General features: G+C 42.8%; 1 protein-coding gene across 3 annotated transcripts; it reads right to left on the reverse strand.

The window, feature by feature from the left end:
• Window positions 1–397: 397 nt before the first annotated feature.
• SCG5 (secretogranin V) lies at window positions 398–54,202 on the reverse strand. 3 transcript variants are annotated; one of them, XM_082452547.1, is made up of 6 exons: window positions 53,992–54,110; window positions 52,267–52,499; window positions 14,957–15,106; window positions 11,381–11,490; window positions 4,853–4,906; window positions 398–975 (listed from the first exon to the last, which is right to left on the reverse strand). In XM_082452547.1, the coding sequence occupies exons 2-6, from the start codon at window positions 52,490–52,492 to the stop codon at window positions 880–882; spliced, it is 636 nt and encodes a 211-aa protein (XP_082308673.1). In that variant the 5' UTR covers window positions 52,493–52,499; window positions 53,992–54,110; the 3' UTR covers window positions 398–879. The 3 variants fall into 3 exon arrangements, with proteins under 3 accessions (XP_082308673.1, XP_082308672.1, XP_082308674.1); XM_082452546.1 differs by having other exon boundaries at window positions 11,381–11,493; XM_082452548.1 differs by lacking the exon at window positions 52,267–52,499 and having other exon boundaries at window positions 11,381–11,493; window positions 53,992–54,202.
• Window positions 54,203–55,999: the final 1,797 nt, after the last annotated feature.

A 55,999-nucleotide genomic window follows, 5' to 3' on the forward strand; every position in this document is an offset into this window, starting at 1 on the left:
GCCATTCCAAGCTTTGAAAGCAGCATGGAGCTGACTGACCTACTCAGAGCTCATGGATTGGATGCTTTGCTGCCTGAGGGCCTGGCTGGTGTCAGTGTGAGGCCCCAGGGCGCCCCCCAGAGCCCAGCCCTGTGCCTGGCACATGGTAGAAACAATGTTTGCTGAATAAAAAGTCAGAGTCAGCAGACCTTAGTCCCTGAGTACTGACTGTGCCACTTTCAGCTTTCCGTGGAAGCTGAGTCTCAGTCCCACCATCTGTAAAATGGGAATAATAATCCCCCCCCATTTACTTCACCGTATTATTGTTAAGATCAGATAAGATCATATTTGTGAGTGTGTTCTAGTAAGCAAAGAAAGTGTTTTTATAATGCTCTAAATTAAAAAGAAATTCACATACTCATGCTTGCATACACATTTATTAAGATGCAGCCAAGTGAAATGTGTCAGCTCCTCCTGGGTACAATCTTCTTTATTGGTGTGTAATAATGCCCAAGGGCTGGATTAACTACATAATCAAAATCAAATGCCAGCCTTTTACAGACTTGGCCAAAACAGTGCCACCCGAAACACCATTTTAAACCGTAAGAAATCGCAGGACATTTCATTCATTTGCTTTTTATTGTTATTGACACATACGTTTTAATTTTAATGCTCACTGCAGCTCCACATTTAAAGAAAAAAAAGCTCTTATCCTAATTTGGCAGAAAGCAGAGCTATCGGTGTGAAGGACAATAGGATATCAAAATACAGCTGCTTTTCATCCATACTTGTCTAAATTAGAAACATGCTGCCATTCACAGGGGCTCTAACAACGTGTGCACATAAACAACACCGAGGAGGTCTAACAGGTCGCGTGGGTTTCCACTCAGCATCTTCACTTTACTCTGGGTCCTTATCCTCATCTGAAAAATGAGGGACTGACTTCTTCGCCACAACATTGTCCAGTCTCTGTCCTTGCAGATATGGATTGACACTCTGAAAAAAGTACATGGTTTGGAGTCATACGTGAACATCAGATACAGACATCGCACAGAAGTGAACGAGAATTGTTTCTGGCCTATTGGGTTAACAAGGTAACAGTGGTGCCTACTACCTACCAGATGATTATGCCGGTGCACTAATCAATACCTCAGTGGCCAGAGAAACATTGACTGACGGATGTGTCTCTGTCTTTCACACAACTATTTCACACAGCTAATTATCAGATACAATTTGGCTCCATCTCCTTTTTTGGCATAAAGATTTGAAGTGAACCAGCTAAGAAACCCTCACTATTAACTTAGATACAAAGCCTCACATGAAACAGAATTACTATCCTATGGCCTTATTTTAGGGGAGAGAGAATGTGAACTGCATTAAATCATTTTACAAGAAGAATGTTCTAAAGACGATGATAGAGCAGGGCCAAATGGGAATTAGTATCTGCAGAGTGGTCACAGATCACCTGTTGCTGTGACTGATTCTTTCAAAGCAGTATTCTACTTAAAGAGGACGCATCAGGGGCTCTAGCAATCATTTTCACCTTCCCTCAGTCAAATTCAAAACGCGAAGAAAAGAAGGAAGTTATACAGAAAGCTCCTTTATTTTTGACTCAAGACTCCACCATCTGAAATCCTTTTCAGCTGTTGGTATTCTGAATGAGTCAAGGTTTTTTCCATTCTTTCTCTAATTCATATCTATTTTTTGAGGTTTGGATTTGAACTAGTAACTGGAGCTTTACAACATAGTATTTAGCAAGCAGAAAAAATTCAGAAGTTTTGGAAGGTATTTGTTTATTGAAGTTGCCTGCCAATAATTGAACAAAAACATAAGAAAGAAGCTGCAGTTACAAATAATCAGCAATCCCATCACACCTCTAGGCCCCATTGATGAATGCAGGCATTTTGCAGGGGGTCTCTCTTGCCCAGGGGACATTGTCTGCCATAACTTTCAAAGGGTGAGCAGACACTCTCCAAAAGAGAAGGCCTGGAATCTGAGTTTAGTATTTATGAATGTCCTTCCACATTCTGACAGGTAAAACATGAATGATGAAAGGTCCCACACATTCTGCAAAAATGCAGCACCAACAAGCTGAGAGTTACAAAGTATGCAATGTCCTCATATATCTGAAAAGTGATATGTCACCAAATAACAGTACTTTGCTGGGAAGCATCTTTAAAATATTTTAAATAACTAAAATACCTTTTTATATCAGGAATTGTCAACTGGAATGGCCTGGCCTATCCCAGGGAATCGTATCAGAATCTCTGGCTAGGTGGAGCATGTGTGGACTGAAAAAGTGTATTCAGTATTATAAATATTTTGATTGTTCTTTAGTAAAAATATATTTTACTAAAAATTCTAATATATTTTAAAAGGATATGAGATATTCATGTTATCAAATATGGGAATAAAGGGTTGATAAACTCTTTAAGTAATAGTATATCTCAAATATCAACAAGATACATCTTAAGAGTTAAACAGTTTGCGAAGTCATTTAAAAGGTGAATTGACCTTTTACTCTGGAAGCAACTAGGAATTCAACCAGATTTGAGCAAGTATAGAAATTTGCATAAAACCACCTGAGGCTCTGTTGTAACTCTGGGGAGAATCCCTCCTGGTAAGGGACTGTCATGGCAGCAAGTCCTTCGGCCCAGACCCGGAACATGACAAATGATAGAGGGCAGGGGAAGTGAATTAATGAGGAAGTAACAGGAGCAATCACTTGAACTTTTTTTTTTTTTAATTTAAACGACGATAGTATTTTTTTTAAAATATTTATTTATTTATTTGGCTGCACTGGGTCTTAGTTGCAGCATGCAGGGCTTGAACTTTTTTGATAAATGTCTATGAGTATTGAATCCTACACATAAGAGTAATAATAATGATGATACTTGGTTTTAATTATCCTCTGAAGAACTCAAGGCACTTAGATATTTACCTTCTCCCTTGGGTGAGAGACTGGCTAGGTTACACAGAGAACATTATTGCCACTTCACAACCGCCAGAACCACTGGGATGGGATCCCTGCTTTTAGTGACCTCTGGAAACCACAGCAGATGCTGAGCTTCGTTGGAGAAAGCCTTGATTTTTCACAAAAGCCCATAATTTCTTTATATTGATTCGCGCAATTGAGGGAGTCGTTTAAAGTCTTCAGTTAAGGTGGGAACACCACCCGAGGCCTGATGACAGGGAAGGCAAGTTCTGTTTCTCCACCAGACCTGAAAGGCCCCTGGTTTATGGCATGAGCATGGATCTTTGTATCAATAGATGCCTGAGAGTAGGAAGAACTTGATACCTCTGGATCAAAGTGATCTTTATTTTCATAAACTCTAAGCCTCTCCTACGTGGAGGAAGTTGAAGCCAAAGTAAAATCCTTTATAACATGTGCTCTAGCCAGAATCCTGAGTTTTGGTAATCACTGGTCTCATGGAAAAATGACCTAAATCATGACCCACAGTCATTAACTGAGTCAGGGCAGAAGGAATAGTGAGTCAGGACGTAGAGGCGATTAAAGCTTCATGCTAAGTTATTCATTTTGGTACGGTCATTGGTCTGATTTGGAAATGTCCTTGTTGTGCCACGGGGAGATGCTCAAGCCATCTTACTGGTAAATTATGGGTATTCTGAGCTCTTGGAATAGAATTTCTTGATGTTCTCTCAAGACCGCATTATACCCTTTGGACCCTTCCTGCCATCATCTGCCACGAGAAACTGTAATCACCCAAGAAAAACCCCTAATAACCCCATTAACTCTCTGAAGATCTGTTTACAAGCAAAACTTTGCTTCTCAAATAGAAAACCGGCCATGGGTCTTCTGTATTTTGTCAGGCAGCACAGGGGCTTGGAACTTTCTGTTTCAGGGACCTGAGGAATTAATGTTGAGTCCAGAAAATCCGCACCTCTTAAAGCATTCTCTGCCTGGATTCGGCAAAACTATTCAGAATGGCCACAATTACCACTGTCCAGATTCCCAAATTTTGCCAGGATCCAGGCACTTGCTATTCTAAATAAACAGTCAGTAGCCTTGGGTATACAGTTTGGTTTGTATATTTTAACTAAAACGGTTACTCCCTGGCAGCACTTTGCTATGGAATAAGCAGGACTTTAACTTTTTCCTCCATCTGATCCAAAACAAATGGCAGGTGGTTTTGTCTAGGAAGGCACCAACCACTGACCGCTTGTTCAGTCTCAACACCATAAAATGCATTGGAAACCCAAAGCAAATTGACATCAGCTTTACAAGAGACATCACTGTAGTGGGTAAATGCACAGCACCTTGGGCAGCTCAGAGACGGTTAATAACTAAGCCTGCAGTAAATTCACCAGTCAGCGAACAAATATAATGGATCTAGTGAATTTTTACATCAATCTGGCTAGAGCAAGGGAAAAAAGTATGTAGAAGGAATGAGGTTTGTTCATCTCATCTTCTGCCCCTACATTCCTTCAAAATTATTGCCTGGAGCAGGCAGTTCAACAGTTCCTGGCTCCTGTCTCGAGTTTTTATATAATTGATGCAGAGGTGTGAGCAGTTTCCCCCAGTGGCCTACAGACCCTTTGAGGAAAGACATACCCTCCTGTACTCCCCGCATCCCTACACCATGGATGCAATTGACATTTTGTGAGTGCAATGGAGCTGGTGGAATTGCCACAAAACTTAGCATGCCACTAAAAATCACATGCTAAAGCTTGGGGAAGACATCGCAGAAACCAAGGGCAGACTTTTTAGGCATGGCCCTTGTCTCTCAGGACTACTGTTCAGCACGTGAAAGGATTCTGCTACTTTCCAACCACTGAGGCTAATGGCCTGTCAACTGCCCCGGCTCAGAAAGCTCCAGGCATCCCCACAGCCCGCCAGCCAGCCAGGCATTACCCTCCGCTTGCGTCTCTGTCCTCCTTTCATCTTCTCATAAAGGAGCTTCTTGTTCTAGAGTGGGGAGAAAAGAAAACACAAATGCAGAAGTATGGATCACATTTGGTCAACGTCTATTTTACACCTTGTGTGTCCCCCTGGATATTTGCATACACATATTTTGGAAATGAAGCCAGATGAAAGGAATGTCGTGGCAGAAAGATGGACCACAAGAGAAAAGCCGGTGGTTGTACAGCTTTTAATAAAGTGCTCTGCAATGCCCCGAGGCACCCCAGTGTCATCAACAATCACATAAACAAGAAAATACGACGTTCTAACACACAAGGGGCACTGGAGACCCATCTCCTCACTTTGAACAGGCTTTGTTTAAAACAAACAACTTTATCTTATTTTACTTTGGTATCTAACTCCCTTTTTATGAGCTGTACACATAAATCGTTCTCTAGAGTAGGGTCTGACTATTAGTAACAATCCTCTGTGTAAGCAAACGAGACACCTGACTTCTGTGACCCTTCCTCTTGTGGCTTGAGTCAGTGCCCCCAGTCAAGGCAATTGGAAAAACATTCGGTCTATAACATTTTTAATAGAGTGAACCTTTTAAAAACTGCCAAAAAACTTCTTGGCAGAAGGAAAGTTGTGTTGGGGCTGGGCGGTGGGGACAGGCTCCGTTACCACAGTTTGTGTAAGTGTTTCCTCATATTGCTGGATTTCAAACACATAGTGGACTTAAATGAGCTCTAGAATATCAGGCGCATGCTGAATAGATTTCCATTCTGTTGGGATTACAAGAGACAGAACACTTAACCTGAGGGAGAACGGGAGAAGGGGAATTGGGGGCTTTCTTAGGCTGTTGTTTTATTTGATTTTTTAATCAGAAGGGAGATAATGTATAAAAGAGGTGATTCATCTTACTCTAAATAAAATACCCTGACATTGATTGAAAAAAAAAAAAGGAGACGACAGAGTTCTGGTAGGGAACAAGTTTCTACAATCCTAGTATCTCCTGAGCTGTCTGGATATAAATTTTTTTTCATGATAGATTTGCAAATGAAAATGACAAATGCCAAGAACGAGCTTCATAGTTTTCATGTTCATTAAAATCTACTCCACCCACAATTTACAATGTGCATCTCTTGCCCAACCTCAGCTATGCACGGAGGCCGTGCCAGGGCGTCAAGGAGCCTCCACAGCCCCAAAGGCCGGTCCTGGCCGCAGCCTCCATCTCATGCTCATTTGGAGAACTGATCAGTTTAATCTCAGAAGGGAGAAAAGACGGACTTGCAGATCATTCACTCGAGGAATGAGGATATTGCTGTGAAGCTCATTCCCATTGTCTGTACTTGCCTTTCTGTGGATGAAACACTTCCTGATGCAAGAGAATGTCCTGGGAGTTCGTGCTAAAGCTGGGGAAGGGGGTTGGGAGATAGGGGGCCAGGAAAGAGGCTTGTTCATGGGCATCACCGGGATCAGGTGCCTGAGCGGGAGGGAGGGCACAGGGGCCCTCGAGCTGGTACCACGGGGTGGGACAGACAATCGGCCATGGCAGAGGTCCACTGTGCCGCCAGCAGGGTTAAAGACAGCAGCATTTTAGTAACTCCCCTTTAGAAGGTCGTGGGACAGGTTATACTCATAAGAGGCTTCATTCAAAAAGAAATGCAAAGGTCTGTCAAGTCTTCCTCTCAAGGATGGTCCCTGTGTTTCCCTAAGAGCACAGGTTAGGATTAGCAGGATGCTTTCCAACTCCTGCCTGACAGTGGCCTTGGCATTCGCGATTAGCCCCGCTATCATATGGACTTAAAGGCAGGGACTGGCAGGTGGGTGAAAGAAGTATACAAAAACGAATGAGAAGAAACCAGCCCCTTTCCTGACACCCATTCCCTATAGGTGGGGTGGGGAGGGGGGAGCAGTGAGCCTGGTTTCCAGGTGAGTAGCAGGTTTGAGTTCATGGAGAGAGCTTTCCATGGTGCCATCAAGATTTTCGACAACTGCCCAGATCTTGGCTTCAAATTCCATTCCTAAATGGAACCAGAGAGGCTTCTTAGAGAGATGTCTGATTCTAGGGCTAGGGCAGGGAAAGTACAAGGATGAATGAAGTTGGGATATCTGATTGGGCCAGAAAGTAAGGAAGTACTCAAAAAGTGATGAGACATGGTGAAAGGAAAGAAAAGCCAGGCTGCAGAGACTCCCACTGGCTAAATCTAGGACAGTTTGAACAGCAAAATAAATAATAATAGGAAACAATGAATCTATACTGATAATAAATTTTAAAACAAATAAATAAATGGGGGAGCAGGGAAAAAAATCTTGCTTAGAAGAGAATGCCAACCAAGAAATGCCGAAAGAATAGTAGAGTTTTAAAAAAATCACCATTTTACAACTATCATAGTTATCATTGATTCTGTTGAGTGTCATCAATGGATACTGAAATTGTTAGTTGAAAGTTTAATGGGTACAGAATATTTATACAGTCTTGAAGTAAATCCCCATAGATCAATGATTAATTTCGAAGGGAAAGATACTAATTTTACACTGGAGAAACTTGGCAGTCACCACGTTGCCCAAGTCACCACCAATTCTGGGACAAACTGGCTTCATGGGCCTCCCGAGGGAAACACTAAGAACATATCAGAAAGGCATAGCTCATGTCTAATGATACGGAAACATGAGAGAAACCCAAATTGAAGAGCATGCGACTCTTCAGACACATTGAGGGCATGAAAGATAAAGAAAGGCAGAGGGTCCTGTGTCTCATTTCTCCCATGGCTCAGGTTCATGGCTCCGTTCAAGTGCATCCAATTCAAGACCTGAGCTGCTGATGAAAAGATGTGGAAAGCACTTGGAAAGGAGAAACATTTGCTTTGAGACAACTTTTTCCTAAGTGAATAACACTCAGCAATGAATGTGTGGAGGGGGAGATGGCTGACATCTATGGTAGCCAGCCTCTGGTTATGGCCGCTCAATGCTGTGGATACACACATCGTCTGAAAGACAACCAGTCCTAGATAGGACTCGACAGGACCGCTGTACAGGACACACTATGAGCGATGAGCCAAGAAAAGATAAGGAATTTATCCAGTTTTTACAGAACTCTCAGAGTTGAATGGTCCTGTTCAAATCCAAGCTCTGCCAATCATCAGCTCTCTGGTATTGGGCACGCTATTCAAACTCCCTAAGCCTGTATTTTCTCATCTATAAAATGAGCATGATAGGGAAGGGCAGACTGAATGAAATAATTCATGTAAAGTATTTAGCATAGTGTCTGCCTCACAGTATGTGCTCAACAAATAGGACTATTTACTATCTTATTATAAAATACAATGACTATTATCATCATCTTTGTTTTTCCATCACCTAACACAGGGCCTGGAAGGCATATGATGTACATTTAATAAATGTATTTTGATGTATGAACAAAGAGAGAGGAATGCAGGAAATTAGACAGACACTGATATTTATAATATGTGAATCACTGCTCAAAACCCAGCTGAGCGCCAGCTAATATCAAAGACAGGGAAACATTACTAGCAAATAAGGAATCAGGGTCTTGTGTGCAGGTCTCTTGTGAAAGATAATTCCTTTGTTAACTTAAAGGGTAGTGGAGCTTAAGACAAGCTTGAGACCATCATTCTTTATAAACACTAAGGAAAGCTTCGGGACTCCAGCTTGCAAAAGCAAGACATACTCAATTCACACTTCCATGCGAAGATCAAGCAAATCATGTTTGACTGCTGGGTGGTAATGAGAAAATAAATGAAGGAAACTTAAGTTTAAACAGACACATAATTATGGATGAGAAAGGTGTGTAAACATTGTTCCTGGTCATTGATCTGTAATAGTCCTAACTTCTAGTCTTTAGCTCTGATGTAGACAAAGAATGGGAGTGACTGAGAGAAAACAAATCAGTATTTAGAGAAGGAAGCAAAAAAGAATGAGAGATGGAGGCTGGCCTTGTACTGGAGTGCTGGGAGTGAGTGGAACGTGATGAGAGAAATCTGTAAAGGTTTTCAAGAAGAGGTGAGGAAAGTTGGCAACAGAGAAGTTTCCATCTCTCCCACTTCCTCAGTTGGGCTCTCTGCCCTCACTCAGACTGTTCTCCATTTCCCCCTTGCATCCTCTCCCTCATTTCCAGCCTACCAGTCAGGCGAGGTAGACATGTCACCCTAGAATTCAGTGCTGCCCTTTTTAGTGTCTTTGACGTCCTCAATTGTTATCATACAATTGACCACGTGAGTCCTCAGTCCTGGGTCTTCCTCTACCCTTCTCTTCCATTTTCCCCACTAATTTAACCTGGTATACTCATGGTATAGCTGGATCAGGAAGCTGAACAGTGCTAAGTTGGGTTCATTTTATTTTCATGCAGTTCATCACAAGATGGTAAGCTCATCGAAGACCACTACCATGTTGATGACTACTGTATATCAAGCACCTAGCACAGTGCCTGGAACAAAGCAGGCTCCATCCTGGCCCTTGCTTCAGTTTGGCAATACTTTTGCCCATCTCTTATGGACTGCTTCCCAGTGCTCTGCTGTGGTCTTCTACTTTTTCCTACCCTGTCTCTGCTTCCTTCTTTCTCGCCTACCTCCCTCTCTTCTTCCTTTCTGTTTTTTTTTTTTAATCCCCTCAGAGGAAAAGTTCATACCTTCCATTTCTTATAAACCTGATGTAGCTCTTTTTTCCTCCTCATGCTATGTATAGGCCATATACCAATTCTAGTCAGTTCCCTGGCCCCCTTGGAAATGTCTTGGATTCTCATCGTGTTGGTGAGATTCACTTACATTCTCTATGTTCACAGCCTTCATAACTAGAATTACCTTCTCTATTTTTTTCCTGCCTTTAGTCTCTTCTCTCTCTATTTCATCGTTCCCTATGCCACCCTAATAACTTTTATAGAAGACTTTCATGATTTCAGTCTCCTATTCAAGAACCTATAGGTGATTGCCTATGTAATTCAACATATTTAAACACTGCTAGCGGGCTTCAGGATGGCTCTACAAGTTCTCCCTAACAGAACTGCTTATGAAAAAGAAGAGAAATAGAATAATGCATAATGGAAGAAGCAAAATTAACTTAGAGCGTATTGTTGCTTTGTTGTTTTAAGACAGGAAACACGTGCATGTTGACAGGAGAGGGAATCAAACTGCTTGGATGATGGAAAAGATGATGGAAAAATGAAAGTGGTTATTAATGAGCAAGGACCTCTCTCTCTGAAACAACGTAAAAGGAAGTGAGAGAATTTAGTCCTGAGATTGCAGTATTCCTAGTAAAGTAGGCAGCAAGCCGGCTGCCAGTAATGAGCTGAGAAGAGACCTATAATTTTAGAGGGGCTTAGGCTATTAGGAGTATCTCCTCATTCCTCATTCACTCACTCCTTCCACAGATGTATTGACCACCTACGTATATGTGAACTAACACTTCTTAGTGTTTTTCCACTTTGCTCACATGGCTTCAGCATTTGATTACATCATCCAAGCCACAGGAAGATAGATCTCGCTCCATTCAATTGTGATCTTGTTCAATTCATTGTTCCAGCTTGTTAGGATCTTCTTGAATCCCAACTCTGTCATTCAGTGCTCTCCCTTCCAACTTCGTGTCTTTCTGAAGAATCTGATAAGTTCATGTTCTATAGTTTTTATTACAAACATTTATAAAAATGTGGAGTGGGATAGCACTAAGACACACAGGATACCACGTGAAATCGCTCTCCCTCTTGACATGGACTCTTTAAGAAGCTCCCTTCTGGTAATGTTCTCCTGCCTAGGTTGTATCCCTCCACTTCTTCAAACAGGAGATCATGAAAGAGCTCATCAAACACTTTGCTGAAGTCCAAATGCACCATGCTCACATCATTTCCCTCAACAAGCTGGCAAGTAAATGAATAATGCTGGCAAGCAGAAGAATACAATTAGATTGACAAAACTTGTTTTTTAGCAAACCTATGCCAAATGGTCATGATTTCTCTTCTAAGTGCTTATAAACAATTTCCTTAACTGGCAGTTACAGATTCTTGCCTGGTATTGACAGCAAGTTCACTGCTACACATTTTGGAATTTATCTTCTCTTTCCATAGAGCAGAATTACATGTCTGTTTCTCAGCTTCTGGCATGGTCTTCCCTTAGTTCTGCAGAGATCATCTGCCTCAGTCTAGAGATAAAACTTGCAAATTTTCTTAGTATCCTTTTTTTTTTAAAACAAAAATATCATATACTTCCTATAAGAGCTGCATGAAACACTGGTGAGACTTTAGGACGTGTTGTGACACAGGCTGTGGAGTAGACCAGAGTAGAAGCCTCTGGGACTACAGCCAATGAGACTGGTTCAGGTCCCTGACTCTTCGGATGGATTGGTGTATTGAGCCCTAGACAGTGAGTGTGGTTTGGAATTAAAGTCCCTCTCAACCAGAGATTTCTGGAAAAAATCAGCTTCTAAGCAATTTTCCTTCTCTCTCCCCACCCGTGTTGCTCATCTCTGCCATCCGTACCTTCAGAGTACCAGAGTATAAGACCTATTAGCAATTAAGATTGGACTTACCCACTTGCCCAAGCCTGGATAGTCATGTTCTGGATCAAAAAGGTGCTGGTGTAACTGGAATTCTCGACTGAACTCTGCTGTGTCAGGGGTGTTTTCTAGACATCCATCATCTACTGCAAACAACAAAAGGTTTTTGAGGAACAGCCATGACATCTATCGTTATTCTAAGAGTTAATTTATTAAAAACAACTAGCCATCCAAAGGTCAGAATCTATTCACATCAGTCACTCTAAGTCACTTTCCTTCTGGGATTTGCTCATCCCAGACTCCCACTCCTCTCCTACCCATGGCCGACACTGGTCAGCTGCTCCCCAAACCCACTTCCTATTCCCCGTTGGCACACGGCTAATTTCCCAGCCTTGCTATGCAATCAGGTGGAGTCATATGCCTGGGTTTGGGCCAATGGAATGTGGGCAGAAGTGATGTACTCCACCTCCAGGCCTGGCCCATAGAAACCTTCTATATGACCCCCTCTCCTTCTCTCCCCAACCCCCCTCCATCTGTCGGTCTGCTTGCTACATGTTGCTGACCAGGGCAGCTGTAGATGTCAAGTGCAAAGATGAAAGATGGCAGTCTGCATTGTTGAACCATCCACCCCTACCACACCCTCACCCACCTTTGGCAGGACTTCACACAAATGAGAAATAAACTTCTATTGTGTTAAGCCACTATTATTTTTTATCTGTCATAACGGCAAGTATTTCCTTCACTGGTATACTACCATTCCATATGACTCACTCTGTTTTCTCTTGGGTGGGCTCTTTAGAAATGATTCTGGTTTCTTGGAGAAATTCCATTATATAAGAACAATAATTATTAGACAGTACTTGATGTTGTGTGTTGTAGTGGTAACAGGGTAAGCTTGGAGTCAGAAAGATAGACCCAAGCTCAGGGTTCAAATCCTAGCTCAAGAGTGACAGATGAGTTTAGTTTCTCGGGAAAGTTAACTTAGTCAAAGTCCATTTATTCATCTATGAGATGGGAATAATCAAATCCTTACCTTACAGGGTAGCTATGAGGAATAGAGATGATCATATATAGAGCATCTGGCACATAATAGGTTTCCTCCATGTTTTAGTTCCCTTCTCACCACCTTTCTTTAAACGACGGTTCATATTATCAATGCTCTTTGAAATAAAGCATGTCTTCCATTCAAACCCAAGAAAGGTTATCCCTCTTGGCTGCTGCTTTTACCTAAGCCCTATCATTACTAGACACAATACTCTGAAAATAAGCCTTTTTTTTTTCTGTCTCTAATGTGTTTTAGACAACAGCTTTAAAAAGGGGGGCTGGGGAGGGATGTGAATTTTGTGCAGGACTAGAATGAAAGAGACTTCCTTTCAAAGGGATAGTGACGCATCAAAGTCAGTACTAAAGGGGGTCTAATACAATCAGCCAGGTAGTCTGGTCTCTTGAGACTGCTCTGACGCCTTCCAGCAGCTTTAAGCATCCAGTCTCTCAGCCCTTAACAGCATGAAGCCCCTGAGGAAGGCACTAGCATTGGGAACAAATCCCTAGTGTGGCTCTGACGTGGCTCCCCACTTCTCACTGAACTATTTATCTAACTTCATCTAGAGCAATTAACATGGAGGAAAGGGATAGCAAAGCAAGAGAGGTCAGGCAGTCTGCATATGGCAGCGTATGTTAGCTTAATGAAAAGACAGGGAAGGAAATGGCAGGTAATCTCGGACAAGAAAGGTCCTGGGAGCTGGGTCCTTTTATCCAATTCTATCAGCCCGCCCTGATTGCTCCATCTTGGAGCTCCTAAGTGCTCCTAATTATTGCTTGATCACATAGATCTATATATTGCTTTTCTTTCAGGATAAGCTAGGACTACATTGAATTTTTTTTTTTAAGGCACTGACTATGTCTTCATTTTACAGATGAAGAAACTGAGGTCCAGGGAAGTAAACTGACGTACTATGATTAGGACAAGAACTCAGATCTCTTGGCTCAACCTCTGGTTCTCTTTCCATTCTCCAACAACAGTTCTCAAAACTTTGGTTTTGAAAGGCAGGTTAGAATATGAATTTCTGGGTCCTACCCCCAGAGCTTCTGATTCAATAGGTCTGGAGTAGGCCCTGAAAATCTGCATTTCCAGTAAGTTTCAGGTAATGCTGATATTGCTGGGACTATATATTAAGAACCACTGTATTATATGATATCGAATCAATTTAACCAAATCCCCATGGAGCCTGAACTGGCCTTTCTTCCTTCCCATCCAAAGTCCCACAAGCAAGTAAAAGGTGGCTGATTCAGATTTTCCTGTGGTCCTGGGCCAGCGTCCCCGCACTAGTTTGGCCACATCCAAATACTCTAGTTGTCCCATCCCAGGATGAAGCCTCTGTCCCCCATGGAAAACAGAGACCTCGCCCTAAATGAAAAGAGGAATATCTTTCAGAGAGAGCCTGTATTGTGTTTCAGAAAAGCTGAGGGGCCAATACTGACAGAATTTTCAGAGCAAGGCAGCATGACATGGTGGTTGCATGCACAGTCCTGAATCAGGTAGATCCGGGTTTGAGCCTTGGCTCAACTACTTGCTACATGGATAACCTTGGTGAAGTTACTTTCTAAGTTTCCTTATATGTAAATTAGGGATAATAAATACTACCTAGTATTATTATTAGGTTGTGGGGAAAAGACTACTCTGTTGCTGGAAGTGAGTACAAGCCCAAGGAAAGAGATTCATTTCTTACTAGTGGCAAAGCTATTTATAATCAGGATGACATTTAATGAGTCCTTACTCTGTGCTGAGTGCTGTACCAAGTGTTTAACATGGATAATTTCATTTAATTCCCCAATAACCCCCATTTTGCAAATAAGGAAACTGAGGTGCAAGTGGTTCACTAACGTGTTCGAGGTCACATATCTTGACCTTGGGTTTGAATTCAGGTAGTCATCAGTCTAGAGCCACTACTCTGAACCACCAAGGTAAGCTGCTCAAAGCCCAGCATAAGTGTAGCACACTCACCATTCATTCTCTTTGGAACTGGGTGGTAGGAAAGTGGGAGCGATACATGAGGAGCAAGGAAAGTTTCAACCTTCTCCCTTAACCAACTTCTTCCCTTCCGGGGCCCCCTCTCTCTCATGCCACCTCCCAGCCCCCAAAGAAATATTTCAGGATAGATGCTCACTGGTTACAACATAGTTGAAATATCGATTGTCAAGAGAAGGTAAGGAAAACAAATGAGCATGGTTCATCCACATTACTAAAAAGTTCCAAAGACACTAAAAGTGGGCAGCGATTGTATCATAGAAGAGGCAAAAAAAAAAAGAGAAAATCCGTCTCCCTTTTTATTAAAAATGGAGCAAGTGCAGAGAAGAGCATCAATTCCCAAAGAGGGAGAGAGACAGAAGATAAAGCCTTGGCTAGGGGAGTCCTCTGGGGGTGTATCGGAACACCAGAACTCACCAAGGGTTCTAGAGTCAACTTCCCTTTCCAACCCACATACAAATACACAGGGGCTCATCGGAATAGAAATACTATTTCTCTGAACATGTGCAGCCAATGTTAGAATTTTTAATTTCCTCCCAAAGGCTCTACATTTCATGAGAACCCAAGGGCATGCCCACTACCTGTTTTTCCAACGGGACAGGGATTTGGAGGGTCTGGGTAGCCCTGATCTTCACTGAAGTCCTTGGGAATGTTGTCACCGGTCAACTCTGCCACAATGTTTGGGATGTTGCCAAAGGGACCCAAGTGCTGAAGACCTTCATGAGCTCCACCTGCCAGGGAATCAGAAGTAGTTCATTTCAGTGCAATGACATTCATTTCAACTAATATTCAGGCATACCATACAGACAAAGCACTGTGCCCTATGCTGTGGAAAGAAAAAAAGGAAATCCAACAGTTCCTACCCTCTAGGGGGTTAAAATCTTAGTTGTGGAAACAGACACATACTGCACATATATCACTTCCACACAGGGCACACGGTATATGTGCTATAATAGACATGTTAAAATATAGCATTGGGAGCAGAGTAAAGGGAGAGTTTCATTTGGCTGATAGGATGGGGAGGGCTTCTTGAATGAGTTGGAGCTTGAGTGGCACTGACACGGATGGGCTGGGGTTTGGAAGCTGGGCATGGAGCTCAGGGAAGAGAAAAGGATGCAACTGGCATCCAGGTAAAAGAACAGGCTGAATGACAACCAATTACCACAAAAAAGGGAGATGAAGAAAAAGGTCTTTGTCCTCCTGCCATTCTAGACCAACCACTTAAAACTGGGTGTATTTACTTCAATTTTCTTCTCTGCACATCTTTTTATATCTAAGTGTTTATTGGTTTTCCACTTACTATTAAAGCATGTGGCTGCATGGCCTCTATCCCCTTGATTATAAATGAATATGTAGTCTTCTATCCAGTGGCTCTACCACATTTTAATCATTCCCACTTTGTGGGATGTTTAGTGTTTCCCAATTTACTCTTGGGCATTTAATTTTTTCCATATTTTGGATTAGTTTTCCTCAGGAGAGACTCCCAGAAGTCAAATTACTGGGTCAAAGGCTATAAATATTTTATGGCTCTTTATATTGCCAAACTGTTTTCCAAAAAGGAGGTACCAATTAATAAAATATCATCAACAAAATCTGAGAATACCATTTTTATAACATCTTAACCAGCATTGGGTTCTACAAAAATAAAGTTTTATGTTGTCTTTGTTAATTTAAAATCTTTTAGAAGAATTACTGTTTTATTTTGAATGTCTTTGATTACTAGCTCAAATATTTTTCCATGTGTTTATTTACTAGCTTTAATTTCTTTTCTGTGAGTTGTCTGTTTATGCTCTTGGAATTTTAGTGTTTCTCTTATCAATTTGCATGAACATTTTACATAATAAAGATATCAGGCCTTTGGCCATTACATTTCCTGCAAACACTTCCCCATGTTGTCTGATTGAATTCTGGTTATTAAATTTGTAATATCGATAGTTTGCTAACATAAGTTTTTAATATTTATGCAGTCAGACTTGTTGTTGTTACCCTTCGCGATTTCTTCTCACCTTCTAAACTTACAAAACTATTGCCACTTCAAAAGTACTATCAACACTTAGATATTTCTTTCAGTTTTTCTATTTTTAAAATTAACCCTTTGGTACAGCCACTATGAAAACAGGGTGGAGGTTCCTCAAAAAATGAAAAATAGAACTACCATAGGATCCAGCAATTCCACTCCTGGGTATTTATCCAAAGAAACTGAAAACACTAATTCAAAAAGATATATGCAGCCCAATATTCATTGCAGCATTATTTACAATAGCCAAGATATGAAAGCAACCTAAGTGTCCATCAACAGATGAATGGATAAAGAAGATATATATATCTTTATATATATATAAATAAAGAAGATATCTATATATCTATATCTATCTATCTATCTATTGAGAGAGTCAGTGGAATATTACTCAGCCATAAAAAAGAATGAAATCTTGCCACTTATGACAACATGGATGGACCTGGAGGGTATTAAGCTAAGTGAAATACTGTATGTTTTCACTTATATATGGCATCTAAAAAACAAAACAAATGAACAAATATAACAAAACAGAAACAGATTTGCAGTTACAGAGAACAAACTAGTAGTTGCCAGAGAGGAATGGGGGTGGCAGGGGGTTGGGTGAAATAAATGAAGGAGATTAAGAGGCACAAGCTTGAGGTTATAAAATAAATAAGTCACAGGGATGTAACAGGCAGCACAGGGAAAATACACAATGATATTATAATAAATTTGTACATTACATAATCTATAAAAATATTGAATCACTGGGACTCTCCTGGTGGTCCAGTGGTAAAGAATCTGCCTTCCAATGCAGGGGATGTGGTTTCGATCCCTGGTCGGGGAACTAAGATCCCACATGCTGCAGGGCAACTAAGCCCACGTGCAAACTACAGAGCCCATGTGCTCTGGAGACTGCGCCACAACTAGAGAGAAACTCAAGCAGACCGCACGCTGTAATGAAAAAGATCCTACATGCCTCAACAAAGATTCCGTGTGCCGCAACTAAGACCCGACGCAGCCAAAAAAAAAAGGAAAATAAATAAATATTTTTAAAAAACATCGAATCACTATGTTGTGCACCTGAAACTAATATAATATTGCAAGTCAACTATACTTCAAAAAAAAGAAAAGAAAGAATTAACTCTGTAATCTATACGCTATGTGTTTTAGTGCATGTAAAATAATTAACCATTTTCCCATTTGTTAAGTGATTCTGTTCTTCCCCACATATTTCATTCCTTCAACAAAATATTTAGGTGCCCCACAGATACCAAAACCTGCTCTGAATACCAAGGCACAGCAGTGAATAAGAGCAACTTATGTTGTGTAACTTGCTTTACTTAAATATAATGCATGTCAACTTCCGGACTCTTCTCTTGTAGCCTTAATATCCTATAAGGTTCAGGAACCTTACTTTTCCAACCCTAGAGCAGCCATTTCAGGAATGAATTCCTATTTATTAACCCTATTGTGACACAGCTCCCTAGATGCACAATCACCCTGTACATAGACCTATACACAAAGGGCCAAATCAAAAGGTGCTTGCTTGATGTGCATGAAATTAGAACAAAATCAGGCTAAGGTAACCATACTTCCACCTTCATGAGAAGAATGGTCTTGCCAATAGTTTATATTACTTAAGTCTAGCTGGGTGAGGCTCTATTTTTCCCTGGATGAGCTGAGTCAAGGTGTTCCCTCTGACACTTGCTTTATATTTTTCTCTTTTTTGGTTGAACTAGCTCCCCTTTGGATCAACACAATTTTTCTTTGGAAATATTAATATATTCAGTAGGATCATGGCTAGCTCTTAGTGTCCTGGGAATCATATTGTCTCTTTGAAGTGACATTGCATCTTTTTGTCTTAATTTATTATGTTTGATTAACACTTATTCTTTTTTGTTTGTTTCTTTGTTTTTTTGACCTCACAGCGTGGCATGTGGGATCTTAGCTCCCCAACCAGGGATCGAACCTGTATCCCCTGCACTGGAAGTGCGGAGTCTTAACCACTGGACCACTGGGGAAGTCCTGACTAACACTTATTCTTAAAAGGATAATTGTACCTCCTTTAATTCCAAATTCCTCTATCTTCCAAATGTAGACACTGTAAAGTAACTGGGTTGTTTTGTTTACATTTATACAATATTTCACTGCTTTGTGAGCGAGCCTGCAAAATTTCTACACTTCAAGAAAAAGATATTATTTTTATAAATTTTCCCTGTGAGTATTTAAGATGTATTCTTATATAATCCATAAACATCTAAATATAGCCAAGGGCTTCCCTGGTGGCGCAGTAGTTAAGAATCCGCCTGCCGATGCAGGGGACACGGGTTCGAGCCCTGGTCTGGGAAGATCCCACATGCCAAGGAGCAACTAAACCCGTGCGCCACAACTACTGAGCCTGCGAGCCACAACTACTGAAGCCCGCACACCTAGAGCCTGTGCTCTTCAAGAGAGAAGCTACCGCAATGAGAAGCCTGCGCACCGCAACAAAGAGTAGCCCGCACTCGCTACAACTAGAGAAAGCCCGCGCACAGCAGTGAAGACCCAACACAGCCAAAAATAAATAAATACATAAAATAAATAAATTAAAAAATATATATAGCCAATTATTCAACATTCTTAATCATATTCTTTTATGTCCTTATTCATATTTTATCTCTTTATCATAATCTGATGGCTATGTGTTAAAATCTGTTACTACCAAAAAGTGTCTGTCAGTATCTTTTATTTCTCACCGTTTTTGCTTTAGCATTTTGATGCTATGCTAATTGGCATGTCCAAGAGTATAAATTCTTCATTTTAATTGTGTTATTAATTGGCAAAGTAAAAAATTAATTGACAAATCATATCTTTTTTTTTTAACATCTTTATTGGAGTATAATTGGTTTACAATGGTGTGTTAGTTTCTGCTTTATAACAAAGTGAATCAGCTATACATATACATATATCTCCATATCTCCTCCCTCTTGGGTCTCCCTCCCACCCTCCCTATCCCACCCCTCTAGGGGGTCACAAAGCACCAAGCTGATCTCCCTGTGCTATGTGGCTGCTTTCCACTAGCTATCTATTTTACATTTGGTAGTGTGTATATGTCCATGCCACTCTCTCACTTCATCCCAGCTTACCCTTCCCCCTCCCTGTGTCCTCAAGTCCATTCCCTATATCTGCGTGATTATTCCTGTCCTGCTCCTAGGTTCTTCATAACTTTTTTTTTTTTTTTTTTAGATTTCATACATATGTGTTAGCATATGGTATTTGTTTTTCTCTTTCTGACTTACTTCACTCTGTATGACATACTCTAGGTCCATCCCCCTCACTACAAATAACTCAATTTTGTTTCATTTTATGGCTGAGTAATATTCCATTGTATATATGTGCCACATCTTCTTTATCCATTCATCTGTCAACGGACACTTAGGTTGCTTCCACGTCCTGGTTATTGTAAATAGAGCTGCAATGAACATTGCGGTACACGACTCTTTTGGAATTATGGTTTTCTCAGGGTATATGCCCAGTAGTGGGATTGCTGGGTCGTATGGTAGTTCTATTTGTAGTTTTTTAAGGAACCTCCATACTGTTCTCCATAGTGGCTGTATCAATTTACATTCCCACCAACAGTGCAAGAGGGTTCCCTTTTCTCCACACCCTCTCCAGCATTTATTGTTTCTAGATTTTTTGATGATGGCCATTCTGACTGGTGTGAGGTGATACCTCATTGTAGTTTTGATTTGCATTTCTCTAATTAGTGATGTTGAGCATCCTTTCATGTGTTTGTTGGCAATCTGTATATCTTCTTTGGAGAAATGTCTATTTAGGTCTTCTGCCCATTTTTGGATTGGGTTGTTTGTTTTTTGGATATTGAGCTGCATGAGCTGCTTGTAAATTTTGGAGATTAATCCTTTGTCAGTTGCTTCATTTGCAAATATTTTCTCCTATTCTGAGGGTTGACTTTTCGTCTTGTTTATGGTTTCCTTTGCTGTGCAGAAGCTTTTAAGTTTCATTAGGTCCCATTTGTTTATTTGTGTTTTTATTTCCATTTCTCTAGGAGGTGGGTCAAAAAGATCTTGCTGTGATTTATGTCATAGAGTATTCTGCCTATGTTTTCCTCTAAGAGTTTTATAGTGTCTGGCCTTACATTTAGGTCTTTAATCCATTTTGAGTTTATTTTTGTGTATGGTGTTAGGGAGTGCTCTAATTTCATTCTTTTACATGTAGCTGTCCAGTTTTCCCAGCACCACTTATTGAAGAGGCTGTCTTTTCTCCATTGTATATTCTTGTCTCCTTTATCAAAAGTAAGGTGACCATATGTGCGTGGGTTTATCTCTGGGCTTTCTATCCTGTTCCATTGATGTATATTTCTGTTTTTGTGCCAGTACCGTACTGTCCTGATTACTGTAGCTCTGTAGTATAGTGAAGTCTGGGAGCCTGATTCCTCCAGCTCTGTGACAAATCATATCTTGATACATATTTCTTCTATTAGCTTTGCCACTCTCATTCTGTTGTTTTGTCTGGTGAATCTTTGATCATTCTTTTATATTTAACCTTTCTGTATCTCTCTGATGATTTTTCCAATTCATACTGAGGTGCCTGCCTTCAGAGACATTCTAGAAATTCACATTTATTAACTCACATTAACCCAAGACCTGCAAAAAGTTAGAGAGATAGATCAGTACACTTGGTATTGATATATTCGAAGTTGTGTACAATCTTGGCATTAGAGCCACCACTGTGCTTGCTATAGGGCATGCCTTCTGGTGTGTCAATACATGTCTCAACTTTTGAAAGCACCCTAGCCTTAAGTGCCAGGAATTATCCAACTTGGCTTCAGGGATAGCGCATGTCTTAATGCTCCATTAGTAATTAATGAAAGAAGCAAACACAGTTTCCTTTATGGAAGACCTGCCAAGGCTCTGTTTACCTCTGTGTACCAGTGCCATTAGAATGAATGGCACTCTTGTTAGGAAGCAACAGATGTTTAGCACCAGGCAGATACATTATAACACAGGCTCTTTTAAAACTATATTTAATGACATCAAATCAAGAAATACTGAGGAATTATGGGAGATAGATGGAAGTAAAAAAAAAAGCTATCCTTTGCTCTCCAAGAGCTTGAATTTTATAGACAAGTAACCACATATAGAAAATAATTAGAAAAAGATATAATTGAGTATACAATCAAATGCTAGTTATCTGGTTCAGTATAATGTTTAGATTATGCTGATCTATTGCACCTGAAACCAAGTCAACCAAACTGTTAGGATGCCATGGATGCTATTTGGTCCATTCGTCTCATACTCAACCAAACATATTTTAAAATCATTATTCAGTCAGCTTAAAAAAATATGTACTGAGTACATACTATGCATCAAGACGTGGACGAGAGGGTCAGTGATGAACCAGGTAAATATGGGCCCTGCTCTCACAGAGCTTACAGTCTGTAAGAGATACATAATGAAACACATATTTAATGATACAGATGAACTTATTTACAAAACAGAAATAGACTCACAGATGTAGAAAACAAACTTATAGTTACCAAAGGGGAAAGGGTGGTGGGGGGGGGGAGGGATAAATTAGGAGTTGGGGATTAACATATACACACTAATATATATAAAATAGGTTACTCTATAGCACAGGGAACGATACTTGATACTTTGTAATAACCTATAATGGAAAAGAATCTGAAAAAGAATATATATATATATATATATATATATATATATATATATATATATATATATATATATATAGGTATATAACTGAGTCACTTTGCTATACACTTGAAATTAACACAACATTGTAAATTAACTATAACTCAATAAAAAAAAAGAAGCACAGATTTAAGATTCAGAGTTGTGATGCACTTATAGTGTAACTGGGATACAATGAGATGTCACAGGTGTGTAGAGAAGAAACATCTAACCCAGCTCTAGGACGTGGAGGACTGCCTGCGGGAAGCAATGTACCAATGATTATGTGCAGCGCTGTAGAAGACACAAACGTAAAAGACACGATTCCTGCTCTCTACTTGGTTCTTCATTCCAGTTGGTTGTTTAGCACCAACACAATAAGCCAGTGGTACGTGATAAGATACATTCCCTGATATAATTCATTATGGCATAGACTATAAATGATGTAGAAATTCAGGAAATAGGGAACCTTCCAGGAAAAATTCCATGGAAGAGGTGACACTTGAGTTGAATCATGAAAGGCAGGAGCCATCCTTATAGGTGGCAAAGGAAAAACCACACGTGAGGGCACAGAGGTAGGTGTGAGCATGGGATATTTGAGCACCAGTGATGAGCACTGCTGGGGAAGGGAGAAGCTGGCTGGGAGAGGAGAAGGCCAAGCCAAGCCGAAAAGTATGAATTGATATAATAACAAATAGCAACCAAAGCTTTCTGGGCAGGAGAGTGATATAATAATTGGATGTTGTATAGAACATTAATTTATCAACAGTTTAAAGCCCCCTTTCCTACCTCGGGGTGCACATCAGTATCACTTGTGGAGTTTTTCAAAATTCCAATGCCCTCTACTCCAGATCCACTGTATCCAAGCATCTTTCTGAAGACCACTGTACATAGGTAGATTGGAAGGAAGTTAAGACCTAATAAAAGGCTATTGCTAAAACTCAGGGGAGAAGCAATAAGGATTGGGGCTGGGGTGGCCACAGCATGAGTAGAAATAAGAGAAATTTCAAAGAGCGCACAAGGGAGAGATGAGTCAAGAGTCCATGAGGGGCTTCCCTGGTGGCGCAGTGGTTGAGAGTATGCCTGCCAATGCAGGGGACACGGGTTCGAGCCCTGGTCTGGGAAGATCTCACATGCCATGGAGCAACTAGGCCCGTGAGCCACAACTACTGAGCCTGCGCGTCTGGAGCCTGTGCTCCACAACGAGAGGCTGCGATAGTGAGAGGCCCGCGCACCGCGATGAAGAGTGGTCCCCACTTGCCGCAACTAGAGAAAGCCCTCGCACAGAAACGAAGACCCAACACAGCCATAAATAAATAAATAATAAATAAATAAATAAATAAAGTCCATGAGGTTTCCAAAGTCTAGAGTCCCCTTGATTTGGGAAAATAATGCCATTGGCAAAGACAGGATCTTTCACGACAGCTTTTAAATTATTTCAGGCAATTAATTATTTCTATCCTGTGATGATGCTTTATTTGTTTCCGTCACAGCCACACATGTTTCTAGAATAGATAGAAAATATTTAATTCTTGCCAAATAAGTTATAAGCCCTTTTGCTTATATAAACCTTGCTTTATACAATAAAACTGGTACCACCCAGCTGTTTATTTTCAAATTCTAGATATCAAATCATTGGTAGGTTTTCTCTGCATTGTTATGGCAATAAAGTGCCAGTCAGTTGTGATGTTCAGAGGCAAGGGAGAGCAGGAAAGGGGAAGAAGGGAAAGAGACCTGGGTTGGTCTGACCTAGGCCAAGGCCCTTAAATCTCCTTCTTGGCCCGCACTGGAGCCCTCCCTAAAAATCTGCCAAGGCTTTTTCCACATCTTGGGGAATTTCTCCAACATCTCTCAGCTCTTTCCTGCACTCTCATTCCTGCTTTGTGCTGGGATTCTCCCTCCTCTGCGTGTCCTTTTAGTTTGGCAATTCTAATGGGTGGTTGATCTTGCTGGTTTCAGACAGCTATCTGGTCAGCCTCAGCTCCATGCTTTGCCACCTGTAGCCTTGGCCGGTCTCAACACGGCAGCTCCCAGCAAGACTACAGAGGACCACCAGCCGGGAACCAGCATCACCAATACTCACTTATCCAGAAAAAGGCACTCACTTTTCTGGTTAATTAAAAACTCCATTCAGTTTCAAATCCATTTTCCTGCCTTAGTGATTCTGAAGATCAGTTGTCATTATCTAGTAAATGAAAATATGAAAACTGAATACTATTTACTGACCCCTAAAATTTTACCCGGCTCTGGACAGTCATGGGTTTTTTTTTTGTTATAACAGTTGAATTTTTTAGTTAGGCAGTAAATCTCCTGTATCACACCTTATCTTGATGTCATCTAACTCTCCTAAATGTAGTGCCTAAAAAACAAAATCTGATAAGAACCTGCTGTATAAAAAAATAAATAAAATTCTAAAATTCAAAACAAAAACAAAAACAACAAAATCTGAGTGAACTGGGGTTTCCAATTATAGTAACATCTCACTTATCTCTTTACTGGAGAATGTGGTTTTCCACATAGTATCCAGATCACTGAAACATCCCCATTAACATCAATATTCTTTTATTTAACCACTTTAAGGGAAAATTTTCACCATGAATTTTAGGTAAATACTCTAAACAGCAGCTTTGGAATATGGCTTTACCTCTCCTTGGTAACTTGGGCCTAGTATTGGGAATATCCGTGACTATATAGTGTTGTAGCAGTGTGTTCTCAGAGCATGAAAATGTATACAGCAATACAACCGTATTAAGTGGTCCCAGCTGCTAGGGCTTTTAAAGTTCTTTGTCTCCTCCCTCTTTGTAAGCTATTAATCCCAAGTCATCCCCAGTGCTTTTCATAATAAAGCTCAGTGCATAAATAAATAAACTGAGAGTGGGTCAAGGCCCTGTAAGTCCTGTCTTCAAATTTGCTTTACCACACACATACGCATCACACGAGGATCTCGTCAAAATGCAGAGTCTGATCAAAAGATGGGGTGGACCTGCCTCTGCATTTCTCACGAGCCCCCAGGTGATGCTGATGATATTGTTCCGTTAACCACACTTTCAGCAGCAAGGGCTCCAAAACCAGAGGGCCAGACTTATTCGAATTATATGCAAAATAAGAGTCGATTAGCACTGAGAGAGACCTTGGAGTGACCATCCTGGTTCATGGAGTTTGTGACATGCAGCATGGCTGCTGAGAGGCTTTTGAAAAGTCACTTGAGGTTTCAGATAAGGGAGCTCTAGCTACAGCTGAAGTCCCTTTATTTAAGGTTGTATTTTAATTATAGAGGCACTCGCACACATGTCACAAGAAAAGGAGCCCACTGCACCCTTTCCCATTCAGATTAATTCTGTGGGGAATGGAAGTAAAGACCTGCTCATGAAGCATGAAGGTACGTTCTCACGGAATAAGCGATGTCCTCCGCGGGGCCCGTTGGGTCGCGCCATGATGCAAGAGCCCGGGACTGAGGGGGATGGTTTTGGTGGAAGTCAAGGTTGGTCCGAAAAGGAAAAAATGAACAGGGGCTGCACCACTCCCCCGCCTTTTTGTAACGCTATGATTTCAACACTTTCCAAGTCCTTTCATCTCCTTATTAAAACCATTTTAGTGAGGTCAGTAGGACGAGAGTTACTACTCATAACTGTGAGAAAGTGAGTCCTAGGAGATCGTTACTTGCCTAAAGCCGCTCAGCAAGTCAGTGCTATTGGGAGCCTGGGATCCCAGCGCTGTTTCCAGGCACCAGGAGAGCCCCCCCGGGGCCTCCTGCAGTCCATCCAGACCCTTTCCAGCCGTGTCCATCATCCAAAGATCAGCTCGTGCTCCCGAGCGATAGTTGGTAGGACGGCCTATCAGCATAAAAGGGGCCTCTCTCGTATTTTCTAGCTCACTCTGAGGCTCCACAGTGTCAGCGACCAGGGTGGGGTCGACGGCCCCCTCGAGCCAGACACCAGCGGGGTGACTCTAAGACAGGGCTCCAGCCGCGGGCCTCACCACCGTGGGTCCCGCGTGTCTGAGCGCCAGCCTCACGCCAGAAGGTTGAGATCGGCCGGGCACAGCCCCTGCCCTGCAGACTCGGCTTCACAATCCGGCAACACCCGGCCAGTCTCGCAGCCAGGAGTCTCACCCGCAGCCCCGCGCTGGGGCCGCCGGGGGAACCGTGCAGCGGGGCAGCCTGGTGCCAGGGAGCCGGTCCCCCACCTCCTAAAGAGGGAGTTCCGTGAGGAGAGGTTGGCAGGCAGCGGGCACACTCGCCTGAATACCAGCCATTCAGCTGAAGGGAACGGATCCAGCAGTTTTCACTTATGTTACCACAAACAGCAGATGCTAAAAATACACTGCGGTCTGGGCCTTCATTCCAACCGCGTGTCTCCATACATCATTTATAAAGCGATGTCCAGCTTTCCTTTTGTTCACGGTCTGGGAGACTGAAGCAGTCAGAGAGGGGATTCCAACTAATGCTGCCCTCTTTTGGTTTCTCCCTTGGAAGGGACAAAGGAGGGGGCAGCTGAGAAAGAGGAAAGAAAGCCGAAAGACAGCAAAGGCCCCCGGCCGGCGCTGAGGAGGAAAGAAAAGTGAGGCAGGCGGGGCCCCTGATACTGGTTTCCGAGGCCACAGGGCAGGTGGGGACGCTGTGATCACGCAGCCCCGGCTAGACATGAGGGGACAGAGGGGGCCTTAAGGAGGAAGGGCTGGCTGGCCCCAAAAGTTTGCGGGTTTTTTCCCACAACCTGTAAACACATACACTTTTGCAAAAAGTGCCGTCACTTCTCAGCTTGGAGGACAACAGGTGGGCCTTGGGGATGTGGTGGGTTCGGTTCCAGACCACCACAATCAAGCAAATATCACAATAAAGCCAGTCACACAAATGCGCGGGTTTCCCAGCACATATAAAAGTTATGTTCCCCCTATACTGTAGTCTATTAGGTGTGCAATAGCATCATGCCTAAAAAAAAATGTGCACACCTTCATTAAAAAATACCGTCTTGCTAAAAAGTGCTAACCGTCCTCCAAGCCTTCAGCAAGTTGTAGTAGTAACATCAAAGATCACTGATCACAGATCACCATAACAAATACAATAATAATGAAAAAGTTGGACTTATTGCGAGAATTACCAAAATGTGACACAGACACAAAGTGAGCCAATGCTGTTGGGAAAATGGTGCCGATAGACTTGCTCGTCACAGGGTTGCCACGGACCTTCAATTTGTCAAAAACGCAACATCTGTGCAGTGCAATAAAATGAGATATGCCTGTAACCTGTCACCTCCTGGACAGCCATGGGTTTCTCCTTAGCGCAGCATTCAGGCAAGTTTCAGTGCACACGACTGTCTGCACTGGAGCAAAGACAGAAGCAAGGAGAAAGGGCTAGAAAGAGACAAACAACTTAGCCCTTATTAACGGGGGAAAAAACACCTGAAAGAAACGGCCAACTTAAGGGGCAGATTTTTAAATTTTTGATGTCTGACATTTGTTTCTTCTTCCTTCAAGCCCAATAATTTAAGTGGGCTAAAAGGAAGAAATGAAAACAAGAGTAGTTTCTGCAGATTCACAGACATAGAGAACAGACTTGTAGTTGCCAAGGAGGAGGTGGGGTGGGGGAAGGAAGGATTGGGAGTTTGGGGTTAGCAGATGCAAACTATTAAATATAGGATGGATAAACAACAAGGTCCTACTGTCTAGCACAGGGAACTATATTCAATATCCTGTGATAAACCATAATGGAAAAGAATAGGAAAAAGAGTATATATGTATATGTATATGTATAACTGAATCACTCTGCTGTACAGCAGAAATTAACACAACATAGTAAATCAACTATACTTCAATAAAATTTTTTTTAAAAAAAGTAGTTTTCTGTACATGTCCATTCTCAAAACTAACTCTGTGCATTAAGGCCTTTTTTGCCTTGATTCCTGGTGAGAAATGAGAGTCCTAAAATTCAAACATAGTTAGGAAAAGCAACTAATTTTCATTTACTGAAGACCCACAGACAAGAGAGCACCTTTTATATAAAGAACCTTTATAGCCTCCCTTTGTTCAGGCCCTGGGTTCAAATCCACATGCTGTCACACATCTGATGATATCCCAAACCCTTTTTAACTTGGGCATAGCTTGCTACATGCATAGCTAAGTGCCTGGAATGTAGTAAGAACTCAATAAATGTTAACTGCTTTCATTATCCAATCAATGTTTCCTAACAGCACAATTAACAGAGCCCAAATTCACGATCCTACATATTTTTCATTCTGATGCCCACAGTTCTGTACTTGGGGCAGTGAGAAACAGGGGCTCGAAAACAGTTGAACTTTTTATTTACAGCAGCGCCTCCTCATCCACTTAAAACTAAAAAATTAATGCTTGAACTCATTCTACTCATTTTTTTCAGGGCAGGCACCCCCCTGCCTCAACCAGGCAGCATAATCTCTTTCTCAAGGCTTTGCCATCCACTTACAGGGGACAAAACACATCCACATAAACACATATAAGTGCCAATTTCATGGAACAGACCATGAGCACAGTGGGGGAAAAGAAATACGTATCCTAGAATGAGAAAATGAGCATCTGATCACGTACAATTAGAGATGGATGTTATGTCCTCAACTCTCCTCCTCCCTAGTAACAGAATGTAGTTTAGGCTGTTTAGAATGGTGAGGACTTAATGTTGCAACATTCACATTCTCTAAACTCATGACAAGTGACCCCAAAGCACACAACATTTGGTAATTGAGAAAAACAAAGGAATGATTCTATCTATGCTGAACTGGCTTATTCATCGATTTGCCCCAGGGCAGGGGGCTGGTCCAGGCGGCTTGTTAAAGCTATCCTAATGCTCTGAGTGCGAGCCTGGTCCCTCAACAGGGACTTACCCACGTAGCCTGCATCACTGGCAAATGCACCCCATTTCAGCGGCGTCATCCTATACATGCCGGACAGATCTGAATTGAGTTGCGCCTGCTGGCAAGTAAGCAAAAATGAAACTCACTGTTCAGATATTTTGTCTTGAAAGGCATTTGTTTTCATGGCTTTTCTTTCTTCTTTTGCTTCCTCCCTCATCCTAGGATCTAAAAGACTCAGGCTCCTTTGGGACCAAAGGCAACATTATCAGCTTCTACTCGGAGGCACGCAAACAGTGAAGGCAGAAAGTCGGAGTTGAAGTGTACTGCGTTTGTAGCTTTCACATCTCCATATGGTCCCAATTTAGGATCACAAGCAGAGTTGTTTATTTTAGAAAAGCTTTTTAGTTCACTTTTAAGGTATTTTGCTTAGGCATTGCTTGCTTTTCAAAAGTAGAAAATGTGTATTTTTTTCCAAAGTGGTGTTTGTTTTGGCTGTTTACTCATTTGCAAAAGTTCAGATTCTATTCTGTGAATTTAACTCATTTTCCTGCAGCCACAAGCCCCGCCCCTGCCCAACACATACACCCCAAACTCCAAATTAAAGCAAAATACATTAATTTGAAAATGAGGCATTTTTAGGGTAGCTGTGAATTTTGTGGGTTTTGAAAAAATCATTTTAACAGGTAATTTACAGTAGCATTTTCAGTCCCTTCATGTAACTTCATTTGCTGCCTGAAATGAAGTCTCTATTTGGCAATTTGTATCGAGGCCAGGTATGTTTTTGTACTGAGGTTAAAACCCATTTAGGGTCCTTTAAAACCTGTAGTCTACGATTCTTGCTGAAATTATATGACTTAACTGGGAGGCAGTGGAGCTTAAGTTGAGGTATCAACTAATGTTGAAAAAATGAGCCATACAGACAAAATTGTGGTGGGGATTGGTATTAGGTGAGGATATTGGTAAAAAAGTCAAACTATGAACTTGGACCCTCTAGCACCTGGTTCCATCCAGCAGTCCTGCTGTCTCCGACTATTCAAAGCCCCCAACTGCATCTTCCTTTCTGAAACCTCACTTACTGATGACATCCTCTGTCCAGAGCTTGGGCGTCATTCCTGACACAAATCCTGGGTGTCACTCCTCTCCTAAGAAGTATGAATTAACACGTGGTACTCTGCTCCTGTATAATATGTTTGCACCTTAGAGAATTCTTGGGATAATTATTTTAACTTAAAGTCATGACTTCACTAACAGGAGTTCCAGGCCCCCTGGTGTACCAGCTAAAGAGATAAGCAGGCTATGTCAGGTTCTCAGGTCAGGAGAAAGGACAATGGCAGTGACGATCCTGATAGGCAGGCAGAAATCAACGTAAGGAGGACATCAGAGGCCAAACCGGAGCCAAGTAAATGGCTGCAAGGTTCATGATCAGTGATCAAGCATCCAAGGAAATAGCTTCCAACACAAAGGAAACAGAAGGAGGTCTGCAGAAGTGTAGAAAATAGGGAAGCAGTGACTGGGTGAGCCGGCAGGTGACGTCAACAAGCCACTTGGGATCATGGAGATGGTCCTCTGCTCCGGACTTGAAGCTCTTTGATAATTTCTTTCCCACCAGCTTGAGTGTTACAGGGGCAGCAGGTCACTAGGAACACAGGGCTGAGGAGGAGGCGTGAATAAGGGGTAGCAGAGGCCATGGCGGGTTCATTCTGGATGGGATGGAGATGGGAGGTGCCAGGGCTTGGCAGTCCTGTGCTTGGTGTCAAGAGTCTCCTTTCTGAGGTTCTGCACTGGCCAGAGGAGCAGCAACCTAGCCCAGAAGGCACATGCCCAGGAATCATTTCCTATGGCAGTCCCCTTGTCTGTAGATTAAGACAAAGGGACTCATTCCGGTCAGAGAAGGCCTCTGGGCCGTGACAAAGAACGTTCCCACCTGGTCTTACCAATTGGTATCTGCATTATTGATCCCCTATTTCCCTTTCTCCATCCAAAACTGCTGTAAGTAACTAAGCATCTTCTAAAGAGCTAGCATAAACATTTGTTTTGGACAAACAGTGATCTCCTTATAGCACATTCTTTTCTGAGTTTCTAGCAGTTATTACCTTTTTTCTTTCTTTCTTTTTTGTTTTTGAATTGCAGCCTCGGGAGGAGAGGGCAGGTGGTGTGTGTGTTGGAGGGTTGGTGGGCAGGGGGGACACCGGGACTAAATTCTCCACAAACATTTGGTATAGTTTTTCTGGCCTGTAGTTTTCGCATCTCACACACATATTCCCAACTTCTTCCTTTTGTAGCCATGTAATCTCTGCCTGGCAACGTTATTAAGAATAAAACAACATCCTCGCACACTGTGGATGGGAATGTACTAGGATACAGCTGCTTCGGGAAACAATCTGGCAGCTCTTCAAACGGTTCAACAGAGCTATCATATGACCCAGCAATTCCAGGTCTAGGTATATACCCAAGAGAAATTAAAACATACACCCACACAAAACTCGTACTCAATGTTCATAGCCACATTATCCATAATAGCCAAAAAATGGAAATAAACTAAATGTCCATCAATTTTAAAAAGGAATAAGACAACGTCAAAACCAACAAAAAATGCTTAGCTACTTACTGAGTATAAACTAAGTGCCAGCACCATACCCGGAGCTAGGGGCCCATGGCATGCTGGAGGAGACACAAAGTTGGTTGTCACAAAGCTGTGTGGAAAGTGGAAGCAGCTCCCCACCAGGGAGGACAGAAGAAGGGCATATGCCATGCAACACTGAAGTCATAACTCACATGTTTCTTCTGAACCTTAAAAATGGCAATCTTTCTTACCCACCAATGGTAATGGGAGTGAAGAAAGCATAATTCAAATTCATTCATAAATCCAGACTTACATTTTAAAATAGCCTTAAAAAATAATTTAAAAAATTTTTAAATGGCTTCAGCCTCCCCACCCACCCTACCAGCCAAAATTTTAACTAGAACTACTGATGAGAAACAATTAAATTTCATAGTCTTTCTTTACTTGCAATAGTAGATAGCAGCTCTGTCCTATAGAAATATAATGAAAGCTACATAGGTAATTTTAAATTGTCTAGTAGTCTCATTTCAAAAAAATAAAGAGGAACAGATGAAGTTAAATTTAATAATTTTAAAAATTTATCTCAAACTATGCAAATTGCTATCATATCAACATGTAATCAATATAAAAAATGACTGATGAGATATTTTGCATTCTTTCTTTTTTTTTTTGGTACTGCCTTCAAAATCTGGTGTGTAGTGTATATTTAGAGTATATCGCAATTCCAAACAGCCATATGTCAAGTGTGTAGTAGTCACCCATGGCTGGGGTCTGTGTGGACAGCTCAAGTTCACAGAGGAGGTGAGGCATGGTGTGCAAAAGTGGAGGCTCTGCGGTCTGAATGCATGAGTTTGAATCTTGGCTCCGTCACACTGCTGTATGACCTCATCTGTAAAATGAGAATACAAATAATGCCAATTTGAAGGGGTTGGTATGAGGATAAAATAAAAATAAAATAAATAAATAAAATAGATTTTAAAATAACAAAATAATTTTAAAAATTCAATTTAAAAATAAAAAATTAAAAAATTAAAAATAAAACAAATAATAAAAATATAAAAACTAAAAAGATAAAATAAAATAAAATAGACCTTGTGAGGTTTTTTGCATGGATCTTGGCAAATATTAAGTTGTTGTAATTTTACGATGCATGTGCTCCCTACTTAAAAACTTAATGTGATCCTGGACAAGTTATCTTACCCCTTTAAATATTCATTTTCCTTTTCTGTAAAACAGAGGTGATAATAACACGTCATTAAGAAGATTAACTTGTACAAACATAGCACTTAAATAAATGTTCGTCTCTTTCCCCTAGGATTCAGGTGTCAACAAACAGAGAAATAGCCAAAGGGCCAGCAGAGTTGGAACAGAGGTAAATGGGCCTGGGTAATTGGCAAACTGGAACGTCACAAGGTAACTGTGCGACAGGCAAGCATCTAGATGGTTCCAACCTACCTCGGGCAGTTTGAGAGTGCCCACGAGATGTGCTTCTTTTGTAGTCCCTGTACTAGAAGCCGTCTAACGACAAGCAGACTCACTGTTTCATAGGCTGATGGAGGATGGATTTGCATCTTATATGATACGTCCCTATGTATGCCCAATTCAATAGGCAGCCATTCGGTATTTTAAAGCTACAGCCATGACTTGATTCTCTTGGTGTTAATAAGAAGAAAAACAAATAAACTATTCATTTACTACGTAATTCAAAATCTCTAATGGTAACGGCCTTGACTGCTTTCCTACACCGAGGCTTGTTTTTTTTCATATTTAATGCCTTATACAAGATTTTGAGAAGGAAAACTTAGAAATTTTAATTAGAACCATATCCTAAATATCCTCTGCTCCTCTGCATATTTGTTTATTTTTTCTTAGGATTGATTTGTTAAGAGTTTTGGAATTACCGGAGAAGAGCTTTTGAGAATGTTTGAAATCCATGATTCAAAACAGGGAAGGTCACAAGAGTGATGGGATTGGTTATGACACCAGAAGGATCCAGCCATTCCTCAAACCAGGGGCTCAGAACGCTCCACCCTGCACTTCAAGGAGATGTTGTAAACCCTCCCAAGGTTTTAATGCCCCTTCGTGCTTTAACGTTCCAGAAGGCTCATTTCTGAATAATAATAAAACTGCCACGAAAAACAAAGTGAGCTTTAGATGATACCAAGGGCTCAGCCATTCCTCCCACCAATGGAAAGGGAAATTTCGATAAGACACGAACAGTACTTGATTTTACCTAAAGGGACTCACAGCTCTGACTCCTCACTTCTCCAAGGAATTCAATAAAACTAAGTGTAACAATAAAAAATGAAATAAAACAAACATCACAAAAACACCCTCCGCTAAACGAGGTCCCCTCTTGAGCCTAGATTTATCTCTGTAGCCATGTTATATTTTTCAGAAAGTGGCAAAAACCACTCTTTTTTTTAAAATGCAGGAGTTAATGCTGATATGATCAATTAAATAAAACAGAATTGGGCACAGACAGATGCCTTACCAAAATGGAAATAAATATCCTGAGAATCTGCATAGAGATTATTCCGGATACTCATGTTATTCTAACTACTTCAGTGGCATCAGGCACAGTTTTAGGGAAAAGGGGCCCTGATGAATAAATGTACTTTTAATTCATTTAAAGGCAGTGATTTGAGATTTAAGGGACTTTGGGGTGGGTTGGGGAGGGGTGTGCAACCACAGAAATGTCATTTAAACCATGAAAAGTTTTTCATCCAGAAATCCCAAGGGTTTTACTTATGTTGATGTCTATTCCCCACCTGATAGAGGGAGAAGAATGATTATGAGAGGAAGAAGGGTCTCTGAGACCAAAACTGGAGGAACAGATAGAGGCTGGGTTTCCTTAGGCATCCCTGGCCCAGCCCACTGTTGTGAAGAAATTATTATGGATTTATTATTATGCTTTGGAGCCTCATCTCCTAAGTGAGACTGTAGCCTCCTTACCCCTCTCTGTCCCCTTCAGTATTTTTTTTTTTTTTTTTTTTTTTTTTTGGCCACACGGCTTGTGGGATCTCAGTTCCCTGACCAGGGGTTGAACCCAGGCCATGGCAGTGAAAGCCCAGAATCCTAACCACTTAGCCACCAGGGAACTCCCCCCTTCAGTATTCTTTACGTACAGCAGCTATTCAAGACATATTCGTTGATGGAACGGCCTCCGTTCTGTGAGACTGGAGGTAACTAAATGGTTCTCAGCAGGTTATGTGTTATTTATACAAACAAAAAATTCTAGCAGAACACACATGACTAGTTGCTATAATTGCTCCTAGAGGTGGATTTACAGTGAAGTGAACGCAGCTGAAGATTCAAAACCTCTCATTTGCGTAGACTGCTTCCAAGGCCCTGGACCTAATTTTGTAATTTGGTGTTACTTGCCTTAAAGAGGGTTTCCAAATTACATAAGCTTCAGGCCTCACAAAGCTTGGATCTGCTCTGGGCTGTTCTTAAAAGCCATCCATGAATACCATCGTGGAGTTTTTATCTGCCATTATTTTAACTCCTACTTATCCAAAGCAAATATAAATCAATTAGTTCTGGAACCATGGACAAATTAGGCCTGGGTTTCCTCGCTTCTGAAAATGACAAGCAACTGCATAGGATTCCTCAAGTCCCAAAAGAGAGAGATGCGGAGAAGTAAGATACAGTGGGAAAAGAAGGCAGCAAAGGACCTGAGCCCCCAGCCCCAGTCCTGGCTGCACTGCTAACAGCTGGTATGTGACCTTCAGTGAGGAACTTCACCTCTCCAGGCCACAATTTTCTCTACTGTGAAACGAGTCAGGTGGACAAGATGCTCTCTGAAGCCCCATCTCGTCCTGTGCTTCCAATACCCTAATTTATGCCGTAGGCCACACCTCTCACCTACTCTCACCAGATGCTCACAGAGCCCCAGGGAGTATTCAGTGGGGTATTCTGGTGAGCTTCTGGCTTCTAATTCAGTGTTCTTTCTGCTATATCCCACTGCAGACATTTGCCAGCCGAACAGTAAATAAGGCTGATGTCACTGGCTTTGATGGCCTTCAAAAAATGCGCTGTTGTCATGCCGAGTCAAAGATGACGCTCTGACATGAACCAGCCTTGTAGCGTGTGGACGTGGTGATCACAAGCGTGCAGCTCCCTTCCCACGAGAGGCAGTGGGTTTGAAGCTGCAGCTGGTACAGCTGGTCTGCAGGGAAACGTCATTTTTTTCTCATGCCTCCATTCCAAACCAGGTTTCCTTTTCTCCATTACTTGACTGGCCATTGTTGACAGCTAGACAATCATTGGAATCACCTGGGGCACCAAAAAAAAAAAAAAATCCTCAGCAGCCCCAACTCCCCAGAACTACCAAATTTACATTCCTGGAGATATTGGGGGCCAGGGATCTTTAATTCTAAAAGCTTCCCAGCTGATTCTGATTACCCGGCGGGTGAGACTATCGCTGTTCTCGGTAGTTTTCTCTATCTTAACAGGCCTGGAAATGCCACAGCACTTGAAACAGTCTATCCCGCTACTCTGATGCCTCTTGTTACAAAGTCAGCTGGGGCAGTGTTGGCTGGGACAAGTAATAACAGACAGAGAACACCCCTATCACAAAAGACCGTGCGTTGTACGATCCCGTTATATGAAGTGTCCAGAGTAGACAAATCTATAGAGTAGATTAGTGGTTGCCAGGGGTTGGGAAAGGGGAATAGGAAGTAAAGGGAGGGGACGAGGGGGCAGAGATGGAAGGGGTGGTGATGGCTAAGGGGAATGGGGTTTCTTCTGGGGATGATAAAAATGGTCCAAAGTTGACTGTGGTGATGTGAATATGCTGAAAACCATTAAAATGTATGCCAGAAATGGGTGAATTGTATGGTATGTGAATTATATCTCAATAAATATATAAGTAAATAATCAGCCCTAACCTTCCCTTCCTCCTCTGCACACACACATAAACACACACCCACACACGTACCATGCCAACTTGTGATCGCTGGCAGGTTAATTACAAACACCCAACAAGTGAGTGTCCTCCGTGTTTGGCATTCAGCCTCCTTATCACCTCACTCACCTGTGACCACTTGTTATGACCCTCCTCCCACCCTCCCAGACCAGATCCCAAATTGTCCCAGGCCAATGGCACCACCTGGTGGCCAATCCAGGAACTCTCTGACTAGGTATTTCTGCACCACCTCCTCTCTCACTGTCTAAGGGCCTCAGGCATAAGCCATTCTCTCCTTTTTTCTTCTGCCAGCTTCAGGGTTCAGTTAATTCTCATTTAGGTAATCTCCAATTTATACACAAGCATTCCCTTCCATCTCTTCTCCCAACCCTTTCCCAGAGTCCAACCCGTCAACTGCTGCTAAAAAGCTTAAGGAACTTCAGTTATAAGCCTGCGCTGTGAAGAAGGCAAAATCTGAAAGTGGTTAGTCACAATCTGATCTACTAAAGAACAACGCACCTTATTAACAAATATTTTGGAGAATAAGAAAAGCAAATAGCTACATAATAGACGGAAAGATGGTCAGTTTTGCTGGTAATCAAATAAATACAAGCTGAAACAATGAGTGTCATTTTTCCCTGTCAAAAGATTTTAAAAGGTAATACTAATAGTTAACAAGGGAGACAAGATTCCTACAAACAGAGGAAGAGAGAGCAGCCCTATTACTCCAACATTTACAGAAATCAATCTGACAGTAGGTAGGAAATGGAGCCTAAAAATATGCATGGAGCTTGACCCAATTTTTCTTTTCATAGAAATATATACCCTAGAGAATTTCTCAGGTGTCTACACAAAGATTCATATGCACATATGATCACTGAAGCAATGTTTTTGATGGGGCAAACTGGAACAACTCTAACTGTCCTGTATTTGGGGAATACTTAACTGAACGTGGGATAAACATATCATAGAATATAATTCAGTTACTAAGAATAATTACAGTGATTTTTAAAAATGATAAACAAAAAGGTTCTTGATATCATATTAAGTATAAAAATCCAGATTAAAATATTTACAGTATGGGGGGGAGGGATAAATTAGGAGGTTAGAATTAATGCATACACACTATTACATATAAACTAGATAACCAAAAAGTACTTGCTGTATAGCACAGGGAACTATACTCAGTATTTTGTAATAACCTATAAGGGAAAAGAATCTGAAAAATATATATATATGTATGTATAACTGAATCACTGTGCTGTACACCTGAAACTAACACGACATTGTAAATCAACTACACTTCAATAAAAAAATATTTACAGTATGATTTTTAAAAATTACATATATATGCATAGAAAAAGAGATTGGAAAGAAGCACAATAAATGTTGAAAGTAGGTATCTCTCCGTGCTAAGACTGTAAATAATTTATTTTCCAAATCATCCACAGTGGCCTTTATTACTTTTATAATAAGAAAAATTACTATAAATATAAGTAGTCCATACCACCTAGAGAGTCTTTAAAGGTACCCCAAATTTCCTTCTGAAATGTGCTGCACCAGGAAAAATAAAGCCTGCAGAGAAGTGGTTCTCCACAGGGGGCGATGTTGACCCACAGATGACATTAGTTCTGGTTGTCACAAGTCAGGGAGTTCTGCCGGCATGTAGAGGGCGGGTGCCAGAGATGGAGCCCTCACAGCAGAGAAGTCTCTGGCCCAATGTCATGGGTGCTGAGAGTGAAAACCCTGCTCTCAAGTCAAACTCACACGATTTGAATCCAGACCTGTATCTGTATCCCCCTTAGCTGGTCAGTCCTGGCCAATTACTCACCGACTCTGCATGTCAACTTGCCCTTGTGAGAGAGAAGCATCTGCATAGGATTTCTGAGGGCAAAAGTAACCATATATATATATATATATATATATATATATATATATATATATATATATATATATATACGTATATACATATATATATATGTATATACGTATATATACATATATATATATGGTGTCTGGCACATAGTAGATGCAAAATAAACATTAGTTCTCTTCTCCTAGAACCACATTTAAGGAAAAAATACTATTACGTATTCAAGTTTGTGTTTCCTTTTGTTAGGTATTATAAAAAGAGAGCTTCTTAACCTTTTAACTAACCTCAATTACCCTTTTCAAACGTACATTTGGAGTCAAGTCAGCTTTGATGTGCTCTCCCCAGATTCTAGAGCTTTAATATCAGGTTGATAGGATGAAAAAAAGTGAATTCTTGAATCTACCAAATACTCATGGAGGCAAATGTTCTAAGTACTGGGGCTAATGTAGGTGAAAAGCTGATCTTCTGTCCTGACACTGCCCACTGGGTCCACCCTGGGCTCTGGAGGGGGACACAGGGCACCAAAGGACACACAGGTGTTGTGTGTGCATCTCTGCTTAAATCGGAGGGAGGCTGACGGTCATCACGTGCTCTCCTCGGTGCTGTAACTGGGGGTGAGGGATGAGATCCGACCCGTCTTGGACCACAGATGAAGGCACTGAAGCAGGGTGGGGAGGCCTGGGTGGGTAGGTGGGCTGCAGAGAGAGTTGCGTGGGTACCAGGTACCGATCACTTACTCTGCTCAAGGCCTGGATCTGGGGAGCTGGGAGGAGCTGACCACTCCCTGCCTGCAGGCACGTCTTGCACAGCCCAGACCCCTGGGCTCCACAACTCTGCCTGTAAAAAAAGAGCCAGAGGCGCTGACCTGGCTCCAGCGTGCTGTATACAGACCCAGTTCAATGAGAACCAACTGCCAAAAATTCTCTTCACTGACCCCATGCGAAGAAAAAGAATCCTGATATTTGTATAATGCATCATTTACCGTCAGAAGAACTGCTCTTTTTCCCATCCCTTTGGAAACATTTTCAGGCAATAGCACCTGCACTGTTGCCATATTTTTGCACACTCCAGCGACCAAGGACTATTCAGAGTCTGGACAAACTCAACAAGTGGTCCTTCCCATCATCTGCTGAAGGATTAAAAAAAGAAGAAGGCAGGCAAGCAAGAGTCAGGAGAAGCTACCCGCTGGTTCAGTTCAGGAGACGGGCGTCTCCGGTAGTTTACAGCAAAGGGGCTCCTCCCAGCAGGCCCATCCACTCCTGCTGCTCAGGTGGAAAACGTGAGTCACCCACATCTCGTCCAAACCGTGCCGGGCTTGTCGACACAGGCCTGCTGAGCTCTCGGACCAGGAAGGTCCCCTGGACCTCTACAGGGCAGGCCATTCTACTGGACTGACCGTATCCTCAGCCACAATCTGTCTCACGCAAAGATAAACGCGGACAGGCCACCGGGGGAGATGGCCAGTAGCGCCCCGAGTCTGTCACGGATCCCTGCTGGAAGGGCCCGTCACCTTGGTTGTTTCCAGCCCTGGGGGAGTATCACTCTGCCTTGCTCAGGCCAAACACCCTGCCAAAGTTCTCACTGCACGCTGTGCCACACCCACTGGGCACCGGCGTCCTCTGAAGTGCTGGGAGGGGTCAGTCTCTGGCCCCCTGAGAGCTTACGATCCAGTGTGTCCAACACAGAACAGGTGGAGCGACTAGAGGAAAGAGCCGGTCCACAGACCATCCAGCCCGTGCTGCGCAGGGCGGGAGGCACGCTCCCTCGATTCTCTCTCTGACGTCCACACGCGCTGAGTGACGGAAGCAACACCCGCCTCCGTCCCCCGAGATCCCGATGGTGTTGGTGCCTAATGCGCACGTATCTGACCGAGACACAAAGAAATACCCCACTCACCTCCCACCGAAAACCACCGCCGCCGCCGCTGCCGGCCAGGCTCGGGGCAGCGTTTTTACCTGCAAGGAGGAGGCAGACGAGGTGCAGGACACTCTGCAGACAAGGGGACAGGCAGAGCCACACGCACCATGTACCCCTGTCCCCGGATGCTGTTAAGTAGAAGAACTCGGTGACAACCCTCAAAGTGGCAGCTTTCCTGCCACCTCCCCTCCACCCCTAACCACCCTGCACTCAACACATTCTGGATAAAATGTCTATTTCTTCCCGCCTCCTCCTGCCTGAACCTGAGGCCCCATGATCCGCAAGATCCTTCCTCAAGGAAGCCCGGCTCAAGTTCAACTGACCTGCGGCGTGTTTTTTTTGGGGGGGTGGGGTGGGGTGCGTAGGGCAACGCCTTGCCTCCCCTCAGAGCTCCTGTCGTGGTGACTGCGAGAGCCACATTCTGGACTCTCAGCTCCTATCCCAGCGTGTGGAAAGTGTGCATTTCTATTTTGATGTCCCTTTCCCTCACCTAGACTTCAAGCTCCTCAGACAAGGGCTGCTAGAGTCACAGTAAGAGAACACGGGCCCGTTCGCGCCCCTGCAGCTCCGCGGATACCCGTCTGTATCACACCCATTTAACTGACCCACTCCACTGGAACGAGGGGGTGTATGAAAACACAGTTTATCATTCCTGATCTTGCGTTGTGTTTTCTCATTCTTCCCCCTCTGGAGCACCGATGGAAAACGCATCCGGGAATGGGGTGAGGGGAAAGGCAGTCCAGTCCTGCTCCGTCCCCGATCCTCAGGAAAAGTACCCAATTCCTCGGGTCGGAGTTTAACTTTTACTAACAGGTTAAGAGAAGATAATGACTGACTCTTATTTCACAAAGATCCTATGTAAAAAAAATTAGATGTGTGTTGGTTGGTTTGAAAATGTAACAAGGTTACAGCTCCTGGCATGTGGTAGGCACTCAGTAATTACTTATGGAGTCAATAAAAATGGAAATGTGTTAGATGATATTTTGATAGGATGCATGGCTCAGGGGAAGCATACTGAGCACGCCCTGCCAGTCACGCCAGCACGTGGACGGTCTGCTCTCAAGCGACTGAGAACACGCTTTCCAACGCATCTGCACACCATTCTCACACCAGCATCTCCTACATGCACATGAGCATGCTTCGCTCTTGGCTCGGCAGCTGACTAAACAGTCAGTCTTCTTGACTTTTAAGATGTTTCTATAACCCATGTCATGGCCAAACACAGGACGTATAGCCATAAGGATAAGAAATAGAACAGAGCACGGTTGGGTATGGAAAAATTGCTATTTACTGGTTTTCAGGAAGCATCTCTCTTCACTATAGTCACATGTTCCTAACTCCTAAGGTCAACACTAGCTAGAGCACTTCATAAGACTGGGGGTGGGGGGATGGGTACTGGTTCCTCCAAAGTCTGACATGCAACTATGGTGGGCAGTTTCCCCAGGCCAAGCCTAGGAGGACACAGGGAACAGGGAACATAGGATATGACCATAGACATGACCATCTTCCAGCCCTGAAGCCATTTATACCTAGAAATATATATGGTAGAATGAAACAGGTAATGACCATGACAGTGCTTCCCATGTGAGTAACATCTCATATTGTCCCAAACACTTTTATATGTATGATTTAACTTGACTGCTATATCAACCCTGGGAGATGGCCTGGGTAGCTTACCTCCATCTTCAGACTGGGAAACTAAACTTCATAGAGTTTAAGGGACTTGCTTAGTGCCACAACGGCGGGTCTGAGCCAGGACTCAAACCCCTGGGCTTCGAGCCTCGGTGCTTTTCCTGCTACGCCACACGATCATCACCTCCCCCACCATCCACACCACGTGCCCCTTCTGCCACTCCAGTCCCATGGCACACCGCGGGTAAAAGTCACACTTAGTTTTAATCGTGGTGCCAAGCTGTGGTCTGCTAAACCCTCCCAGCTGGCTTCCACAGCTTTCTTTACGAACCGTGGTGCCCAAGGTATTTGCACCAATTTGTTGCAAGAGGGCAGTTTGTCGGAAAATTTGCTTTCTGAAGCTTCACGTCCCTGAAACACCATCTGCCCCAATCCGCCTGTGGTTTACCACGACTCCCAGCGTCATTACAGCTTCTCAGCTAAATATCACAGGATTAGCCAAGTCTACGGGGATGGAAGACAGCTGGTTGGAGAAATTCAGTCAAACCTAACACAGCTGGCTTGCCAACTAGATCGAAAAGCTCAAGCTGTGCGATTGTGGGCAACTTGACACTTTTTTGTCACCGTTAGAAAGGTTATATCAAACGAGACAGGGTTTGGGAAAGTAGTTTTGCAAACCATAAAGTATTATATAAGATTTTGTTACCACTATTCCATTTCCCATATGTGTGTGATCTGCTTTGTCCATTATCTGTGGAAATCATGTCCTGTGGTGACTCAGAACGCCGCTGTTGCCGTGCCCTGTCTCCAGATGGCAAGTCTCAGGTGACGAGGTCCCAGCTTGAACCTGCTCTGGGCTTCAGATAGGACAGCTGTGTCTGGGAGGACACCAGCCAGAAGCTATTTGCACGAGGAACTGAGATGCCTCCTGGGGAAAAGCTCAAACGAAAGGAAGGAGGGAGGAGTCTGGCCCGCAGACCCTGAGGCAGGGGTAAGTCCTGCCTTTGTGGTTAGTGGGCGGGGTGGGGGAGGGATTGTTAACCCCTACGGTGCCCGATGCCTAGTTAGGTTTCTCTCCCTGTGCAACCTCTCCTGTGATCTATGGAGAGCAAGGTGGGGGGCTGGGTGTTGCTGGGAACAGTGAGAAATAAAATGGAAAGCTCTGTTTTCCTAAAACTCTCCAGGGTTTAGGGGCACAAGGTACACTGACGGGTCTCCCCCTGCCCTCGCCACCCAACACTTTACGACAGGCTCCCTGAGGTTGTAACAGCTCAGTGGCGGGAGTCTGGAGGATGAGGTGGTGCACAGCTGAAGGGGACAAGGAGAGGAAGAAGGGAAACATGGGTAAGTGCTCCATGGTAGGGGCCAATGCACTGTGGTCAGAATCACACGTGGGTTTAGGGCACTTTGCAGGAGCTGAGGTCCTACGTGAGCAGGTGGGAGAAGAGCCAGTGAATTTTGAATTATTAGGGTTAAAATCCTCGAAATAGGGACTTCCTGGCGGTCCCGTGCGTCCACTGCAGAGGGCAGGGGTTCAGTCTCTGGCTGGGGAACTAAGATCCCACAAGCCACGTGGTGCGGCCAAAGAAATAAAAAATAAAAATAAAATAAAATGCTTGAACTATAGTTACAGGCTGGATGATCTTGACTGATCTAACACTAGTTTCACCTGCTGGCATCTCAGAGGTCAATGTTGTTTCCAAAGAGCAAATACACTGAGAGGTTCTTTCAAAAGATATTTTGTGAGCATCTGTTATGTGCCTGGCCCTGTCTAGGCCCTGCAGACACAAAAAGCAGGGCAGACATTGTGTCTGCTCCTGCAGATCTTACAGTCTGGTGAGGAAGGCAAGCAGCACCTCATCATAAATGCCAATTCACAGGCGTTCTATATAGAGCAGCAAATTCAAAGAAAGATCAATAATGAGCCCAGGAACAAGGATCATCCTTAAAGATAAACCTATTTCCCCAGTTTGGTCCAAGATCAAGCCTGTCCTCAACCACACCATTAATCAACTAGCGTAAGAGGCAGCATGCTCTGTTGGACAGAACAGAACAGAAGAAGGGTACACCAGGGTCCAGCTCAGGCTCTGAAACACATTCAAATACTAGCTGCATCCCTGGACAAGTCACTTCTCTGACCTTCTGCTTCCACATCTGTAAAATGTGGCAAAGAATACCTGCTCTCCTTGCCTGAATCAAGGAAGCAATTGTGAGGGGCAAGCATGAACTTCACGGCATCCCGACATACTCCTGCCTCTTCCCTTTTTTCCCAGCTGAGGAAAGACCTAAATCCAGGCCTCCATCTGAGCTCCCGGTTTCATCTCCTCCCACCTCCTCAGGAATGTTCACCCCTCAGTCATCTGCTCTTCATCCCACATCTTTAACTCTCTATGGGGTCTTGCCAATTAGCACTTCAACAAGTTCAAATCTCTAAAACGACCACCTACACAAAAACCTTCCTCATCTCTACATCACCAGCCCCCCATCCTTCCACAACTGTTACTCAGTCTTCTCCCCACTACCCGACATTCTGGAACAGATGTTTACATCGTGTCTTCTCTCCTGTTTCCTGCACTGTGGTTTCTGGCCCCACTACTCCGCAGAACCCGTTCTGCCCAGAGACCCCCGGGAACTTCAGTGTTGCTACACTCAGTGTACACTTTACACCCAATGTCCTTATTTCACACAACCTCTCTGCTGATTTTGACAAAGGTGACCACTGCCCCTTCCTGAAACACTCTTTCCTTGTTTACACTGCACCTTTCTGGTCCTCCTTAATGCCCAATCTTTCTTGGTTTCCTTCACAGATCCTTCTACCTGGCCCTGCAGACTGAGTCGTCCGGGCCTTTTCTCAGGTGTCTGCTCTTCTTACTTGATACTCACCCAGGTAATCTCATCCATTTCTGTGGCATCAGCTGCCACTAATATGGGGATGACTCCCAAACCCCTTCCTTTAACCCAGACAGCTCTCCTGTGTCAGATACATCTGAGTGCCTTCTGGACACCTGCACCTTGATGTCCCAGGGCACCTTAAACACAACGAAGTCATCATTTTCATCTCCTTATCCTCCCCCCCCCACCAGAAAAAAACCCGACCTCCCCCTATTCCTTTTCAATTTCTTATCACTATCCCGTGCAATTGCCTAAGACAAAAAACTGGAAATCATCCAGGGAAATTTTAAGGATTTGAGTTCAGGGTGGTCTCAACGGAACCCCAAAAGACATGGGCCAAACTGGAGGCCCCGGTCCACTCAAAGACAACCCTTCAAGCCCATTGCTCTCATTGGCTCTCCCAGGATGAGGATAACCTAGAAAGAGATTTTAGTCAGGATACCTGGGTCAAGAGTCAGCCCCACCCCTTCCTCCAAATGCAGAGAGAGGCTAGCCTGAAACTTTGAGAGGCCCAGGTCGGTTGTTCAATGTTAACACTCTTCCCTCCAACCTTCAAATGGGAAGCAACTATTGCCACCCCGTGGCCAAGTGGAGGCACTGCGGCTCCTTTACGCGACCAAAGGTTGGCCAAGTAGAGACTCCTTAGGATCTGCCCCTTCAAATAGACCTTATCTTACAAAGACTCTCCCCCTGATATTTATTAAGAAAATAATCTTGGTTCTCTTTATTTTAAAATAAGAAAGATGAAGCCCAAAATTTAGTGTTATAAAAAGGAATTTTGATATTTTTAGGTTTGGCAATACTGGTTTAAATTTAATCGGGATCCATCAAGTGCCAGTATTTACAAATTTCCCAGTGGCTTGGTATCTGAGGTTATCACGTGGTCTAGAATGGTGGGGAAAATGAACCAGTGGTATTGAGGAGACCCTCTTTTACCTGAGGCTGCTATTCTGAAGACTGAAGCACGTTTTCTGGTTGGATTCATCAAAAGCTAACATTAGTGTCAGCTGGCAGAGCCACTTCTGATTCCCACGCATCTCTATCCCATAGCTAATGGCTCTCTGAATCAATCCCTTGGACAGCTGGTGGCTTTATTTGTTTCTGGGGATAATATAACAGCAGTAGCCATTTAGCTATGTCATAGGGACCAATGAGCCACTTTGAGCTTGGAGGGAGGTGGGCACTGCTGACATACAAGGTGCACTGAAACGCAGCTGAACTGTACTGCTAACTGGGTGAGTCATCCAAAATAATATCAGGGAAAGCCATTAAAGACTGGAAGCGTGTTCCTGATATCCACAAAGTGAGAGGAGGCAGGTCTACATTCAGTTACTAACGGAACCCACTTGTGAGAGCGGGCTGAAGCCCCACTTTATGAGAAAACCAGGTTTCAGAACAGTCGCTGAGATCACACACAGCTAGTAAATAGTATGGTTAAGACTCAACCCGTCACCACCTAGAGGGGTGGGATAGGGAGGGTGGGAGGGAGGCTCAAGAGGGAGGGGATATGGGGATATATGTATATGTATAGCTGATTCACTTTGTGATACAGCAGAAACTAACACACCATTGTAAAGCAATTATACTCCAATAAAGATGTATTTAAAAAAAAAAAAGACTCAACCCGGCTTTTCCTTACCATCAAAGTGTGTTTTCTTCTCTATAAAAGAAGTTGGTGCCTGTTTGTCTTTACTTTGTATTTTTGTTTTGCTTTGGGTTAAGAATTTACACATTTGATGGCCATCCTTTAATAATAGTCTCTCTTTTTCCCCAGACAGAAGATGAGCACAAACCACAACTCTCCATTAATTACTTAATGGTTAGCAATTCTCATGCTAGAAGATGTTTCTCATACAAATTTTTAAACTCCATGATTATTTTCTCTATACTATAGGCAAGGCTATGTAAAATCAGTTAATTTGGGGGCAAAGTATGATTAATCCTCACAATGTTTATAACATCATAAAAAATCTTTACAATTGTAATTAAAGGAATACATTTATTTATGAAGTTTCGAAAAAAGAAAAAAAAGAATTTACACATTTGAAAGATGCTCCTACCAAGTCATGTTTAAGGTACCTACGGAGAAGTGAAAAATAACCTCCAACCTCTTAGGATGTTTTGGGCAAATGCTTCCTCCCCAGGGACCACTTAGAGCAGGTCAACCAGGAGGCTGGCTTAACAACCGGTGACTTAACAACCAGGAGGCTGGGTACCAGGTTTCAGGAATCTATTGCCTCAAGTCTAGTTGGCCCCCTGCTGGTTTCATTCCATAACTGCAAAAAGCCTTTCCCATTTCTCAATAGGCCCATGTACAGAAGGTTCAAACCTTGCACCCTGGTGATCAGTCATCGTCAAAGTAAATAGACCTTTTGCCAAGCACGTTATCACTGAGTTCCTGGCAAAAACTTCTAGGTAGATTTTTTAAAACATAGAACAGAAATGGAATATTTTCCTTGAACTGAAAGGAATAAAGTCTCAAAAGATCCAGAAGTCAAATAGAATTTATATACTTATTGCTGCCAGATATACTTACTTTTTAAATATTTATTCAAATATACATTCATTATTCAAATATTTACCAAGTGCCTACTATGTGTCTGGGTATAAAGCAGTAAATAAAATAGATATTGCCTCATGGAACTGCCGTTCCAGTGGGGAGACAGACAATAAATAAGCAAGGAAACAAACATTCATTATAAATTTTTAAAATGCTATAGAGTTTTAAAAAAACAAAAGGGCACTGTGGCAGAGAAGGGGGGGCTACTCAGAGAAGCCGGGTAGGCCTCTCTGAGCGGATGACTTTGAAGCTGAGCCCTGCAGAGGAGGACAGGTGTACGCAGAGTGGAAAGAACAGGTGAGAGCCTGGAGGAGGGAAGACACTGGTGTGGGTGTGGGGCTGCAGGGAGGTTGGGAGGGATGAAGGCAGAGTGCAGGTGAAACGGGCAAGGAAGTTGTTGGCCTTCACAAGCACAGCCTAAAAGGCATCCAACATTAACACGTGCAGGGCTTCCCTGGTGGCGCAGTGGTTAAGAATCCGCCTGCCGATGCAGGGGGCACAGGTTCGAGCCCTGGTCCAGGAAGATCCCACATGCTGCAGAGCAACTAAGCCTGTGCGCTGCAACTACTGAGCCTGTTCTCTAGAGCCCGCGAGCCACAACTACTGAGCCCGCGTGCCACAACTACTGAGCCCACACACCAGAACTACTGAAGCCCGTGCGCCTAGAGCCCGTACTCTGCAACAAGAGAAGCCACCGCAATGAGAAGCCTGCACACCGCAACGAAGAGTAGCACCCGCTCGCCGCAACTAGAGAAAGCCCGCGCACAGCAACGAAGACCCAACGCAGCCAAAAATAAGAAACAAAAAAAACAAAGAAAGTTCCTTTCCAGGATATCATGCCAATATTCTGGCATCATCCCTGGCTCCTCACTGTTTTTCAGTTCCTACCTCCAACCCACCGGCAAATCCTATTGGCTCCAACTTCAAATATACCCATCCTCCGACCATGCCTCGCCACTTCTCTAGCTGCCATGCTAGTACACCCCTCACCTGGATTATTACCTTAGTCTCCTAACTCATCTCCCCCATTGCAGTCCTCCCTCCCTACAGAGTATTTTCAAGACAGCAGTTGGAGTGGTCCTTTTCAAAGGAAGGCTGATCACATCACTGTCCAAAGTCTCCAATGGCCTCAGATACACGCTCAAAGAAAAAGCCAAAGTCGCTGTAGGACTGTAAGACCCTGTGACACGATCTGTCCCCACACACCACCTCCCACCTCCCCTTCCTGCCCTTACCCCAGTCTCATGTCTTCCTGCGCTCCTGAGTCCTGGGCTCCAGCCACACTAGCCTCCTTGCTCTAACCTTATGGCTTTCGCATTTGCAGCCCTCTCCATCTGGAAGGTCATGGATCACACAGCTGACTCTCTCAACTCTTATTTTTGCCTGTCTTCCCAGTGAGGAGTCCCCTGCCCCTATTTTGTTTCCTCCATCCCCCTCTTCTGCTTTATATTTTTATAGCACTTATGACCATTTGACTTATTACATATTTTACTTATTTCTTTATGTAATGACTCTATCTCCCCTGTCCTGCCAATCTTTCAGGTTCATGTTCATTTCTTCAGTACCTAAAACAGTGCCTGGCATTCCAAAAATGCTTGTTGACTTGACAAATGAGTGATGAGAACAGTGGACTACAATGGACTAGGAGAGAACAGGAGGTGAGGAAGTACATTAGCATGTGTGGAAAGGTTGCTGTGAAAGAAAATTGGTAGAGTAACTCGAAGGGATATGGGATCAAAGGAGGAAATATTTTTTTAGTGGGATATATGACCCCAGTGACCTAATAGTAATTTACACTGATATTACATCCTATTTTAAAAGGAGAGTTTATAATGTTATGTTTGAGAGCTTATATACATCTTCAATAGTGAGATTAATCTAAGGATTATACAATTAATTAATCAGAGTAGACACAATAAGAGGAAATTGTCTTCCATGTGCCACTTATTAGACAATGAACAGCCCTGCATGCAAAGAATTGAAGAGTCCAGTAATTGTCACCTAAAATGACAATGATGATTCCTTTAGAAATGATTTCACGGTAGAATAGTTGGAGTAAGCTAAAACTTTATTTTTGTTTCTCTGAACTGGAATATTATCTGCTTGCAGGTGAATAAATTTAAATCCTACCCCCAAGCTAAACGGAAGCTTCAAGAAGTAATTCACTCAAGGTCACGTTACTGATAAATGATGGAGCTGCCGGTTAAATCCAGATATCTTTGGGAACAGATTATGTTAAATGTGCATTAAAATTCACACCACAATATATGTGTATATATATATATATATATATAGTATTGTTTCTATAAAAATTAGAAAGAAAAACTTTCTAACTTGGTCCTTCATAACAAAATACTAAAATAAATGTTGAAGGGATATGGAAGATACCCCATGTATCTGTCAGACACCTGGGAATTAGCATGAATGAATGTCAGCAGAGACAATGCAAATAAACGGATGAGTTGAAACAATCCTACACTCACATGAGAAGATATTAGACCACCCAATAAATTAAATGCCAAAGTCCAGGACAGGGAAAAATCCCAGGCTTCTTATTTTGTTTCCCTGTTAGCTTGCACCCAAGCTGTCATAGGCGGAATTCTAAGATGACCCCCAAGATTCCCACCTACCGGTGTACACGCCCTGCATAATCCTCTGCCTTTGAGTGTGGGTAGGACCTGTGGGCTATCACTCCCTTGATAAATGACAAAAGTAATGAGATAGTCCCTCCTATAATTATATTGTATTATGATTAGCAGACTAAAGGGATATTCTCCCTCCGGATTTGAGGAAGTAAGCTGCCATGTTGTGAGAGGGCCAGTGGCTTACAACCAACCTGAAAGTGGCCTCTGAGAGCTGAAAGGGACCCTGCTGACAGCCAGCAAGAGAAAGGGGACCTTGATCCCACAACAGCAAAAAACTGAATTCTGCCAACAACCTAGATGAGTCTGGAAGAGGACCCCAAGCTCCAGCCAAGACTGCATCTCCTGTCAGCACTGTGATTTCAGCCTGATGAGACTGAGCAGAGGGCCCAGCTAACCCATGCCTGACTCCTGACCACAGGACACTGTGAGCTGATCAATGGGTATTGTGTTAAGCTGCTAAATGTGTGGTCATAGGAAACCAAAACACAAGCCGATATTCATCCCTTCCACAGACACTGTTAGAGGAGACCCAGCATGGCTATGACGTCATATTACCCCAAGGGTAATAATGAAAGCAGAGTTTTTAATTCTGAATTGTTCTAATCCGTACTCTTTCACACCTCCAATGCCTTTTCACTTGACATTCCCGGATGAATTCCTATTCAAACTTCAAGACCCAGGTCAAATGTTGCTTCTTCAAAACAGCATTTCCTTACAGACACCCCCATCCACTCCCAAGCAGAATAAATTACTCTGTTCTTTACTTCCATGGCAGCAGCTTGCCTGTCCATCTATCAAAACACTGGCCATGATGCACTGTAATAACCTCTCCTGGCTCCCACCCCCCAGACTGAGAATCTTTTAGGGCAGAGCTGCCTCAGTCTCCTGCACGGTGGCCGGCACAGAGCGGGTACTGAATAGCTGGCTACTGAGTGAAGGAAAGGAGGCTGTGGATACACATAGGCTGTTGATGCCCAGGGAGTTGCTGTTTCTTTTCCACACAGATGATCAGGCCTCCAGTATTAATGGAAACCTGGAAAGCCGTCTCCATGACAACAGCTGGGTGACTAATCAAGCACTTTTACTGGTTAAAAGGGCAGATATTTACTATCTTGAAAGAGCTGGTCTGAAATGGGTAGGTGTACTTGAAGCCAGAGTTGGCAGCAGATGCTGGAAAGGATTTAGATTCACCTCAGAAGGGGTGGCGTGAAGCTCTGTCTGATTTGTTCTGCCTCAAGCCCTGTGCTAGATTTGCATGCTTCTGATTCAAATCATCTGTGTTAATCCATTCCTGAAATCAAATGTCAGCCTAAATAGACAACAACTCCACAGAGTTAGTTTTACTCAATGGTTTAAAACTATGGGTAACAAGACAGAAATGAGAATCATATATCAACAATATCCATGGCATTCCCAGGACCCCCAAAGCAGATAGCTGTTTTAGGAAATTATAGACTCAGGCAAAATTATACAAAATCAATGCACAGGAAATAGTATTTGCTGGGTGTGTGTTTTGACAAAACTCAGAGAAAGAATTCATGTTTTTCCTTAGGACCCACTCCCGTGGGCAAACACTTGAAGTGCTCCTTTGTGTTCAGACTAAATTAACCATGCTACTGATTTAGGGCTCCACCTCGGTGGAGAAAGACAGCATTCAGAATCAGAGGGACACAAAGCAAGGTATGGAAATAAGGCACTTGCTCTTAAGAGTTGCTCATCACCACCTCATAAGAGCGAGATTCCAATTCTCTCTATAAGAAAATCACTAAACAAAAGAAGTATCACTTTCTAATAAAACGATTACAATCATATTGCCAGAAACTTAGAAGAATTCAGGTGGGAAATGGTCTTACCACCCTAAAACAGTTAAATTAACATCTGTTATATTAAAAACAATTTTTTTTAAAGTTATTGACATAAACTCTTAATATCAGTACCTCTTTTGGCTCCCTTGGGTTTATCTGACATCATCCCTAAGAATCAAATCAGATCCTTTAGGGCCTATATTTTGAAGATCTTTTACAAATACTGGCTGGCAGTGGCTCAGAGACAGCCAGCTGGGGACACAATTTCCCAAAGATCAGTTTGGGAGAAGACATGGGGTCTGGGTTCTAATCTTTTTTTAGGGATAATGCTAGATGCTCCTTCATTCACTTACTAAATATTAATGTACCAGATTTTGTGCTAGATGCTAGGGCTACAGCTGTGAATTAGATAAGGTCCCTGTTCTCACAGGATTTGTATTCTCATGTGTATGTATGTATCTATATACTGTGTAGTATAAGAAGAAAGGGAAAACAGAAGGAGGAAGTAGAGTTTCTTCAATATGCATTAATTATTTTACTGCTAATGGAAACTGCAAACTGGCAGAACACAGTAAATACCTTCGATGCTCTGTGGGCCCACAAGGTTCATGGCCTGGTGAGCTGGATACTCTACCCGTGGCCTGGCAATGCCCAGCTGCTCCATCACACCATGGAGCAGCCTCTGGATATCTGTTTCTGAGACCCGGTCAGGGGTTCTCGGGCTATAAGCAGCTGTTGGAGTCCATCCAAATGTCAGCCAAAACACTAGGCCAGACAGCATGGTAGAAACCATCCTGGCAACCATTTTTAACCTGCAGAAAAAAGACCAAACATATATCGATTGGCCACAACTGGCAATTGTGATGATGCAATCATGTAATCACTCCAGGGAGTGATTCAAGGACCGCCCAGGAAGGGACTGCAATGAAAAATTCTTAAGGATTTGCTTAGGCCTTATGTGTCCACCCTAGCCAGGACATCAGCTGTGAGAAGGTATTAAAGAAACAGAATAGTCTGTCTGAGATAGCAGCCAATTCCCTCTGTCCTCACATTCTTGGGGACACTAGACTATAATGGCACTTCTGACATTTTTTATTGTCCTTACAGCTCCCTGGAAGCTCTGCGTTATGTACGCCTACCCCACCACTCTCTCCCTCCCTTAAACAAACAAAAACAAACAACAACAAAAATTTGCCTCAATTTTGAGAAAGGGAGAGGGAGAGTGACATCTTGACTTTTCTAGTGCTGGTGAAGAAAAGGCTCAGGGGAAGGAGTTGGAAGACACAAATGGTAAAGAAGCACAGAAAGCTTAGGAGTGGTACAAGGGAACCTCAATACACACAACTCAGGCCTGCCCTCTATTCTGGGAAGGAAGATGAAGGATGCTTGCTGCACCACATGCTAGCAGGGTGAACTTGGGCAAATGCCTCAACTTCCTTCTCTGCAAAAAGGGATGAGAAAAGCATCCGTCTTATAGGGTTACTGTGAGGTAAGTGTGAGGGCACACGTAAGAGGACTGAAAACAATGCCAGACACAGAGCCCCCCAGATTGCTATTATTATGTTGGCAATATTGCCTTACTGTTCCGGAGGTTCGTATTTGGGGAATCGAAGGGTGATGAGAGAGAAAACAGAACAGGTGAAGGAGACTGAAGAAACCTAGTCTGGGGAGTCAACCTGTCCTGAATGTTGGCTTCCACGCAACCAGAAGCCTGCAGAACAAGAGAACAAATATTCACGCAAGTTCCCTCTGCAGCTGCTGAACCTTAGGGCGGAGACTGCAGGCAGTGGCCATGCAAACCCTCTTTTGACCATCCTTCTATGGGAGCGCGCGGGGGTGGGGAGAGAAGGTGGTGGCGGCATGCATTTCTTCCCTGAAACTGAAATATTCATAATCCCCAATATCTACTTCTGTAAAGGAAAGGCTTTCTAAAAAGCCACTCAGATGTAAAACCCTGTACTACAAAGAGCTGAGACAGCAAAGCCTGCAAAATCTGACGAACAAGGCCAGAGGCAGACACCAGCCTCTCCGGCCACCTCCATCTTTCCCTCCTCCGCTCTGAATGCGGGATGTCTTTGTTTCATTTACACCCCCAGCCAACAGCGTTCTGATTTTTTCTCCTTCCTCGGTACTCTTTCCCTCTCATTTAGAGCCGAACCTCCGATTCCCGCACCCATCCTTTGTCTGCCCCCAGCCTCCAGCTCAAGGATTTCAGCACGACGCCCTCCCCCACTCCCGATCGTGAAGAGCCCGTTGGTCTGGGTGGGCGTCAGGAGGTCGAGCCGGCCTCAGCGCAGCACTCACCGAGCGGCAGCCGGAGGAGCCTGCTGCGGTCTGGGCCTCGGTGGGGGTCGGGCGCGAAGCGGGGAGATCTGGGTCGCTGGTGCGTCACCTCCCTCCTCATCTTAGCCCCGCCCCGTCCCTCCTCCAGCAGGTGGAGGTCGCCTGGCCAGGACTCCCCAGAGCTCAACTCAGATGCTGGGGCCTTCCGCCCACGCATTCCACATACACATCTCCCAGAGACCCTCTTCCTCTATCGACCCCTGTGTAAGTAATTAACCTTTTCTCAAGCAGTTATCCAAACAATGTGCCAGATCGCCTCGCCATTTCTGTCTTTCGTTCTCAATAGCACACCTTCAACTTTGCCACCTTCCAGCTTTTTAGAAGTCTTTTAGCTTGAAGAGAAAAGAGGCACTGGGGCAATAGGAGAGACAAACAAAAGTTGAAGAGGCCTTAAGAGCTTTTAATGATGGCAATGATTAGGCAAATCATGAGTGCTTTCAGAAGCCTTTTCATTGAGCAGGACACCTATGGGGATATTTAATACAAGATAGAAATTTTTGTTAAAGTGATAAACCAAAACCACGTGAAGACCTCTAGGAATATTAGTTCTGAGAGCTACTTCTAAACTTCCACACCAACTATCGAGTAAGATTCCTTTTGCCGGAAGAGAAACCATACTCCCTGCACGTTGCGGAAATGTATCCAGGTAGATCCAGAATACCTTCTGTAAAAGATTTATAGGGCAACTTTGAACATTTGAATTTTGTTCAAACACAAGAATTGAAATAGAAAACCATACAATGAATATAAGTATTTAAATTTCTTTCGTCAAGACGGGGGATTGAGGGACTTCCCTGGCGGTCCAGTAGTTAAAGACTCCCCCTTCCAATGCAGGGGGTGCGGGTTCAATTCCTGGTTGGTGAGCTAAGATCCCACACGTTTCCGTGGCCAAAAAACCAAAACAGAAAACAGAAGCAATATTGTAACAAATTCAATAAAGGCTTTAAAAATGGTCCACATCAAAGAAAAAATCTTTAAAAAAAAAAAAGACTGGGGATGAGTAAAGTACCTGGAGGTCCAAGAATAAGTACCTTGAGGAGGTTAGAATCCAGAACTCTGTACATACCCTAGCTCTGTTCCCCAAATCCATTACCATCTACAGCAATTTTATGCAGTGAAGAGGGGGCCTGCAAAATTCATCCATGGCCTTTTGGTCCTTCCTAGCACCTTTTCTTCCATGGATGCTCTTTGGTTTCCAGCTTTTTGTTTCAGTGCATGCTAAATCAACCGGACAAATATTGTCTATTGGTTCTAGGCTCAAAAGACCATGCTGGGGTTTAATATTTATTATTCACACATACTGAGGTTTTATTCAATTCTGAATTTTACATTAATGTTGTTTCACTGTTATCTTCATTTTGTGCTTGGAAAAATGGAGAAGCCATTACAACTTACCGCCTTTGTGCTGAATGGAAATTTGACTGAAATACACTAAATTGTTTATGCTTCATATGAAATTTGATTTTCTAAAAACAAAACATCTATTATATGTCCTGGGCTTGATGATTTTCAAAATCCTATACCAAATTTTTAGTGATTTTAGAATAATGCCAAGCAGTCTATTAAGTTCTATGTATAATTGTATTGTTTGTTGCTCATAATAATCAAATTAATATTATTAATTTATTTACTTGTAAGAACAAAGTGAAAATAGTTCTTGGAGTTACTGCACATGTCCAGACACTTTAACTTTGTTAAGTATGTTTGTATATCATTTGATCAAATATCCCCATGAGATTGGTAACATTATCTCTATTTTTTATAAGAAAAAATAAAAGCAGGAATATTAAATCAAGTCTAAAACTCAGCTTTCCCGACTCTCCAATTACCACATCTCCAAGGTTTGCACCTTCATAATCCTTTACTCTGTATTGCAGCTTTCAACTAACAAAAAATGGGAATGACATGTGGGTAGTTTTCTTTTTTAAATAAATATCTTTTATTATTGATTAATGATTAATCTCTCAGA

Source organism: Balaenoptera physalus, assembly GCF_965194825.1.
Source record: "Balaenoptera physalus genome assembly, chromosome: 2".
Lineage (NCBI taxonomy): Eukaryota > Metazoa > Chordata > Mammalia > Artiodactyla > Balaenopteridae > Balaenoptera > Balaenoptera physalus.

Coding starts and splice junctions, on each gene's coding strand:
- SCG5 (XM_082452546.1), bottom strand. CDS start 52,492: ATGGTTGCCAGGATGGTTTCTACCATGCTGTCTGGCCTAGTGTTTTGG. Junction 15,107..52,266: donor GGGCCCACAGAGCATCGAAG/GTATTTACTGTG, acceptor ATTCCCTGGCAG/GTGGAGCTCATGAAGGTCTT. Junction 11,494..14,956: donor CTGTCCCGTTGGAAAAACAG/GTAGTGGGCATG, acceptor TGTTGTTTGCAG/TAGATGATGGATGTCTAGAA.